Raw genomic sequence first — 72,089 nt, forward strand, 5'->3', positions numbered from 1 at the left:
CTGACCCTCACCCGTCCCCTAATCCTAACCCGTACGCTGACACTAACCCGCGCCCTCACACGTACGCTCCCCCTAAAGCGTTGTCGTACCCTCACCTGGACCCTAAACCGTCCCCGTCCCCTAACCCTAACCCTAGCCCTAACCCTAACCCTAACCCTTCCCCGAAGCCTGACCCTCACCCGTCCCCTAATCCTAACCCGTACGCTGACACTAACCCGCGGCCTCACACGTACGCTCCATCTAAAGCGTTGTCGTACCCTCACCTGGACCCTAAACCGTCCCCGTCCCCTAACCCTAACCCTAGCCCGAACCCTAACCCTAACCCTTCCCCGAAGCCTGACCCTCACCCGTCCCCTAATCCTAACCCGTACGCTGACACTAACCCGCGCCCTCACACGTACGCTCCCCCAAAGCGTTGTCGTACCCTCACCTGGACCCTAAACCGTCCCCGTCCCCTAACCCTAACCCTAGCCCGAACCCTAACCCTAACCCTTCCCCGAAGCCTGACCCTCACCCGTCCCCTCAACCTAACCCGTACGCTGACACTAACCCGCGCCCTCACACGTACGCTCCCCCTAAAGCGTTGTCGTACCCTCACCTGGACCCTAAACCGTCCACGTCCCCGTCCCCTAACCCTAGCCCGAACCCTAACCCTAACCCTTCCCCGAAGCCTGACCCTCACCCGTCCCCTAATCCTAACCCGTACGCTGACACTAACCCGCGCCCTCACACGAACGCTCCCCCTAAAGCGTTGTCGTACCCTCACCTGAACCCTAAACCGGCCCCGTCCCCTAACCCTAACCCTAGCCCGAACCCTAACCCTAACCCTTCCCCGAAGCCTGACCCTCACCCGTCCCCTAATCCTAAACCGTACGCTGACACTAACCCGCGCCCTCACACGTACGATCCCCCTAAAGCGTTGTCGTACCCTCACCTGGACCCTAAACCGTCCCCGTCCCCTAACCCTAACCCTAGCCCGAACCCTAACCCTCACCCTTCCCCGAAGCCTGACCCTCACCCGTCCCCTAATCCTAACCCGTACGCTGACACTAACCGGCGCCCTCACACGTAAGCTCCCCCTAAAGCGTTGTCGTACCCTCACCTGGACCCTAAACCGTCCCCATCCCCTAACCCTAACCCTAGCCCGAACCCTAACCCTAACCCTTCCCCGAAGCCTGACCCTCACCCGTCCCCTAATCCTAACCCGTACGCTGACACTAACCCGCGCCCTCACACGTACGCTCCCCCTAAAGCGTTGTCGTACCCTCACCTGGACCCTAAACCGTCCCCGTCCCCTAACCCTAACCCTAGCCCGAACCCTAACCCTAACCCTTCCCCGAAGCCTGACCCTCACCCGTCCCCTAATCCTAACCCGTACGCTGACACTAACCCGCGCCCTCACTCGTACGCTCCCCCTATAGCGTTGTCGTACCCTCACCTGGACCCTAAACCGTCCCCGTCCCCGTCCCCTAACCCAAGCCCGAACCCTAACCCTAACCCTTCCCCAAAGCCTGACCCTCACCCGTCCCCTAATCCTAACCCGTACGCTGACACTGACCCGCGCCCTCACACGTACGCTCCCCCTAAAGCGTTGTCGTACCCTCACCTGGACCCTAAACCGTCCCCGTCCCCTAACCCTAACCCTAGCCCGAACCCTAACCCTAACCCTTCCCCGAAGCCTGACCCTCACCCGTCCCCTAATCCTAACCCGTACGCTGACACTAACCCGCGCCCTCACACGTACGCTCCCCCTAAAGCGTTGTCGTACCCTCACCTGGACCCTAAACCGTCCCCGTCCCCTAATCCTAACCCTAGCCCGAACCCTAACCCTAACCCTTCCCCGAAGCCTGACCCTCACCCGTCCCCTAATCCTAACCCGTACGCTGACACTAACCCGCGCCCTCACACGTACGCTCCCCCTAAAGCGTTGTCGTACCCTCACCTGGACCCTAAACCGTCCCCGTCCCCGTCCCCTAACCCTAGCCCGAACCCGAACCCTAACCCTTCCCCGAAGCCTGACCCTCACCCGTCCCCTAATCCTAACCCGTACGCTGACACTAACCCGCGCCCTCACACGTACGCTCCCCCTAAAGCGTTGTCGTACCCTCACCTGGACCCTAAACCGTCCCCGTCCCCTAACCCTAACCCTAGCCCGAACCCTAACCCTAACCCTTCCCCGAAGCCTGACCCTCAACCGTCCCCTAATCCTAACCCGTACGCTGACACTAACCCGCGCCCTCACACGTACGCTCCCCCTAAAGCGTTGTCGTACCCTCACCTGGACCCTAAACCGTCCCCGTCCCCTAACCCTAACCCTAGCCCGAACCCTAACCCTAACCCTTCCCCGAAGCCTGACCCTCACCCGTCCCCTAATCCTAACCCGTACGCTGACACTAACCCGCGCCCTCACACGTACGCTCCCCCTAAAGCGTTGTCGTACCCTCACCTGGACCCTAAACCGTCCCCGTCCCCTAACCCTAACCCTAGCCCTAACCCTAACCCTAACCCTTCCCCGAAGCCTGACCCTCACCCGTCCCCTAATCCTAACCCGTACGCTGACACTAACCCGCGGCCTCACACGTACGCTCCATCTAAAGCGTTGTCGTACCCTCACCTGGACCCTAAACCGTCCCCGTCCCCTAACCCTAACCCTAGCCCGAACCCTAACCCTAACCCTTCCCCGAAGCCTGACCCTCACCCGTCCCCTAATCCTAACCCGTACGCTGACACTAACCCGCGCCCTCACACGTACGCTCCCCCAAAGCGTTGTCGTACCCTCACCTGGACCCTAAACCGTCCCCGTCCCCTAACCCTAACCCTAGCCCGAACCCTAACCCTAACCCTTCCCCGAAGCCTGACCCTCACCCGTCCCCTCAACCTAACCCGTACGCTGACACTAACCCGCGCCCTCACACGTACGCTCCCCCTAAAGCGTTGTCGTACCCTCACCTGGACCCTAAACCGTCCACGTCCCCGTCCCCTAACCCTAGCCCGAACCCTAACCCTAACCCTTCCCCGAAGCCTGACCCTCACCCGTCCCCTAATCCTAACCCGTACGCTGACACTAACCCGCGCCCTCACACGAACGCTCCCCCTAAAGCGTTGTCGTACCCTCACCTGAACCCTAAACCGGCCCCGTCCCCTAACCCTAACCCTAGCCCGAACCCTAACCCTAACCCTTCCCCGAAGCCTGACCCTCACCCGTCCCCTAATCCTAAACCGTACGCTGACACTAACCCGCGCCCTCACACGTACGATCCCCCTAAAGCGTTGTCGTACCCTCACCTGGACCCTAAACCGTCCCCGTCCCCTAACCCTAACCCTAGCCCGAACCCTAACCCTCACCCTTCCCCGAAGCCTGACCCTCACCCGTCCCCTAATCCTAACCCGTACGCTGACACTAACCGGCGCCCTCACACGTAAGCTCCCCCTAAAGCGTTGTCGTACCCTCACCTGGACCCTAAACCGTCCCCATCCCCTAACCCTAACCCTAGCCCGAACCCTAACCCTAACCCTTCCCCGAAGCCTGACCCTCACCCGTCCCCTAATCCTAACCCGTACGCTGACACTAACCCGCGCCCTCACACGTACGCTCCCCCTAAAGCGTTGTCGTACCCTCACCTGGACCCTAAACCGTCCCCGTCCCCTAACCCTAACCCTAGCCCGAACCCTAACCCTAACCCTTCCCCGAAGCCTGACCCTCACCCGTCCCCTAATCCTAACCCGTACGCTGACACTAACCCGCGCCCTCACTCGTACGCTCCCCCTATAGCGTTGTCGTACCCTCACCTGGACCCTAAACCGTCCCCGTCCCCGTCCCCTAACCCAAGCCCGAACCCTAACCCTAACCCTTCCCCAAAGCCTGACCCTCACCCGTCCCCTAATCCTAACCCGTACGCTGACACTGACCCGCGCCCTCACACGTACGCTCCCCCTAAAGCGTTGTCGTACCCTCACCTGGACCCTAAACCGTCCCCGTCCCCTAACCCTAACCCTAGCCCGAACCCTAACCCTAACCCTTCCCCGAAGCCTGACCCTCACCCGTCCCCTAATCCTAACCCGTACGCTGACACTAACCCGCGCCCTCACACGTACGCTCCCCCTAAAGCGTTGTCGTACCCTCACCTGGACCCTAAACCGTCCCCGTCCCCTAATCCTAACCCTAGCCCGAACCCTAACCCTAACCCTTCCCCGAAGCCTGACCCTCACCCGTCCCCTAATCCTAACCCGTACGCTGACACTAACCCGCGCCCTCACACGTACGCTCCCCCTAAAGCGTTGTCGTACCCTCACCTGGACCCTAAACCGTCCCCGTCCCCGTCCCCTAACCCTAGCCCGAACCCGAACCCTAACCCTTCCCCGAAGCCTGACCCTCACCCGTCCCCTAATCCTAACCCGTACGCTGACACTAACCCGCGCCCTCACACGTACGCTCCCCCTAAAGCGTTGTCGTACCCTCACCTGGACCCTAAACCGTCCCCGTCCCCTAACCCTAACCCTAGCCCGAACCCTAACCCTAACCCTTCCCCGAAGCCTGACCCTCAACCGTCCCCTAATCCTAACCCGTACGCTGACACTAACCCGCGCCCTCACACGTACGCTCCCCCTAAAGCGTTGTCGTACCCTCACCTGGACCCTAAACCGTCCCCGTCCCCTAACCCTAACCCTAGCCCGAACCCTAACCCTAACCCTTCCCCGAAGCCTGACCCTCACCCGTCCCCTAATCCTAACCCGTACGCTGACACTAACCCGCGCCCTCACACGTACGCTCCCCCTAAAGCGTTGTCGTACCCTCACCTGGACCCTAAACCGTCCCCGTCCCCTAACCCTAACCCTAGCCCTAACCCTAACCCTAACCCTTCCCCGAAGCCTGACCCTCACCCGTCCCCTAATCCTAACCCGTACGCTGACACTAACCCGCGGCCTCACACGTACGCTCCATCTAAAGCGTTGTCGTACCCTCACCTGGACCCTAAACCGTCCCCGTCCCCTAACCCTAACCCTAGCCCGAACCCTAACCCTAAACCTTCCCCGAAGCCTGACCCTCACCCGTCCCCTAATCCTAACCCGTACGCTGACACTAACCCGCGCCCTCACACGTACGCTCCCCCAAAGCCTTGTCGTACCCTCACCTGGACCCTAAACCGTCCCCGTCCCCTAACCCTAACCCTAGCCCGAACCCTAACCCTAACCCTTCCCCGAAGCCTGACCCTCACCCGTCCCCTAAACCTAACCCGTACGCTGACACTAACCCGCGCCCTCACACGTACGCTCCCCCTAAAGCGTTGTCGTACCCTCACCTGGACCCTAAACCGTCCACGTCCCCGTCCCCTAACCCTAGCCCGAACCCTAACCCTAACCCTTCCCCGAAGCCTGACCCTCACCCGTCCCCTAATCCTAACCCGTACGCTGACACTAACCCGCGCCCTCACACGAACGCTCCCCCTAAAGCGTTGTCGTACCCTCACCTGAACCCTAAACCGGCCCCGTCCCCTAACCCTAACCCTAGCCCGAACCCTAACCCTAACCCTTCCCCGAAGCCTGACCCTCACCCGTCCCCTAATCCTAAACCGTACGCTGACACTAACCCGCGCCCTCACACGTACGCTCCCCCTAAAGCGTTGTCGTACCCTCACCTGGACCCTAAACCGTCCCCGTCCCCTAACCCTAACCCTAGCCCGAACCCTAACCCTCACCCTTCCCCGAAGCCTGACCCTCACCCGTCCCCTAATCCTAACCCGTACGCTGACACTAACCGGCGCCCTCACACGTACGCTCCCCCTAAAGCGTTGTCGTACCCTCACCTGGACCCTAAACCGTCCCCGTCCCCTAACCCTAACCCTAGCCCTAACCCTAACCCTAACCCTTCCCCGAAGCCTGACCCTCACCCGTCCCCTAATCCTAACCCGTACGCTGACACTAACCCACGGCCTCACACGTACGCTCCATCTAAAGCGTTGTCGTACCCTCACCTGGACCCTAAACCGTCCCCGTCCCCTAACCCTAACCCTAGCCCGAACCCTAACCCTAACCCTTCCCCGAAGCCTGACCCTCACCCGTCCCCTAATCCTAACCCGTACGCTGACACTAACCCGCGCCCTCACACCTACGCTCCCCCAAAGCGTTGTCGTACCCTCACCTGGACCCTAAACCGTCCCCGTCCCCTAACCCTAACCCTAGCCCGAACCCTAACCCTAACCCTTCCCCGAAGCCTGACCCTCACCCGTCCCCTAAACCTAACCCGTACGCTGACACTAACCCGCGCCCTCACACGTACGCTCCCCCTAAAGCGTTGTCGTACCCTCACCTGGACCCTAAACCGTCCACGTCCCCGTCCCCTAACCCTAGCCCGAACCCTAACCCTAACCCTTCCCCGAAGCCTGACCCTCACCCGTCCCCTAATCCTAACCCGTACGCTGACACTAACCCGCGCCCTCACACGAACGCTCCCCCTAAAGCGTTGTCGTACCATCACCTGAACCCTAAACCGGCCCCGTCCCCTAACCCTAACCCTAGCCCGAACCCTAACCCTAACCCTTCCCCGAAGCCTGACCCTCACCCGTCCCCTAATCCTAAACCGTACGCTGACACTAACCCGCGCCCTCACACGTACGCTCCCCCTAAAGCGTTGTCGTACCCTCACCTGGACCCTAAACCGTCCCCGTCCCCTAACCCTAACCCTAGCCCGAACCCTAACCCTCACCCTTCCCCGAAGCCTGACCCTCACCCGTCCCCTAATCCTAACCCGTACGCTGACACTAACCGGCGCCCTCACACGTAAGCTCCCCCTAAAGCGTTGTCGTACCCTCACCTGGACCCTAAACCGTCCCCATCCCCTAACCCTAACCCTAGCCCGAACCCTAACCCTAACCCTTCCCCGAAGCCTGACCCTCACCCGTCCCCTAATCCTAACCCGTACGCTGACACTAACCCGCGCCCTCACACGTACGCTCCCCCTAAAGCGTTGTCGTACCCTCACCTGGACCCTAAACCGTCCCCGTCCCCTAACCCTAACCCTAGCCCGAACCCTAACCCTAACCCTTCCCCGAAGCCTGACCCTCACCCGTCCCCTAATCCTAACCCGTACGCTGATACTAACCCGCGCCCTCACACGTACGCTCCCCCTAAAGCGTTGTCGTACCCTCACCTGGACCCTAAACAGTCCCCGTCCCCTAACCCTAACCCTAGCCCGAACCCGAACCCTAACCCTTCCCCGAAGCCTGACCCTCACCCGTCCCCTAATCCTAACCCGTACGCTGACACTAACCCGCGCCCTCAAACGTACGCTCCCCCTAAAGCGTTGTCATACCCTCACCTGGACCCTAAACCGTCCCCGTCCCCTAACCCTAACCCTAGCCCGAACCCTAACCCTAACCCTCCCCCGAAGCCTGACCCTCACCCGTCCCCTAATCCTAACCCGTACGCTGACACTAACCCGCGCCCTCACACGTACGCTCCCCTTAAAGCGTTGTCGTACCCTCACCTGGACCCTAAACCGTCCCCGTCCCCTAACCCTAACCCTAGCCCGAACCCTAACCCTAACCCATCCCCGAAGCCTGACCCTCACCCGTCCCCTAATCCTAACCCGTACGCTGACACTAACCCGCGCCCTCACACGTACGCTCCCCCTAAAGCGTTGTCGTACCCTCACCTGGACCCTAAACCGTCCACGTCCCCTAACCCTAACCCTAGCCCGAACCCTAACCCTAACCCTTCCCCGAAGCCTGAACCTCACCCGTCCCCTAATCCTAACCCGTACGCTGACACTAACCCGCGCCCTCACACGTACGCTCCCCCTAAAGCGTTGTCGTACCCTCACCTGGACCCTAAACCGTCCCCGTCCCCTAAACCTAACCCTAGCCCGAACCCTAACCCTAACCCTTCCCCGAAGCCTGACCCTCACCCGTCCCCTAATCCTAACCCGTACGCTGACACTAACCCGCGCCCTCACACGTACGCTCCCCCTAAATCGTTGTCGTACCCTCACCTGGACCCTAAACCGTCCCCGTCCCCTAACCCTAACCCTAGCCCGAACCCTAACCATAACAATTCCCCGAAGCCTGACCCTCACCCGTCCCCTAATCCTAACCCGTACGCTGACACTAACCCGCGCCCTCACACGTACGCTCCCCCTAAAGCGTTGTCGTACCCTCACCTGGACCCTAAACCGTCCCCGTCCCCTAACCCTAACCCTAGCCCGAACCCTAATCCTAACCCTTCCCCGAAGCCTGACCCTCACCCGTCCCCTAATCCTAACCCGTACGCTGACACTAACCCGCGCCCTCACACGTACGCTCCCCCTAAAGCGTTGTCGTACCGTCACCTGGACCCTAAACCGTCCCCGTCCCCTAACCCTAACCCTAGCCCGAACCCTAACCCTAACCCTTCCCCGAAGCCTGACCCACACCCGTCCCCTAATCCTAACCCGTACGCTGACACTAACCCGCGCCCTCACACGTACGCTCCCCCTAAAGCGTTGTCGTACCCTCACCTGGACCCTAAACCGTCCCCGTCCCCGTCCCCTAACCCTAGCCCGAACCCTAACCCTAACCCTTCCCCGAAGCCTGACCCTCACCCGTCCCCTAATCCTAAACCGTACGCTGACACTAACCCGCGCCCTCACACGTACGCTCCCCCTAAAGCGTTGTCGTACCCTCACCTGGACCCTAAACCTTCCCCGTCCCCGTCCCCTAACCCTAGCCCGAACCCTAACCCTAACCCTTCCCCGAAGCCTGACCCTCACCCGTCCCCTAATCCTAACCCGTACGCTGACACTAACCCGCGCCCTCACACGTACGCTCCCCCTAAAGCGTTGTCGTACCCTCACCTGGACCCTAAACCGTCTCCGTCCCCTAACCCTAACACTAGCCCGAACCCAAACCCTAACCCTTCCCCGAAGCCTGACCCTCAGCCGTCCCCTAATCCTAACCCGTACGCTGACACTAACACGCGCCCTCACACGTACGCTCCCCCTAAAGCGTTGTCGTACCCTCACCTGGACCCTAAACCGTCCCCGTCCCCTAACCCTAACCCTAGCCCGAACCCTAACCCTAACCCTTCCCCGAAGCCTGACCCTCACCCGTCCCCTAATCCTAACCCGTACGCTGACACTAACCCGCGCCCTCACACGTACGCTCCCCCTAAAGCGTTGTCGTACCCTCACCTGGACCCTAAACCGTCCCCGTCCCCGTCCCCTAACCCTAGCCCGAACCCTAACCCTAACTCTTCCCCGAAGCCTGACCCTCACCCGTCCCCTAATCCTAACCCGTACGCTGACACTAACCCGCGCCCTCACACGTACGCTCCCCCTAAAGCGTTGTCGTACCCTCACCTCGACCCCAAACCGTCCCCGTCCCCTAACCCTAACCCTAGCCCGAACCCTAACCCTAACCCTTCCCCGAAGCCTGACCCTCACCCGTCCCCTAATCCTAACCCGTACGCTGACACTAACCCGCGCCCTCACACGTACGCTCCCCCTAAAGCGTTGTCGTACCCTCACCTGGACCCTAAACCGTCCCCGTCCCCTAACCCTAACCCTAGCCCGAACCCTAACCCTAACCCTTCCCCGAAGCCTGACCCTCACCCGTCCCCTAATCCTAACCCGTACGCTGCCACTAACCCGCGCCCTCACACGTACTCTCCCCCTAAAGCGTTGTCGTACCCTCACCTGGACCCTAAACCGTCCCCGTCCCCTAACCCTAACCCTAGCCCGAACCCTAACCCTAACCCTTCCCCGAAGCCTGACCCTCACCCGTCCCCTAATCCTAACCCGTACGCTGACACTAACCCGCGCCCTCACATGTACGCTCCCCCTAAAGCGTTGTCGTACCCTCACCTGGACCCTAAACCGTCCCCTTCCCCTAACCCTAACCCTAGCCCGAACCCTAACCCTAACCCTTCCCCGAAGCCTGACCCTCACCCGTCCCCTAATCCTAACCCGTACGCTGACACTAACCCGCGCCCTCACACGTACGCTCCCCCTAAAGCGTTGTCGTACCCTCACCTGGACTCTAAACCGTCCCCGTCCCCGTCCCCTAACCCTAGCCCGAACCCTAACCCTAACCCTTCCCCGAAGCCTGACCCTCACACGTCCACTAATCCTAACCCGTACGCTGACACTAACCCGCGCCCTCACACGTACGCTCCCCCTAAAGCGTTGTCGTTCCCTCACCTGGACCCTAAACCATCCCCATCCCCTAACCCTAACCCTAGCCCGAACCCTAACCCTAACCCTTCCCCGAAGCCTGACCCTCACCCGTCCCCTAATCCTAACCCGTACGCTGACACTAACCCGCGCCCTCACACGTACGCTCCCCCTAAAGCGTTGTCGTACCCTCACCTGGACCCTAAACCGTCCCCGTCCCCTAAACCTAACCCTAGCCCGAACCCTAACCCTAACCCTTCCCCGAAGCCTGACCCTCACCCGTCCCCTAATCCTAACCCGTACGCTGACACTAACCCGCGCCCTCACACGTACGCTCCCCCTAAAGCGTTGTCGTACCCTCACCTGGACCCTAAACCGTCCCCGTCCCCGTCCCCTAACCCTAGCCCGAACCCTAACCCTAACCCTTCCCCGAAGCCTGACCCTCACCCGTCCCCTAATCCTAACCCGTACGCTGACACTAACCCGCGCCCTCACACGTACGCTCCCCCTAAAGCGTTGTCGTACCCTCACCTCGACCCCAAACCGTCCCCGTCCCCTAACCCTAACCCTAGCCCGAACCCTAACCCTAACCCTTCCCCGAAGCCTGACCCTCACCCGTCCCCTAATCCTAACCCGTACGCTGACACTAACCCGCGCCCTCACACGTACGCTCCCCCTAAAGCGTTGTCGTACCCTCACCAGGACCCTAAACCGTCCCCGTCCCCTAACCCTAACCCTAGCCCGAACCCTAACCCTAACCCTTCCCCGAAGCCTGACCCTCACCCGTCCCCTAATCCTAACCCGTACGCTGCCACTAACCCGCGCCCTCACACGTACTCTCCCCCTAAAGCGTTGTCGTACCCTCACCTGGACCCTAAACCGTCCCCGTCCCCTAACCCTAACCCTAGCCCGAACCCTAACCCTAACCCTTCCCCGAAGCCTGACCCTCACCCGTCCCCTAATCCTAACCCGTACGCTGACACTAACCCGCGCCCTCACATGTACGCTCCCCCTAAAGCGTTGTCGTACCCTCACCTGGACCCTAAACCGTCCCCTTCCCCTAACCCTAACCCTAGCCCGAACCCTAACCCTAACCCTTCCCCGAAGCCTGACCCTCACCCGTCCCCTAATCCTAACCCGTACGCTGACACTAACCCGCGCCCTCACACGTACGCTCCCCCTAAAGCGTTGTCGTACCCTCACCTGGACTCTAAACCGTCCCCGTCCCCGTCCCCTAACCCTAGCCCGAACCCTAACCCTAACCCTTCCCCGAAGCCTGACCCTCACCCGTCCACTAATCCTAACCCGTACGCTGACACTAACCCGCGCCCTCACACGTACGCTCCCCCTAAAGCGTTGTCGTTCCCTCACCTGGACCCTAAACCATCCCCATCCCCTAACCCTAACCCTAGCCCGAACCCTAACCCTAACCCTTCCCCGAAGCCTGACCCTCACCCGTCCCCTAATCCTAACCCGTACGCTGACACTAACCCGCGCCCTCACACGTACGCTCCCCCTAAAGCGTTGTCGTACCCTCACCTGGACCCTAAACCGTCCCCGTCCCCGTCCCCTAACCCTAGCCCGAACCCTAACCCTAACCCTTCCCCGAAGCCTGACCCTCACCCGTCCCCTAATCCTAACCCGTACGCTGACACTAACCCGCGCCCTCACACGTACGCTCCCCCTAAAGCGTTGTCGTACCCTCACCTGGACCCTAAACCGTCCCCGTCCCCGTCCCCTAACCCTAGCCCGAACCCTAACCCTAACCCTTCCCCGAAGCCTGACCCTCACCCGTCCCCTAATCCTAACCCGTACGCTGACACTAACCCGCGCCCTCACACGTACGCTCCCCCTACAGCGTTGTCGTACCCTCACCTCGACCCCAAACCGTCCCCGTCCCCTAACCCTAACCCTAGCCCGAACCCTAACCCTAACCCTTCCCCGAAGCCTGACCCTCACCCGTCCCCTAATCCTAACCCGTACGCTGACACTAACCCGCGCCCTCACACGTACGCTCCCCCTAAAGCGTTGTCGTACCCTCACCTGGACCCTAAACCGTCCCCGTCCCCTAACCCTAACCCTAGCCCGAACCCTAACCCTAACCCTTCCCCGAAGCCTGACCCTCACCCGTCCCCTAATCCTAACCCGTACGCTGCCACTAACCCGCGCCCTCACACGTACACTCCCCCTAAAGCGTTGTCGTACCCTCACCTGGACCCTAAACCGTCCCCGTCCCCTAACCCTAACCCTAGCCCGAACCCTAACCCTAACCCTTCCCCGAAGCCTGACCCTCACCCGTCCCCTAATCCTAACCCGTACGCTGACACTAACCCGCGCCCTCACATGTACGCTCCCCCTAAAGCGTTGTCGTACCCTCACCTGGACCCTAAACCGTCCCCGTCCCCTAACCCTAACCCTAGCCCGAACCCTAACCCTAACCCTTCCCCGAAGCCTGACCCTCACCCGTCCCCTAATCCTAACCCGTACGCTGACACTAACCCGCGCCCTCACACGTACGCTCCCCCTAAAGCGTTGTCGTACCCTCACCTGGACCCTAAACCGTCCCCGTCCCCGTCCCCTAACCCTAGCCCGAACCCTAACCCTAACCCTTCCCCGAAGCCTGACCCTCACCCGTCCCCTAATCCTAACCCGTACGCTGACACTAACCCGCACCCTCACACGTACGCTCCCCCTAAAGCGTTGTCGTACCCTCACCTGGACCCTAAACCGTCCCAGTCCCCTAACCCTAACCCTAGCCCGAACCCTAACCCTAACCCTTCCCCGAAGCCTGACCCTCACCCGTCCCCTAATCCTAACCCGTAGGCTGACACTAACCCGCGCCCTCACACGTACGCTCCCCCAAAGTGTTGTCGTACGCTCACCTGGACCCTAAACCGTCCCCGTCCCCTAACCCTAACCCTAGCCCGAACCCTAACCCTAACCCTTCCCCGAAGCCTGACCCTCACCCGTCCCCTAATCCTAACCCGTACGCTGACACTAACCCGCGCCCTCACACGTACGCTCCCCCTAAAGCGTTGTCGTACCCTCACCTGGACCCTAAACCGTCCCCGTCCCCTAACCCTAACCCTAGCCCGAACCCTAACCCTAACCCTTCCCCGAAGCCTGACCCTCACCCGTCCCCTAATCCTAACCCGTACGCTGACACTAACCCGCGCCCTCACACGTACGCTCCCCCTAAAGCGTTGTCGTACCCTCACCTGGACCCCAAACCGTCCCCGTCCCCTAACCCTAACCCTAGCCCGAACCCTAACCCTAACCCTTCCCCGAAGCCTGACCCTCACCCGTCCCCTAATCCTAACCCGTACGCTGACACTAACCCGCGCCCTCACACGTACGCTCCCCCTAAAGCGTTGTCGTACCCTCACCTGGACCCTAAACCGTCCCCGTCCCCTAACCCTAACCCTAGCCCGAAACCTAACCCTAACACTTCCCCGAAGCCTGACCCTCACCCGTCCCCTAATCCTAACCCGTACGCTGACACTAACCCGCGCCCTCACACGTACGCTCCCCCTAAAGCGTTGTCGTACCCTCACCTGGACTCTAAACCGTCCCCGTCCCCGTCCCCTAACCCTAGCCCGAACCCTAACCCTAACCCTTCCCCGAAGCCTGACCCTCACCCGTCCACTAATCCTAACCCGTACGCTGACACTAACCCGCGCCCTCACACGTACGCTCCCCCTAAAGCGTTGTCGTTCCCTCACCTGGACCCTAAACCATCCCCATCCCCTAACCCTAACCCTAGCCCGAACCCTAACCCTAACCCTTCCCCGAAGCCTGACCCTCACCCGTCCCCTAATCCTAACCCGTACGCTGACACTAACCCGCGCCCTCACACGTACGCTCCCCCTAAAGCGTTGTCGTACCCTCACCTGGACCCTAAACAGTCCCCGTCCCAAACCCTAACCCTAGCCCGAACCCTAACCCTAAACCTTCCTCGAAGCCTGACCCTCACCCGTCCGCTAATCCTAACCCGTACGCTGACACTAACCCGCGCCCTCACACGTACGCTCCCCCTAAAGGGTTGTCGTACCCTCACCTGGACCCTAAACCGTCCCCGTCCCCTAACCCTAACCCTAGCCCGAACCCTAACCATAAAACTTCCCCGAAGCCTGACCCTCACCCGTCCCCTAATCCTAACCCGTACGCTGACACTAACCCGCGCCCTCACACGTACGCTCCCCCTAAAGCATTGTCGTACCCTCACCTGGACCCTAAACCGTCCCCGTCCCCTAACCCTAACCCTAGCCCGAACCCTAACCCTAACCCTTCCCCGAAGCCTGACCCTCACCCGTCCCCTAATCCTAACCCGTACGCTGACACTAACCCGCGCCCTCACACGTACGCTCCCCCTAAAGCGTTGTCGTACCCTCACCTGGACCCTAAACCGTCCCCGTCCCCTAACCCTAACCCTAGCCCGAACCCTAACCCTAACCCTTCCCCGAAGCCTGACCCTCACCCGTCCCCTAATCCTAACCCGTACGCTGACACTAACCCGCGCCCTCACACGTACGCTCCCCCTAAAGCGTTGTCGTACCCTCACCTGGACCCTAAACCGTCCCCGTCCCAGTCCCCTAACCCTAGCCAGAACCCTAACCCTAACCCTTCCCCGAAGCCTGACCCTCACCCGTCCCATAATCCTAACCCGTACGCTGACACTAACCCGCGCCCTCACACGTACGCTCCCCCTAAAGGGTTGTCGTACCCTCACCTGGACCCTAAACCGTCCCCGTCCCCGTCCCCGAACCCTAGCCTGAACCCTAACCCTAACCCTTCCCCGAAGCCTGACCCTCACCCGTCCCCTAATCCTAACCCGTACGCTGACACTAACCCGCGCCCTCACACGTACGCTCCCCCTAAAGCGTTGTCGTACCCTCACCTGGACCCTAAACCGTCCCCGTCCCCTAACCCTAACCCTAGCCCGAACCCTAACCCTCACCCTTCCCCGAAGCCTGACCCTCACCCGTCCCCTAATCCTAACCCGTACGCTGACACTAACCCGCGCCCTCACACGTACGCTCCCCCTAAAGCGTTGTCGTACCCTCACCTGGACCCTAAACCGTCCCCGTCCCCTAACCCTAACCCTAGCCCGAACCCTAACCCTCACCCTTCCCCGAAGCCTGACCCTCACCCGTCCCCTAATCCTAACCCGTACGCTGACACTAACCGGCGCCCTCACACGTAAGCTCCCCCTAAAGCGTTGTCGTACCCTCACCTGGACCCTAAACCGTCCCCGTCCCCTAACCCTAACCCTAGCCCGAACCCTAACCCTAACCCTTCCCCGAAGCCTGACCCTCACCCGTCCCCTAATCCTAACCCGTACGCTGACACTAACCCGCGCCCTCACACGTACGCTCCCCCTAAAGCGTTGTCGTACCCTCACCTGGACCCTAAACCGTCCCCGTCCCCTAACCCTAACCCTAGCCCGAACCCTAACCCTAACCCTTCCCCGAAGCCTGACCCTCACCCGTCCCCTAATCCTAACCCGTACGCTGATACTAACCCGCGCCCTCACACGTACGCTCCCCCTAAAGCGTTGTCGTACCCTCACCTGGACCCTAAACAGTCCCCGTCCCCTAACCCTAACCCTAGCCCGAACCCTAACCCTAACCCTCCCCCGAAGCCTGACCCTCACCCGTCCCCTAATCCTAACCCGTACGCTGACACTAACCCACGCCCTCACACGTACGCTCCCCCTAAAGCGTTGTCGTACCCTCACCTGGACCCTAAACCGTCCCCGTCCCCTAACCCTAACCCTAGCCCGAACCCTAACCCTAACCCTTCCCCGAAGCCTGACCCTCACCCGTCCCCTAATCCTAACCCGTACGCTGACACTAACCCGCGCCCTCACACGTACGCTCCCCCTAAAGGGTTGTCGTACCCTCACCTGGACCCTAAACCGTCCCCGTCCCCTAACCCTAACCCTAGCCCGAACCCTAACCCTAACCCTTCCCCGAAGCCTGACCCTCACACGTCCCCTAATCCTAACCCGTACGCTGACACTAACCCGCGCCCTCACACGTACGCTCCCCCTAAAGCGTTGTCGTACCCTCACCTGGACCCTAAACCGTCCCCGTCCCCTAACCCTAACCCTAGCCCGAACCCTAACCATAAAACTTCCCCGAAGCCTGACCCTCACCCGTCCCCTAATCCTAACCCGTACGCTGACACTAACCCGCGCCCTCACACGTACGCTCCCCCTAAAGCGTTGTCGTACCCTCACCTGGACCCTAAACCGTCCCCGTCCCCTAACCCTAACCCTAGCCCGAACCCTAACCCTAACCCTTCCCCGAAGCCTGACCCTCACCCGTCCCCTAATCCTAACCCGTACGCTGACACTAACCCGCGCCCTCACACGTACGCTCCCCCTAAAGCGTTGTCATACCCTCACCTGGACCCTAAACCGTCCCCGTCCCCTAACCCTAACCCTAGCCCGAACCCTAACCCTAACCCTCCCCCGAAGCCTGACCCTCACCCGTCCCCTAATCCTAACCCGTACGCTGACACTAACCCGCGCCCTCACACGTACGCTCCCCCTAAAGCGTTGTCGTACCCTCACCTGGACCCTAAACCGTCCCCGTCCCCGTCCCCTAACCCTAGCCCGAACCCTAACCCTAACCCTTCCCCGAAGCCTGACCCTCACCCGTCCCCTAATCCTAACCCGTACGCTGACACTAACCCGCGCCCTCACACGTACGCTCCCCCTAAAGCGTTGTCATACCCTCACCTGGACCCTAAACCGTCCCCGTCCCCTAACCCTAACCCTAGCCCGAACCCTAACCCTAACCCTTCCCCGAAGCCTGACCCTCACCCGTCCCCTAATCCTAACCCGTACGCTGACACTAACCCGCGCCCTCACACGTACGCTCCCCCTAAAGCGTTGTCGTACCCTCACCTGGACCCTAAACCGTCCCCGTCCCCGTCCCCTAACCCTAGCCCGAACCCTAACCCTAACCCTTCCCCGAAGCCTGACCCTCACCCGTCCCCTAATCCTAACCCGTACGCTGACACTAACCCGCGCCCTCACACGTACGCTCCCCCTAAAGCGTTGTCATACCCTCACCTGGACCCTAAACCGTCCCCGTCCCCTAACCCTAACCCTAGCCCGAACCCTAACCCTAACCCTCCCCCGAAGCCTGACCCTCACCCGTCCCCTAATCCTAACCCGTACGCTGACACTAACCCGCGCCCTCACACGTACGCTCCCCTTAAAGCGTTGTCGTACCCTCACCTGGACCCTAAACCGTCCCCGTCCCCTAACCCTAACCCTAGCCCGAACCCTAACCCTAACCCTTCCCCGAAGCCTGACCCTCACCCGTCCCCTAATCCTAACCCGTACGCTGACACTAACCCGCGCCCTCACACGTACCCTCCCCCTAAAGCGTTGTCGTACCCTCACCTGGACCCTAAACCGTCCACGTCCCCTAACCCTAACCCTAGCCCGAACCCTAACCCTAACCCTTCCCCGAAGCCTGACCCTCACCCGTCCCCTAATCCTAACCCGTACGCTGACACTAACCCGCGCCCTCACACGTACGCTCCCCCTAAAGCGTTGTCGTACCCTCACCTGGACCCTAAACCGTCCCCGTCCCCTAACCCTAACCCTAGCCCGAACCCTAACCCTAACCCTTCCCCGAAGCCTGACCCTCACCCGTCCCCTAATCCTAACCCGTACGCTGACACTAACCCGCGCCCTCACACGTACGCTCCCCCTAAATCGTTGTCGTACCCTCACCTGGACCCTAAACCGTCCCCGTCCCCTAACCCTAACCCTAGCCCGAACCCTAACCCTAACCCTTCCCCGAAGCCTGACCCTCACCCGTCCCCTAATCCTAACCCGTACGCTGACACTAACCCGCGCCCTCACACGTACGCTCCCCCTAAAGCGTTGTCGTACCCTCACCTGGACCCTAAACCGTCCCCGTCCCCGTCCCCTAACCCTAGCCCGAACCCTAACCCTAACCCTTCCCCGAAGCCTGACCCTCACCCGTCCCCTAATCCTAACCCGTACGCTGACACTAACCCGCGCCCTCACACGTACGCTCCCCCTAAAGCGTTGTCGTACCCTCACCTCGACCCCAAACCGTCCCCGTCCCCTAACCCTAACCCTAGCCCGAACCCTAACCCTAACCCTTCCCCGAAGCCTGACCCTCACCCGTCCCCTAATCCTAACCCGTACGCTGACACTAACCCGCGCCCTCACACGTACGCTCCCCCTAAAGCGTTGTCGTACCCTCACCTGGACCCTAAACCGTCCCCGTCCCCTAACCCTAACCCTAGCCCGAACCCTAACCCTAACACTTCCCCGAAGCCTGACCCTCACCCGTCCCCTAATCCTAACCCGTACGCTGCCACTAACCCGCACCCTCACACGTACACTCCCCCTAAAGCGTTGTCGTACCCTCACCTGGACCCTAAACCGTCCCCGTCCCCTAACCCTAACCCTAGCCCGAACCCTAACCCTAACCCTTCCCCGAAGCCTGACCCTCACCCGTCCCCTAATCCTAACCCGTACGCTGACACTAACCCGCGCCCTCACATGTACGCTCCCCCTAAAGCGTTGTCGTACCCTCACCTGGACCCTAAACCGTCCCCGTCCCCTAACCCTAACCCTAGCCCGAACCCTAACCCTAACCCTTCCCCGAAGCCTGACACTCACCCGTCCCCTAATCCTAACCCGTACGCTGACACTAACGCGCGCCCTCACACGTACGCTCCCCCTAAAGCGTTGTCGTACCCTCACCTGGACCCTAAACCGTCCCCGTCCCCGTCCCCTAACCCTAGCCCGAACCCTAACCCTAACCCTTCCCCGAAGCCTGACCCTCACCCGTCCCCTAATCCTAACCCGTACGCTGACACTAACCCGCGCCCTCACACGTACGCTCCCCCTAAAGCGTTGTCGTACCCTCACCTGGACCCTAAACCGTCCCCGTCCCCTAACCCTAACCCTAGCCCGAACCCTAACCCTAACCCTTCCCCGAAGCCTGACCCTCACCCGTCCCCTAATCCTAACCCGTACGCTGACACTAACCCGCGCCCTCACACGTACGCTCCCCCAAAGTGTTGTCGTACCCTCACTTGGACCCTAAACCGTCCCCGTCCCCTAACCCTAACCCTAGCCCGAACCCTAACCCTAACCCTTCCCCGAAGCCTGACCCTCACCCGTCCCCTAATCCTAACCCGTACGCTGACACTAACCCGCGCCCTCACACGTACGCTCCCCCTAAAGCGTTGTCGTACCCTCACCTGGACCCTAAACCGTCCCCGTCCCCTAACCCTAACCCTAGCCCGAACCCTAACCCTAACCCTTCCCCGAAGCCTGACCCTCACCCGTCCCCTAATCCTAACCCGTACGCTGACACTAACCCGCGCCCTCACACGTACGCTCCCCCTAAAGCGTTGTCGTACCCTCACCTGGACCCCAAACCGTCCCCGTCCCCTAACCCTAACCCTAGCCCGAACCCTAACCCTAACCCTTCCCCGAAGCCTGACCCTCACCCGTCCCCTAATCCTAACCCGTACGCTGACACTAACCCGCGCCCTCACACGTACGCTCCCCCTAAAGCGTTGTCGTACCCTCACCTGGACCCTAAACCGTCCCCGTCCCCTAACCCTAACCCTAGCCCGAACCCTAACCCTAACCCTTCCCCGAAGCCTGACCCTCACCCGTCCCCTAATCCTAACCCGTACGCTGACACTAACCCGCGCCCTCACACGTACGCTCCCCCTAAAGCGTTGTCGTACCCTCACCTGGACTCTAAACCGTCCCCGTCCCCGTCCCCTAACCCTAGCCCGAACCCTAACCCTAACCCTTCCCCGAAGCCTGACCCTCACCCGTCCACTAATCCTAACCCGTACGCTGACACTAACCCGCGCCCTCACACGTACGCTCCCCCTAAAGCGTTGTCGTTCCCTCACCTGGACCCTAAACCATCCCCATCCCCTAACCCTAACCCTAGCCCGAACCCTAACCCTAACCCTTCCCCGAAGCCTGACCCTCACCCGTCCCCTAATCCTAACCCGTACGCTGACACTAACCCGCGCCCTCACACGTACGCTCCCCCTAAAGCGTTGTCGTACCCTCACCTGGACCCTAAACCGTCCCCGTCCCCTAACCCTAACCCTAGCCCGAACCCTAACCCTAACCCTTCCCCGAAGCCTGACCCTCACCCGTCCCCTAATCCTAACCCGTACGCTGACACTAACCCGCGCCCTCACACGTACGCTCCCCCTAAAGGGTTGTCGTACCCTCACCTGGACCCTAAACCGTCCCCGTCCCCGTCCCATAACCCTAGCCCGAACCCTAAACCTAACCCTTCCCCGAAGCCTGACCCTCACCCGTCCCCTAATCCTAACCCGTACGCTGACACTAACCCGCGCTCTCACACGTACGCTCCCCCTAAAGCATTGTCGTACCCTCACCTGGACCCTAAACCGTCCCCGTCCCCTAACCCTAACCCTAGCCCGAACCCTAACCCTAACCCTTCCCCGAAGCCTGACCCTCACCCGTCCCCTAATCCTAACCCGTACGCTGACACTAACCCACGCCCTCACACGTACGCTCCCCCTAAAGCGTTGTCGTACCCTCACCTGGACCCTAAACCGTCCCCGTCCCCTAACCCTAACCCTAGCCCGAACCCTAACCCTAACCCTTCCCCGAAGCCTGACCCTCACCCGTCCCCTAATCCTAACCCGTACGCTGACACTAACCCGCGCCCTCACACGTACGCTCCCCCTAAAGCGTTGTCGTACCCTCACCTGGACCCTAAACCATCCCCGTCCCCGTCCCCTAACCCTAGCCCGAACCCTAACCCTAACCCTTCCCCGAAGCCTGACACTCACCCGTCCCCTAATCCTAACCCGTACGCTGACACTAACCCGCGCCCTCACACGTACGCTCCCCCTAAAGCGTTGTCGTACCCTCACCTGGACCCTAAACCGTCCCCGTCCCCGTCCCCTAACCCTAGCCCGAACCCTAACCCTAACCCTTTCCCGAAGCCTGACCCTCACCCGTCCCCTAATCCTAACCCGTACGCTGACACTAACCCGCGCCCTCACACGTACGCTCCCCCTAAAGCGTTGTCGTACCCTCACCTGGACCCTAAACCGTCCCCGTCCCCTAACCCTAACCCTAGCCCGAACCCTAACCCTAACCCTTCCCCGAAGCCTGACCCTCACCCGTCCCCTAATCCTAACCCGTACGCTGACACTAACCCGCGCCCTCACACGTACGCTCCCCCTAAAGCGTTGTCGTACCCTCACCTGGACCCTAATCCGTCCCCGTCCCCTAACCCTAACCCTAGCCCGAACCCTAACCCTCACCCTTCCCCGAAGCCTGACCCTCACCCGTCCCCTAATCCTAACCCGTACGCTGACACTAACCGGCGCCCTCACACGTAAGCTCCCCCTAAAGCGTTGTCGTACCCTCACCTGGACCCTAATCCGTCCCCGTCCCCTAACCCTAACCCTAGCCCGAACCCTAACCCTCACCCTTCCCCGAAGCCTGACCCTCACCCGTCCCCTAATCCTAACCCGTACGCTGACACTAACCGGCGCCCTCACACGTAAGCTCCCCCTAAAGCGTTGTCGTACCCTCACCTGGACCCTAAACCGTCCCCGTCCCCTAACCCTAACCCTAGCCCGAACCCTAACCCTAACCCTTCCCCGAAGCCTGACACTCACCCGTCCCCTAATCCTAACCCGTACGCTGACACTAACGCGCGCCCTCACACGTACGCTCCCCCTAAAGCGTTGTCGTACCCTCACCTGGACCCTAAACCGTCCCCGTCCCCGTCCCCTAACCCTAGCCCGAACCCTAACCCTAACCCTTCCCCGAAGCCTGACCCTCACCCGTCCCCTAATCCTAACCCGTACGCTGACACTAACCCGCGCCCTCACACGTACGCTCCCCCTAAAGCGTTGTCGTACCCTCACCTGGACCCTAAACCGTCCCCGTCCCCTAACCCTAACCCTAGCCCGAACCCTAACCCTAACCCTTCCCCGAAGCCTGACCCTCACCCGTCCCCTAATCCTAACCCGTACGCTGACACTAACCCGCGCCCTCACACGTACGCTCCCCCAAAGTGTTGTCGTACCCTCACTTGGACCCTAAACCGTCCCCGTCCCCTAACCCTAACCCTAGCCCGAACCCTAACCCTAACCCTTCCCCGAAGCCTGACCCTCACCCGTCCCCTAATCCTAACCCGTACGCTGACACTAACCCGCGCCCTCACACGTACGCTCCCCCTAAAGCGTTGTCGTACCCTCACCTGGACCCTAAACCGTCCCCGTCCCCTAACCCTAACCCTAGCCCGAACCCTAACCCTAACCCTTCCCCGAAGCCTGACCCTCACCCGTCCCCTAATCCTAACCCGTACGCTGACACTAACCCGCGCCCTCACACGTACGCTCCCCCTAAAGCGTTGTCGTACCCTCACCTGGACCCCAAACCGTCCCCGTCCCCTAACCCTAACCCTAGCCCGAACCCTAACCCTAACCCTTCCCCGAAGCCTGACCCTCACCCGTCCCCTAATCCTAACCCGTACGCTGACACTAACCCGCGCCCTCACACGTACGCTCCCCCTAAAGCGTTGTCGTACCCTCACCTGGACCCTAAACCGTCCCCGTCCCCTAACCCTAACCCTAGCCCGAACCCTAACCCTAACCCTTCCCCGAAGCCTGACCCTCACCCGTCCCCTAATCCTAACCCGTACGCTGACACTAACCCGCGCCCTCACACGTACGCTCCCCCTAAAGCGTTGTCGTACCCTCACCTGGACTCTAAACCGTCCCCGTCTCCGTCCCCTAACCCTAGCCCGAACCCTAACCCTAACCCTTCCCCGAAGCCTGACCCTCACCCGTCCACTAATCCTAACCCGTACGCTGACACTAACCCGCGCCCTCACACGTACGCTCCCCCTAAAGCGTTGTCGTTCCCTCACCTGGACCCTAAACCATCCCCATCCCCTAACCCTAACCCTAGCCCGAACCCTAACCCTAACCCTTCCCCGAAGCCTGACCCTCACCCGTCCCCTAATCCTAACCCGTACGCTGACACTAACCCGCGCCCTCACACGTACGCTCCCCCTAAAGCGTTGTCGTACCCTCACCTGGACCCTAAACCGTCCCCGTCCCCTAACCCTAACCCTAGCCCGAACCCTAACCCTAACCCTTCCCCGAAGCCTGACCCTCACCCGTCCCCTAATCCTAACCCGTACGCTGACACTAACCCGCGCCCTCACACGTACGCTCCCCCTAAAGGGTTGTCGTACCCTCACCTGGACCCTAAACCGTCCCCGTCCCCGTCCCATAACCCTAGCCCGAACCCTAAACCTAACCCTTCCCCGAAGCCTGACCCTCACCCGTCCCCTAATCCTAACCCGTACGCTGACACTAACCCGCGCTCTCACACGTACGCTCCCCCTAAAGCATTGTCGTACCCTCACCTGGACCCTAAACCGTCCCCGTCCCCTAACCCTAACCCTAGCCCGAACCCTAACCCTAACCCTTCCCCGAAGCCTGACCCTCACCCGTCCCCTAATCCTAACCCGTACGCTGACACTAACCCACGCCCTCACACGTACGCTCCCCCTAAAGCGTTGTCGTACCCTCACCTGGACCCTAAACCGTCCCCGTCCCCTAACCCTAACCCTAGCCCGAACCCTAACCCTAACCCTTCCCCGAAGCCTGACCCTCACCCGTCCCCTAATCCTAACCCGTACGCTGACACTAACCCGCGCCCTCACACGTACGCTCCCCCTAAAGCGTTGTCGTACCCTCACCTGGACCCTAAACCATCCCCGTCCCCGTCCCCTAACCCTAGCCCGAACCCTAACCCTAACCCTTCCCCGAAGCCTGACACTCACCCGTCCCCTAATCCTAACCCGTACGCTGACACTAACCCGCGCCCTCACACGTACGCTCCCCCTAAAGCGTTGTCGTACCCTCACCTGGACCCTAAACCGTCCCCGTCCCCGTCCCCTAACCCTAGCCCGAACCCTAACCCTAACCCTTTCCCGAAGCCTGACCCTCACCCGTCCCCTAATCCTAACCCGTACGCTGACACTAACCCGCGCCCTCACACGTACGCTCCCCCTAAAGCGTTGTCGTACCCTCACCTGGACCCTAAACCGTCCCCGTCCCCTAACCCTAACCCTAGCCCGAACCCTAACCCTAACCCTTCCCCGAAGCCTGACCCTCACCCGTCCCCTAATCCTAACCCGTACGCTGACACTAACCCGCGCCCTCACACGTACGCTCCCCCTAAAGCGTTGTCGTACCCTCACCTGGACCCTAATCCGTCCCCGTCCCCTAACCCTAACCCTAGCCCGAACCCTAACCCTCACCCTTCCCCGAAGCCTGACCCTCACCCGTCCCCTAATCCTAACCCGTACGCTGACACTAACCGGCGCCCTCACACGTAAGCTCCCCCTAAAGCGTTGTCGTACCCTCACCTGGACCCTAAACCGTCCCCGTCCCCTAACCCTAACCCTAGCCCGAACCCTAACCCTAACCCTTCCCCGAAGCCTGACCCTCACCCGTCCCCTAATCCTAACCCGTACGCTGACACTAACCCGCGCCCTCACACGTACGCTCCCCCTAAAGCGTTGTCGTACCCTCACCTGGATCCTAAACCGTCCCCGTCCCCTAACCCTAACCCTAGCCCGAACCCTAACCCTAACCCTCCCCCGAAGCCTGACCCTCACCCGTCCCCTAATCGTAACCCGTACGCTGACACTAACCCGCGCCCTCACACGTACGCTCCCCCTAAAGCGTTGTCGTACCCTCACCTGGACCCTAAACCGTCCCCGTCCCCTAACCTTAACCCTAGCCCGAACCCTAACCCTAACCCTTCCCCGAAGCCTGACCCTCACCCGTCCCCTAATCCTAACCCGTACGCTGACACTAACCCGCGCCCTCACACGTACGCTCCCCCTAAAGCGTTGTCGTACCCTCACCTGGACCCTAAACCGTCCCCGTCCCCTAACCCTAACCCTAGCCCGAACCCTAACCCTAACCCTTCCCCGAAGCCTGACCCTCACCCGTCCCCTAATCCTAACCCGTACGCTGACACTAACCTGCGCCCTCACACGTACGCTCCCCCTAAAGCGTTGTCGTACCCTCACCTGGACCCTAAACCGTCCCCGTCCCCTAACCCTAACCCTAGCCCGAACCCTAACCATAAAACTTCCCCGAAGCCTGACCCTCACCCGTCCCCTAATCCTAACCCGTACGCTGACACTAACCCGCGCCCTCACACGTACGCTCCCCCTAAAGCGTTGTCGTACCCTCACCTGGACCCTAAACCGTCCCCGTCCCCTAACCCTAACCCTAGCCCGAACCCTAACCCTAACCCTTCCCCGAAGCCTGACCCTCACCCGTCCCCTAGTCCTAACCCGTACGCTGACACTAACCCGCGCCCTCACACGTACGCTCCCCCTAAAGCGTTGTCGTACCCTCACCTGGACCCTAAACCGTCCCCGTCCCCGTCCCCTAACCCTATCCCGAACCCTAACCCTAACCCTTCCCCGAAGCCTGACCCTCACCCGTCCCCTAATCCTAACCCGTACGCTGACACTAACCCGCGCCCTCACACGTACGCTCCCCCTAAAGCGTTGTCGTACCCTCACCTGGACCCTAAACCGGCCCCGTCCCCTAACCCTAACCCTAGCCCGAACCCTAACCCTAACCCTTCCCCGAAGCCTGACCCTCACCCGTCCCCTAATCCTAACCCGTACGCTGACACTAACCCGCGCCCTCACACGTACTCTCCCCCTAAAGCGTTGTCGTACCCTCACCTGGACCCTAAACCGTCCCCGTCCCCTAACCCTAACCCTAGCCCGAACCCTAACCCTAACCCTTCCCCGAAGCCTGACCCTCACCCGTCCCCTAATCCTAACCCGTACGCTGACACTAACCCGCGCCCTCACACGTACGCTCCCCCTAAAGCGTTGTCGTACCCTCACCTGGACCCTAAACCGTCCCCGTCCCCGTCCCCTAACCCTAGCCCGAACCCTAACCCTAACCCTTCCCCAAAGCCTGACCCTCACCCGTCCCCTAATCCTAACCCGTACGCTGACACTAACCCGCGCCCTCACACGTACGCTCCCCCTAAAGCGTTGTCGTACCCTCACCTGGACCCTAAACCGTCCCCGTCCCCTAACCCTAACCCTAGCCCGAACCCTAACCCTAACCCTTCCCCGAAGCCTGACCCTCACCCGTCCCCTAATCCTAACCCGTACGCTGACACTAACCCGCGCCCTCACACGTACGCTCCCCCTAAAGCGTTGTCGTACCCTCACCTGGACCCTAAACCGTCCCCGTCCCCGTCCCCTAACCCTAGCCCGAACCCTAACCCTAACCCTTCCCCGAAGCCTGACCCTCACCCGTCCCCTAATCCTAACCCGTACGCTGACACTAACCCGCGCCCTCACACGTACGCTCCCCCTAAAGCGTTGTCGTACCCTCACCTGGACCCTAAACCGTCCCCGTCCCCTAACCCTAACCCTAGCCCGAACCCTAACCCTAACCCTTCCCCGAAGCCTGACACTCACCCGTCCCCTAATCCTAACCCGTACGCTGACACTAACCCGCGCCCTCACACGTACGCTCCCCCTAAAGCGTTGTCGTACCCTCACCTGGACCCTAAACCGTCCCCGTCCCCTAACCCTAACCCTAGCCCTAACCCTAACCCTAATCCTTCCCCGAAGCCTGACCCTCACCCGTCCCCTAATCCTAACCCGTACGCTGACACTAACCCGCGCCCTCACACGTACGCTCCCCCTAAAGCGTTGTCGTACCCTCACCTGGACCCTAAACCGTCCCCGTCCCCGTCCCCTAACCCTAGCCCGAACCCTAACCCTAACCCTTCCCCGAAGCCTGACCCTCACCCGTCCCCTAATCCTAACCCGTACGCTGACACTAACCCGCGCCCTCACACGTACGCTCCCCCAAAGCGTTGTCGTACCCTCACCTGGACCCTAAACCGTCCCCGTCCCCTAACCCTAACCCTAGCCCGAACCCTAACCCTAACCCTTCCCCGAAGCCTGACCCTCACCCGTCCCCTAATCCTAACCCGTACGCTGACACTAACCCGCGCCCTCACACGTACGCTCCCCCTAAAGCGTTGTCGTACCCTCACCTGGACCCCAAACCGTCCCCGTCCCCTAACCCTAACCCTAGCCCGAACCCTAACCCTAACCCTTCCCCGAAGCCTGACCCTCACCCGTCCCCTAATCCTAACCCGTACGCTGACACTAACCCGCGCCCTCACACGTACGCTCCCCCTAAAGCGTTGTCGTACCCTCACGTGGACCCCCAACCGTCCCCGTCCCCTAACCCTAACCCTTCCCCGAAGCCTGACCCTCACCCGTCCCCTAATCCTAACCCATACGCTGACACTAACCCGCGCCCTCACACGTACGCTCCCCCTAAAGCGTTGTCGTACCCTCACCTGGACCCTAAACCGTCCCCGTCCCCTCACCCTAACCCTAGCCCGAACCCTAACCATAACACTTCCCCGAAGCCTGACCCTCACCCGTCCCCTAATCCTAACCCGTACGCTGACACTAACCCGCGCCCTCACACGTACGCTCCCCCTAAAGCGTTGTCGTACCCTCACCTGGACCCCCAACCGTCCCCGTCCCCTAACCCTAACCCTAGCCCGAACCCTAACCCTAACCCTTCCCCAAAGCCTGACCCTCACCCGTCCCCTAATCCTAACCCGTACGCTGACACTAACCCGCGCCCTCACACGTACGCTCCCCCTAAAGCGTTGTCGTACCCTCACCTGGACCCTAAACCGTCCCCGACCCCTAACCCTAACCCTAGCCCGAACCCTAACCCTAACCCTTCCCCGAAGCCTGACCCTCACCCGTCCCCTAATCCTAACCCGTACGCTGACACTAACCCGCGCCCTCACACGTACGCTCCCCCTAAAGCGTTGTCGTACCCTCACCTGGACCCTAAACCGTCCCCGTCCCCTAACCCTAACCCTAGCCCGAAGCCTAACCCTAACCCTTCCCCGAAGCCTGACCCTCACCCGTCCCATAATCCTAACCCGTACGCTGACACTAACCCGCGCCCTCACACGTACGCTCCCCCTAAAGCGTTGTCGTACCCTCACCTGGACCCTAAACCGTCCCCGTCCCCGTCCCCTAACCCTAGCCCGAACCCTAACCCTAACCCTTCCCCGAAGCCTGACCCTCACCCGTCCCCTAATCCTAACCCGTACGCTGACACTAACCCGCGCCCTCACACGTACGCTCCCCCTAAAGCGTTGTCGTACCCTCACCTGGACCCTAAACCGTCCCCGTCCCCTAACCCTAACCCTAGCCCGAACCCTAACCCTAACCCTTCCCCGAAGCCTGACCCTCACACGTCCCCTAATCCTAACCCGTACGCTGACACTAACCCGCGCCCTCATACGTACGCTCCCCCTAAAGCGTTGTCGTACCCTCACCTGGACCCTAAACCGTCCCCGTCCCCTAACCCTAACCCTAGCCCGAACCGTAACCCTAACCCTTCCCCGAAGCCTGACCCTCACCCGTCCCCTAATCCTAACCCGTACGCTGACACTAACCCGCGCCCTCACACGTACGCTCCCCCTAAAGCGTTGTCGTACCCTCACCTGGACCCTAAACCGTCCCCGTCCCCTAACCCTAACCCTAGCCCGAACCCTAACCCTAACCCTTCCCCGAAGCCTGACCCTCACCCGTCCCCTAATCCTAACCCGTACGCTGACACTAACCCGCGCCCTCACACGTACGCTCCCCCTAAAGCGTTGTCGTACCCTCACCTGGACCCTAAACCGTCCCCGTCCCCTAAGCCTAACCCTAGCCCGAACCCTAACCCTAACCCTTCCCCGAAGCCTGACCCTCACCCGTCCCCTAATCCTAACCCGTACGCTGACACTAACCCGCGCCCTCACACGTACGCTCCCCCTAAAGCGTTGTCGTACCCTCACCTGGAACCCAAACCGTCCCCGTCCCCTAACCCTAACCCTAGCCCGAACCCTAACCCTAACCCTTCCCCGAAGCCTGACCCTCACCCATCCCCTAATCCTAACCCGTACGCTGACACTAACCCGCGCCCTCACACGTACGCTCCCCCTAAAGCGTTGTCGTACCCTCACCTCGACCCCCAACCGTCCCCGTCCCCTAACCCTAACACTTCCCCGAAGCCTGACCCTCACCCGTCCCCTAATCCTAACCCATACGCTGACACTAACCCGCGACCTCACACGTACGCTCCCCCTAAAGCGTTGTCGTACCCTCACCTGGACCCTAAACCGTCCCCGTCCCCTCACCCTAACGCTAGCCCGAACCCTAACCATAACACTTCCCCGAAGCCTGACCCTCACCCGTCCCCTAATCCTAACCCGTACGCTGACACTAACCCGCGCCCTCACACGTACGCTCCCCCTAAAGCGTTGTCGTACCCTCACCTGGACCCCCAACCGTCCCCGTCCCCTAACCCTAACCCTAGCCCGAACCCTAACCCTAAACCTTCCCCGAAGCCTGACCCTCACCCGTCCCCTAATCCTAACCCGTACGCTGACACTAACCCGCGCCCTCACACGTACGCTCCCCCTAAAGCGTTGTCGTACCCTCACCTGGACCCTAAACCGTCCCCGTCCCCTAACCCTAACCCTAGCCCGAACCCTAACCCTAACCCTTCCCCGAAGCCTGACCCTCACCCGTCCCCTAATCCTAACCCGTACGCTGACACTAACCCGCGCCCTCACTCGTACGCTCCCCCTATAGCGTTGTCGTACCCTCACCTGGACCCTAAACCGTCCCCGTCCCCGTCCCCTAACCCAAGCCCGAACCCTAACCCTAACCCTTCCCCAAAGCCTGACCCTCACCCGTCCCCTAATCCTAACCCGTACGCTGACACTAACCCGCGCCCTCACACGTACGCTCCCCCTAAAGCGTTGTCGTACCCTCACCTGGACCCTAAACCGTCCCCGTCCCCTAACCCTAACCCTAGCCCGAACCCTAACCCTAACCCTTCCCCGAAGCCTGACCCTCACCCGTCCCCTAATCCTAACCCGTACGCTGACACTAACCCGCGCCCTTACACGTACGCTCCCCCTAAAGCGTTGTCGTACCCTCACCTGGACCCTAAACCGTCCCCGTCCCCTAACCCTAACCCTAGCCCGAACCCTAACCCTAACCCTTCCCCGAAGCCTGACCCTCACCCGTCCCCTAATCCTAACCCGTACGCTGACACTAACCCGCGCCCTCACACGTACGCTCCCCCTAAAGCGTTGTCGTACCCTCACCTGGACCCTAAACCGTCCCCGTCCCCGTCCCCTAACCCTAGCCCGAACCCGAACCCTAACCCTTCCCCGAAGCCTGACCCTCACCCGTCCCCTAATCCTAACCCGTACGCTGACACTAACCCGCGCCCTCACACGTACGCTCCCCCTAAAGCGTTGTCGTACCCTCACCTGGACCCTAAACCGTCCCCGTCCCCTAACCCTAACCCTAGCCCGAACCCTAACCCTAACCCTTCCCCGAAGCCTGACCCTCAACCGTCCCCTAATCCTAACCCGTACGCTGACACTAACCCGCGCCCTCACACGTACGCTCCCCCTAAAGCGTTGTCGTACCCTCACCTGGACCCTAAACCGTCCCCGTCCCCTAACCCTAACCCTAGCCCGAACCCTAACCCTAACCCTTCCCCGAAGCCTGACCCTCACCCGTCCCCTAATCCTAACCCGTACGCTGACACTAACCCGCGCCCTCACACGTACGCTCCCCCTAAAGCGTTGTCGTACCCTCACCTGGACCCTAAACCGTCCCCGTCCCCTAACCCTAACCCTAGCCCTAACCCTAACCCTAACCCTTCCCCGAAGCCTGACCCTCACCCGTCCCCTAATCCTAACCCGTACGCTGACACTAACCCGCGCCCTCACACGTACGCTCCCCCTAAAGCGTTGTCGTACCCTCACCTGGACCCTAAACCGTCCCCGTCCCCTAACCCTAACCCTAGCCCGAACCCTAACCCTAACCCTTCCCCGAAGCCTGACCCTCACCCGTCCCCTAATCCTAACCCGTACGCTGACACTAACCCGCGCCCTCACACGTACGCTCCCCCAAAGCGTTGTCGTACCCTCACCTGGACCCTAAACCGTCCCCGTCCCCTAACCCTAACCCTAGCCCGAACCCTAACCCTAACCCTTCCCCGAAGCCTGACCCTCACCCGTCCCCTAATCCTAACCCGTACGCTGACACTAACCCGCGCCCTCACACGTACGCTCCCCCTAAAGCGTTGTCGTACCCTCACCTGGACCCCAAACCTTCCCCGTCCCCTAACCCTAACCCTAGCCCGAACCCTAACCCTAACCCTTCCCCGAAGCCTGACCCTCACCCGTCCCCTAATCCTAACCCGTACGCTGACACTAACCCGCGCCCTCACACGTACGCTCCCCCTAAAGCGTTGTCGTACCCTCACCTGGACCCCCAACCGTCCCCGTCCCCTAACCCTAAACCTTCCCCGAAGCCTGACCCTCACCCGTCCCCTAATCCTAACCCATACGCTGACACTAACCCGCGCCCTCACACGTACGCTCCCCCTAAAGCGTTGTCGTACCCTCACCTGGACCCTAAACCGTCCCCGTCCCCTCACCCTAACCCTAGCCCGAACCCTAAACATAACACTTCCCCGAAGCCTGACCCTCACCCGTCCCCTAATCCTAACCCGTACGCTGACACTAACCCGCGCCCTCACACGTACGCTCCCCCTAAAGCGTTGTCGTACCCTCACCTGGACCCCCAACCGTCCCCGTCCCCTAACCCTAACCCTAGCCCGAACCCTAACCCTAACCCTTCCCCAAAGCCTGACCCTCACCCGTCCCCTAATCCTAACCCGTACGCTGACACTAACCCGCGCCCTCACACGTACGCTCCCCCTAAAGCGTTGTCGTACCCTCACCTGGACCCTAAACCGTCCCCGTCCCCTAACCCTAACCCTAGCCCGAACCCTAACCCTAACCCTTCCCCGAAGCCTGACCCTCACCCGTCCCTTAATCCTAACCCGTACGCTGACACTAACCCGCGCCCTCACACGTACGCTCCCCCTAAAGCGTTGTCGTACCCTCACCTGGAACCCAAACCGTCCCCGTCCCCTAACCCTAACCCTAGCCCGAACCCTAACCCTAACCCTTCCCCGAAGCCTGACCCTCACCCATCCCCTAATCCTAACCCGTACGCTGACACTAACCCGCGCCCTCACACGTACGCTCCCCCTAAAGCGTTGTCGTACCCTCACCTCGACCCCCAACCGTCCCCGTCCCCTAACCCTAACACTTCCCCGAAGCCTGACCCTCACCCGTCCCCTAATCCTAACCCATACGCTGACACTAACCCGCGACCTCACACGTACGCTCCCCCTAAAGCGTTGTCGTACCCTCACCTGGACCCTAAACCGTCCCCGTCCCCTCACCCTAACGCTAGCCCGAACCCTAACCATAACACTTCCCCGAAGCCTGACCCTCACCCGTCCCCTAATCCTAACCCGTACGCTGACACTAACCCGCGCCCTCACACGTACGCTCCCCCTAAAGCGTTGTCGTACCCTCACCTGGACCCCCAACCGTCCCCGTCCCCTAACCCTAACCCTAGCCCGAACCCTAACCCTAAACCTTCCCCGAAGCCTGACCCTCACCCGTCCCCTAATCCTAACCCGTACGCTGACACTAACCCGCGCCCTCACACGTACGCTCCCCCTAAAGCGTTGTCGTACCCTCACCTGGACCCTAAACCGTCCCCGTCCCCTAACCCTAACCCTAGCCCGAACCCTAACCCTAACCCTTCCCCGAAGCCTGACCCTCACCCGTCCCCTAATCCTAACCCGTACGCTGACACTAACCCGCGCCCTCACTCGTACGCTCCCCCTATAGCGTTGTCGTACCCTCACCTGGACCCTAAACCGTCCCCGTCCCCGTCCCCTAACCCAAGCCCGAACCCTAACCCTAACCCTTCCCCAAAGCCTGACCCTCACCCGTCCCCTAATCCTAACCCGTACGCTGACACTAACCCGCGCCCTCACACGTACGCTCCCCCTAAAGCGTTGTCGTACCCTCACCTGGACCCTAAACCGTCCCCGTCCCCTAACCCTAACCCTAGCCCGAAGCCTAACCCTAACCCTTCCCCGAAGCCTGACCCTCACCCGTCCCATAATCCTAACCCGTACGCTGACACTAACCCGCGCCCTCACACGTACGCTCCCCCTAAAGCGTTGTCGTACCCTCACCTGGACCCTAAACCGTCCCCGTCCCCGTCCCCTAACCCTAGCCCGAACCCTAACCCTAACCCTTCCCCGAAGCCTGACCCTCACCCGTCCCCTAATCCTAACCCGTACGCTGACACTAACCCGCGCCCTCACACGTACGCTCCCCCTAAAGCGTTGTCGTACCCTCACCTGGACCCTAAACCGTCCCCGTCCCCTAACCCTAACCCTAGCCCGAACCCTAACCCTAACCCTTCCCCGAAGCCTGACCCTCACACGTCCCCTAATCCTAACCCGTACGCTGACACTAACCCGCGCCCTCATACGTACGCTCCCCCTAAAGCGTTGTCGTACCCTCACCTGGACCCTAAACCGTCCCCGTCCCCTAACCCTAACCCTAGCCCGAACCGTAACCCTAACCCTTCCCCGAAGCCTGACCCTCACCCGTCCCCTAATCCTAACCCGTACGCTGACACTAACCCGCGCCCTCACACGTACGCTCCCCCTAAAGCGTTGTCGTACCCTCACCTGGACCCTAAACCGTCCCCGTCCCCTAACCCTAACCCTAGCCCGAACCCTAACCCTAACCCTTCCCCGAAGCCTGACCCTCACCCGTCCCCTAATCCTAACCCGTACGCTGACACTAACCCGCGCCCTCACACGTACGCTCCCCCTAAAGCGTTGTCGTACCCTCACCTGGACCCTAAACCGTCCCCGTCCCCTAAGCCTAACCCTAGCCCGAACCCTAACCCTAACCCTTCCCCGAAGCCTGACCCTCACCCGTCCCCTAATCCTAACCCGTACGCTGACACTAACCCGCGCCCTCACACGTACGCTCCCCCTAAAGCGTTGTCGTACCCTCACCTGGAACCCAAACCGTCCCCGTCCCCTAACCCTAACCCTAGCCCGAACCCTAACCCTAACCCTTCCCCGAAGCCTGACCCTCACCCATCCCCTAATCCTAACCCGTACGCTGACACTAACCCGCGCCCTCACACGTACGCTCCCCCTAAAGCGTTGTCGTACCCTCACCTCGACCCCCAACCGTCCCCGTCCCCTAACCCTAACACTTCCCCGAAGCCTGACCCTCACCCGTCCCCTAATCCTAACCCATACGCTGACACTAACCCGCGACCTCACACGTACGCTCCCCCTAAAGCGTTGTCGTACCCTCACCTGGACCCTAAACCGTCCCCGTCCCCTCACCCTAACGCTAGCCCGAACCCTAACCATAACACTTCCCCGAAGCCTGACCCTCACCCGTCCCCTAATCCTAACCCGTACGCTGACACTAACCCGCGCCCTCACACGTACGCTCCCCCTAAAGCGTTGTCGTACCCTCACCTGGACCCCCAACCGTCCCCGTCCCCTAACCCTAACCCTAGCCCGAACCCTAACCCTAAACCTTCCCCGAAGCCTGACCCTCACCCGTCCCCTAATCCTAACCCGTACGCTGACACTAACCCGCGCCCTCACACGTACGCTCCCCCTAAAGCGTTGTCGTACCCTCACCTGGACCCTAAACCGTCCCCGTCCCCTAACCCTAACCCTAGCCCGAACCCTAACCCTAACCCTTCCCCGAAGCCTGACCCTCACCCGTCCCCTAATCCTAACCCGTACGCTGACACTAACCCGCGCCCTCACTCGTACGCTCCCCCTATAGCGTTGTCGTACCCTCACCTGGACCCTAAACCGTCCCCGTCCCCGTCCCCTAACCCAAGCCCGAACCCTAACCCTAACCCTTCCCCAAAGCCTGACCCTCACCCGTCCCCTAATCCTAACCCGTACGCTGACACTAACCCGCGCCCTCACACGTACGCTCCCCCTAAAGCGTTGTCGTACCCTCACCTGGACCCTAAACCGTCCCCGTCCCCTAACCCTAACCCTAGCCCGAACCCTAACCCTAACCCTTCCCCGAAGCCTGACCCTCACCCGTCCCCTAATCCTAACCCGTACGCTGACACTAACCCGCGCCCTTACACGTACGCTCCCCCTAAAGCGTTGTCGTACCCTCACCTGGACCCTAAACCGTCCCCGTCCCCTAACCCTAACCCTAGCCCGAACCCTAACCCTAACCCTTCCCCGAAGCCTGACCCTCACCCGTCCCCTAATCCTAACCCGTACGCTGACACTAACCCGCGCCCTCACACGTACGCTCCCCCTAAAGCGTTGTCGTACCCTCACCTGGACCCTAAACCGTCCCCGTCCCCGTCCCCTAACCCTAGCCCGAACCCGAACCCTAACCCTTCCCCGAAGCCTGACCCTCACCCGTCCCCTAATCCTAACCCGTACGCTGACACTAACCCGCGCCCTCACACGTACGCTCCCCCTAAAGCGTTGTCGTACCCTCACCTGGACCCTAAACCGTCCCCGTCCCCTAACCCTAACCCTAGCCCGAACCCTAACCCTAACCCTTCCCCGAAGCCTGACCCTCAACCGTCCCCTAATCCTAACCCGTACGCTGACACTAACCCGCGCCCTCACACGTACGCTCCCCCTAAAGCGTTGTCGTACCCTCACCTGGACCCTAAACCGTCCCCGTCCCCTAACCCTAACCCTAGCCCGAACCCTAACCCTAACCCTTCCCCGAAGCCTGACCCTCACCCGTCCCCTAATCCTAACCCGTACGCTGACACTAACCCGCGCCCTCACACGTACGCTCCCCCTAAAGCGTTGTCGTACCCTCACCTGGACCCTAAACCGTCCCCGTCCCCTAACCCTAACCCTAGCCCTAACCCTAACCCTAACCCTTCCCCGAAGCCTGACCCTCACCCGTCCCCTAATCCTAACCCGTACGCTGACACTAACCCGCGCCCTCACACGTACGCTCCCCCTAAAGCGTTGTCGTACCCTCACCTGGACCCTAAACCGTCCCCGTCCCCTAACCCTAACCCTAGCCCGAACCCTAACCCTAACCCTTCCCCGAAGCCTGACCCTCACCCGTCCCCTAATCCTAACCCGTACGCTGACACTAACCCGCGCCCTCACACGTACGCTCCCCCAAAGCGTTGTCGTACCCTCACCTGGACCCTAAACCGTCCCCGTCCCCTAACCCTAACCCTAGCCCGAACCCTAACCCTAACCCTTCCCCGAAGCCTGACCCTCACCCGTCCCCTAATCCTAACCCGTACGCTGACACTAACCCGCGCCCTCACACGTACGCTCCCCCTAAAGCGTTGTCGTACCCTCACCTGGACCCCAAACCTTCCCCGTCCCCTAACCCTAACCCTAGCCCGAACCCTAACCCTAACCCTTCCCCGAAGCCTGACCCTCACCCGTCCCCTAATCCTAACCCGTACGCTGACACTAACCCGCGCCCTCACACGTACGCTCCCCCTAAAGCGTTGTCGTACCCTCACCTGGACCCCCAACCGTCCCCGTCCCCTAACCCTAAACCTTCCCCGAAGCCTGACCCTCACCCGTCCCCTAATCCTAACCCATACGCTGACACTAACCCGCGCCCTCACACGTACGCTCCCCCTAAAGCGTTGTCGTACCCTCACCTGGACCCTAAACCGTCCCCGTCCCCTCACCCTAACCCTAGCCCGAACCCTAAACATAACACTTCCCCGAAGCCTGACCCTCACCCGTCCCCTAATCCTAACCCGTACGCTGACACTAACCCGCGCCCTCACACGTACGCTCCCCCTAAAGCGTTGTCGTACCCTCACCTGGACCCCCAACCGTCCCCGTCCCCTAACCCTAACCCTAGCCCGAACCCTAACCCTAACCCTTCCCCAAAGCCTGACCCTCACCCGTCCCCTAATCCTAACCCGTACGCTGACACTAACCCGCGCCCTCACACGTACGCTCCCCCTAAAGCGTTGTCGTACCCTCACCTGGACCCTAAACCGTCCCCGTCCCCTAACCCTAACCCTAGCCCGAACCCTAACCCTAACCCTTCCCCGAAGCCTGACCCTCACCCGTCCCTTAATCCTAACCCGTACGCTGACACTAACCCGCGCCCTCACACGTACGCTCCCCCTAAAGCGTTGTCGTACCCTCACCTGGAACCCAAACCGTCCCCGTCCCCTAACCCTAACCCTAGCCCGAACCCTAACCCTAACCCTTCCCCGAAGCCTGACCCTCACCCATCCCCTAATCCTAACCCGTACGCTGACACTAACCCGCGCCCTCACACGTACGCTCCCCCTAAAGCGTTGTCGTACCCTCACCTCGACCCCCAACCGTCCCCGTCCCCTAACCCTAACACTTCCCCGAAGCCTGACCCTCACCCGTCCCCTAATCCTAACCCATACGCTGACACTAACCCGCGACCTCACACGTACGCTCCCCCTAAAGCGTTGTCGTACCCTCACCTGGACCCTAAACCGTCCCCGTCCCCTCACCCTAACGCTAGCCCGAACCCTAACCATAACACTTCCCCGAAGCCTGACCCTCACCCGTCCCCTAATCCTAACCCGTACGCTGACACTAACCCGCGCCCTCACACGTACGCTCCCCCTAAAGCGTTGTCGTACCCTCACCTGGACCCCCAACCGTCCCCGTCCCCTAACCCTAACCCTAGCCCGAACCCTAACCCTAAACCTTCCCCGAAGCCTGACCCTCACCCGTCCCCTAATCCTAACCCGTACGCTGACACTAACCCGCGCCCTCACACGTACGCTCCCCCTAAAGCGTTGTCGTACCCTCACCTGGACCCTAAACCGTCCCCGTCCCCTAACCCTAACCCTAGCCCGAACCCTAACCCTAACCCTTCCCCGAAGCCTGACCCTCACCCGTCCCCTAATCCTAACCCGTACGCTGACACTAACCCGCGCCCTCACTCGTACGCTCCCCCTATAGCGTTGTCGTACCCTCACCTGGACCCTAAACCGTCCCCGTCCCCGTCCCCTAACCCAAGCCCGAACCCTAACCCTAACCCTTCCCCAAAGCCTGACCCTCACCCGTCCCCTAATCCTAACCCGTACGCTGACACTAACCCGCGCCCTCACACGTACGCTCCCCCTAAAGCGTTGTCGTACCCTCACCTGGACCCTAAACCGTCCCCGTCCCCTAACCCTAACCCTAGCCCGAACCCTAACCCTAACCCTTCCCCGAAGCCTGACCCTCACCCGTCCCCTAATCCTAACCCGTACGCTGACACTAACCCGCGCCCTTACACGTACGCTCCCCCTAAAGCGTTGTCGTACCCTCACCTGGACCCTAAACCGTCCCCGTCCCCTAACCCTAACCCTAGCCCGAACCCTAACCCTAACCCTTCCCCGAAGCCTGACCCTCACCCGTCCCCTAATCCTAACCCGTACGCTGACACTAACCCGCGCCCTCACACGTACGCTCCCCCTAAAGCGTTGTCGTACCCTCACCTGGACCCTAAACCGTCCCCGTCCCCGTCCCCTAACCCTAGCCCGAACCCGAACCCTAACCCTTCCCCGAAGCCTGACCCTCACCCGTCCCCTAATCCTAACCCGTACGCTGACACTAACCCGCGCCCTCACACGTACGCTCCCCCTAAAGCGTTGTCGTACCCTCACCTGGACCCTAAACCGTCCCCGTCCCCTAACCCTAACCCTAGCCCGAACCCTAACCCTAACCCTTCCCCGAAGCCTGACCCTCAACCGTCCCCTAATCCTAACCCGTACGCTGACACTAACCCGCGCCCTCACACGTACGCTCCCCCTAAAGCGTTGTCGTACCCTCACCTGGACCCTAAACCGTCCCCGTCCCCTAACCCTAACCCTAGCCCGAACCCTAACCCTAACCCTTCCCCGAAGCCTGACCCTCACCCGTCCCCTAATCCTAACCCGTACGCTGACACTAACCCGCGCCCTCACACGTACGCTCCCCCTAAAGCGTTGTCGTACCCTCACCTGGACCCTAAACCGTCCCCGTCCCCTAACCCTAACCCTAGCCCTAACCCTAACCCTAACCCTTCCCCGAAGCCTGACCCTCACCCGTCCCCTAATCCTAACCCGTACGCTGACACTAACCCGCGCCCTCACACGTACGCTCCCCCTAAAGCGTTGTCGTACCCTCACCTGGACCCTAAACCGTCCCCGTCCCCTAACCCTAACCCTAGCCCGAACCCTAACCCTAACCCTTCCCCGAAGCCTGACCCTCACCCGTCCCCTAATCCTAACCCGTACGCTGACACTAACCCGCGCCCTCACACGTACGCTCCCCCAAAGCGTTGTCGTACCCTCACCTGGACCCTAAACCGTCCCCGTCCCCTAACCCTAACCCTAGCCCGAACCCTAACCCTAACCCTTCCCCGAAGCCTGACCCTCACCCGTCCCCTAATCCTAACCCGTACGCTGACACTAACCCGCGCCCTCACACGTACGCTCCCCCTAAAGCGTTGTCGTACCCTCACCTGGACCCCAAACCTTCCCCGTCCCCTAACCCTAACCCTAGCCCGAACCCTAACCCTAACCCTTCCCCGAAGCCTGACCCTCACCCGTCCCCTAATCCTAACCCGTACGCTGACACTAACCCGCGCCCTCACACGTACGCTCCCCCTAAAGCGTTGTCGTACCCTCACCTGGACCCCCAACCGTCCCCGTCCCCTAACCCTAAACCTTCCCCGAAGCCTGACCCTCACCCGTCCCCTAATCCTAACCCATACGCTGACACTAACCCGCGCCCTCACACGTACGCTCCCCCTAAAGCGTTGTCGTACCCTCACCTGGACCCTAAACCGTCCCCGTCCCCTCACCCTAACCCTAGCCCGAACCCTAAACATAACACTTCCCCGAAGCCTGACCCTCACCCGTCCCCTAATCCTAACCCGTACGCTGACACTAACCCGCGCCCTCACACGTACGCTCCCCCTAAAGCGTTGTCGTACCCTCACCTGGACCCCCAACCGTCCCCGTCCCCTAACCCTAACCCTAGCCCGAACCCTAACCCTAACCCTTCCCCAAAGCCTGACCCTCACCCGTCCCCTAATCCTAACCCGTACGCTGACACTAACCCGCGCCCTCACACGTACGCTCCCCCTAAAGCGTTGTCGTACCCTCACCTGGACCCTAAACCGTCCCCGTCCCCTAACCCTAACCCTAGCCCGAACCCTAACCCTAACCCTTCCCCGAAGCCTGACCCTCACCCGTCCCTTAATCCTAACCCGTACGCTGACACTAACCCGCGCCCTCACACGTACGCTCCCCCTAAAGCGTTGTCGTACCCTCACCTGGACCCTAAACCGTCCCCGTCCCCTAACCCTAACCCTAGCCCGAACCCTAACCCTAACCCTTCCCCGAAGCCTGACCCTCACCCGTCCCCTAATCCTAACCCGTACGCTGACACTAACCCGCGCCCTCACACGTACGCTCCCCCTAAAGCGTTGTCGTACCCTCACCTGGACCCTAAACCGTCCCCGTCCCCGTCCCCTAACCCTAGCCCGAACCCTAACCCTAACCCTTCCCCAAAGCCTGACCCTCACCCGTCCCCTAATCCTAACCCGTACGCTGACACTAACCCGCGCCCTCACACGTACGCTCCCCCTAAAGCGTTGTCGTACCCTCACCTGGACCCTAAACCGTCCCCGTCCCCTAACCCTAACCCTAGCCCGAACCCTAACCCTAACCCTTCCCCGAAGCCTGACCCTCACCCGTCCCCTAATCCTAACCCGTACGCTGACACTAACCCGCGCCCTCACACGTACGCTCCCCCTAAAGCGTTGTCGTACCCTCACCTGGACCCTAAACCGTCCCCGTCCCCGTCCCCTAACCCTAGCCCGATCCCTAACCCTAACCCTTCCCCGAAGCCTGACCCTCACCCGTCCCCTAATCCTAACCCGTACGCTGACACTAACCCGCGCCCTCACACGTACGCTCCCCCTAAAGCGTTGTCGTACCCTCACCTGGACCCTAAACCGTCCCCGTCCCCGTCCCCTAACCCTAGCCCGAACCCTAACCCTAACCCTTCCCCGAAGCCTGACCCTCACCCGTCCCCTAATCCTAACCCGTACGCTGACACTAACCCGCGCCCTCACACGTACGCTCCCCCTAAAGCGTTGTCGTACCCTCACCTGGACCCTAAACCGTCCCCGTCCCCTAACCCTAACCCTAGCCCGAACCCTAACCCTAACCCTTCCCCGAAGCCTGACCCTCACCCGTCCCCTAATCCTAACCCGTACGCTGACACTAACCCGCGCCCTCACACGTACGCTCCCCCTAAAGCGTTGTCGTACCCTCACCTGGACCCTAAACCGTCCCCGTCCCCTAACCCTAACCCTAGCCCGAACCCTAACCCTAACCCTTCCCCGAAGCCTGACCCTCACCCGTCCCCTAATCCTAACCCGTACGCTGACACTAACCCGCGCCCTCACACGTACGCTCCCCCTAAAGCGTTGTCGTACCCTCACCTGGACCCCAAACCTTCCCCGTCCCCTAACCCTAACCCTAGCCCGAACCCTAACCCTAACCCTTCCCCGAAGCCTGACCCTCACCCGTCCCCTAATCCTAACCCGTACGCTGACACTAACCCGCGCCCTCACACGTACGCTCCCCCTAAAGCGTTGTCGTACCCTCACCTGGACCCCCAACCGTCCCCGTCCCCTAACCCTAAACCTTCCCCGAAGCCTGACCCTCACCCGTCCCCTAATCCTAACCCATACGCTGACACTAACCCGCGCCCTCACACGTACGCTCCCCCTAAAGCGTTGTCGTACCCTCACCTGGACCCTAAACCGTCCCCGTCCCCTCACCCTAACCCTAGCCCGAACCCTAAACATAACACTTCCCCGAAGCCTGACCCTCACCCGTCCCCTAATCCTAACCCGTACGCTGACACTAACCCGCGCCCTCACACGTACGCTCCCCCTAAAGCGTTGTCGTACCCTCACCTGGACCCTAAACCGTCCCCGTCCCCTAACCCTAACCCTAGCCCGAACCCTAACCCTAACCCTTCCCCAAAGCCTGACCCTCACCCGTCCCCTAATCCTAACCCGTACGCTGACACTAACCCGCGCCCTCACACGTACGCTCCCCCTAAAGCGTTGTCGTACCCTCACCTGGACCCTAAACCGTCCCCGTCCCCTAACCCTAACCCTAGCCCGAACCCTAACCCTAACCCTTCCCCGAAGCCTGACCCTCACCTGTCCCTTAATCCTAACCCGTACGCTGACACTAACCCGCGCCCTCACACGTACGCTCCCCCTAAAGCGTTGTCGTACCCTCACCTGGACCCTAAACCGTCCCCGTCCCCTAACCCTAACCCTAGCCCGAACCCTAACCCTAACCCTTCCCCGAAGCCTGACCCTCACCCGTCCCCTAATCCTAACCCGTACGCTGACACTAACCCGCGCCCTCACACGTACGCTCCCCCTAAAGCGTTGTCGTACCCTCACCTGGACCCTAAACCGTCCCCGTCCCCGTCCCCTAACCCTAGCCCGAACCCTAACCCTAACCCTTCCCCAAAGCCTGACCCTAACCCGTCCCCTAATCCTAACCCGTACGCTGACACTAACCCGCGCCCTCACACGTACGCTCCCCCTAAAGCATTGTCGTACCCTCACCTGGACCCTAAACCGTCCCCGTCCCCTAACCCTAACCCTAGCCCGAACCCTAACCCTAACCCTTCCCCGAAGCCTGACCCTCACCCGTCCCCTAATCCTAACCCGTACGCTGACACTAACCCGCGCCCTCACACGTACGCTCCCCCTAAAGCGTTGTCGTACCCTCACCTGGACCCTAAACCGTCCCCGTCCCCTAACCCTAACCCTAGCCCGAACCCTAACCCTAACCCTTCCCCGAAGCCTGACCCTCACCCGTCCCCTAATCCTAACCCGTACGCTGACACTAACCCGCGCCCTCACACGTACGCTCCCCCTAAAGCGTTGTCGTACCCTCACCTGGACCCTAAACCGTCCCCGTCCCCTAACCCTAACCCTAGCCCGAACCCTAACCCTAACCCTTCCCCGAAGCCTGACCCTCACCCGTCCCCTAATCCTAACCCGTACGCTGACACTAACCCGCGCCCTCACACGTACGCTCCCCCTAAAGCGTTGTCGTACCCTCACCTGGACCCTAAACCATCCCCGTCCCCGTCCCCTAACCCTAGCCCGAACCCTAACCCTAACCCTTCCCCAAAGCCTGACCCTCACCCGTCCCCTAATCCTAACCCGTACGCTGACACTAACCCGCGCCCTCACACGTACGCTCCCCCTAAAGCGTTGTCGTACCCTCACCTGGACCCTAAACCGTCCCCGTCCCCTAACCCTAACCCTAGCCCGAACCCTAACCCTAACCCTTCCCCGAAGCCTGACCCTCACCCGTCCCCTAATCCTAACCCGTACGCTGACACTAACCCGCGCCCTCACACGTACGCTCCCCCTAAAGCGTTGTCGTACCCTCACCTGGACCCTAAACCGTCCCCGTCCCCGTCCCCTAACCCTAGCCCGATCCCTAACCCTAACCCTTCCCCGAAGCCTGACCCTCACCCGTCCCCTAATCCTAACCCGTACGCTGACACTAACCCGCGCCCTCACACGTACGCTCCCCCTAAAGCGTTGTCGTACCCTCACCTGGACCCTAAACCGTCCCCGTCCCCGTCCCCTAACCCTAGCCCGAACCCTAACCCTAACCCTTCCCCGAAGCCTGACCCTCACCCGTCCCCTAATCCTAACCCGTACGCTGACACTAACCCGCGCCCTCACACGTACGCTCCCCCTAAAGCGTTGTCGTACCCTCACCTGGACCCTAAACCGTCCCCGTCCCCTAACCCTAACCCTAGCCCGAACCCTAACCCTAACCCTTCCCCGAAGCCTGACCCTCACCCGTCCCCTAATCCTAACCCGTACGCTGACACTAACCCGCGCCCTCACACGTACGCTCCCCCTAAAGCGTTGTCGTACCCTCACCTGGACCCTAAACCGTCCCCGTCCCCTAACCCTAACCCTAGCCCGAACCCTAACCCTAACCCTTCCCCGAAGCCTGACCCTCACCCGTCCCCTAATCCTAACCCGTACGCTGACACTAACCCGCGCCCTCACACGTACGCTCCCCCTAAAGCGTTGTCGTACCCTCACCTGGACCCCAAACCTTCCCCGTCCCCTAACCCTAACCCTAGCCCGAACCCTAACCCTAACCCTTCCCCGAAGCCTGACCCTCACCCGTCCCCTAATCCTAACCCGTACGCTGACACTAACCCGCGCCCTCACACGTACGCTCCCCCTAAAGCGTTGTCGTACCCTCACCTGGACCCCCAACCGTCCCCGTCCCCTAACCCTAAACCTTCCCCGAAGCCTGACCCTCACCCGTCCCCTAATCCTAACCCATACGCTGACACTAACCCGCGCCCTCACACGTACGCTCCCCCTAAAGCGTTGTCGTACCCTCACCTGGACCCTAAACCGTCCCCGTCCCCTCACCCTAACCCTAGCCCGAACCCTAAACATAACACTTCCCCGAAGCCTGACCCTCACCCGTCCCCTAATCCTAACCCGTACGCTGACACTAACCCGCGCCCTCACACGTACGCTCCCCCTAAAGCGTTGTCGTACCCTCACCTGGACCCCCAACCGTCCCCGTCCCCTAACCCTAACCCTAGCCCGAACCCTAACCCTAACCCTTCCCCAAAGCCTGACCCTCACCCGTCCCCTAATCCTAACCCGTACGCTGACACTAACCCGCGCCCTCACACGTACGCTCCCCCTAAAGCGTTGTCGTACCCTCACCTGGACCCTAAACCGTCCCCGTCCCCTAACCCTAACCCTAGCCCGAACCCTAACCCTAACCCTTCCCCGAAGCCTGACCCTCACCCGTCCCTTAATCCTAACCCGTACGCTGACACTAACCCGCGCCCTCACACGTACGCTCCCCCTAAAGCGTTGTCGTACCCTCACCTGGACCCTAAACCGTCCCCGTCCCCTAACCCTAACCCTAGCCCGAACCCTAACCCTAACCCTTCCCCGAAGCCTGACCCTCACCCGTCCCCTAATCCTAACCCGTACGCTGACACTAACCCGCGCCCTCACACGTACGCTCCCCCTAAAGCGTTGTCGTACCCTCACCTGGACCCTAAACCGTCCCCGTCCCCGTCCCCTAACCCTAGCCCGAACCCTAACCCTAACCCTTCCCCAAAGCCTGACCCTCACCCGTCCCCTAATCCTAACCCGTACGCTGACACTAACCCGCGCCCTCACACGTACGCTCCCCCTAAAGCATTGTCGTACCCTCACCTGGACCCTAAACCGTCCCCGTCCCCTAACCCTAACCCTAGCCCGAACCCTAACCCTAACCCTTCCCCGAAGCCTGACCCTCACCCGTCCCCTAATCCTAACCCGTACGCTGACACTAACCCGCGCCCTCACACGTACGCTCCCCCTAAAGCGTTGTCGTACCCTCACCTGGACCCTAAACCGTCCCCGTCCCCTAACCCTAACCCTAGCCCGAACCCTAACCCTAACCCTTCCCCGAAGCCTGACCCTCACCCGTCCCCTAATCCTAACCCGTACGCTGACACTAACCCGCGCCCTCACACGTACGCTCCCCCTAAAGCGTTGTCGTACCCTCACCTGGACCCTAAACCGTCCCCGTCCCCTAACCCTAACCCTAGCCCGAACCCTAACCCTAACCCTTCCCCGAAGCCTGACCCTCACCCGTCCCCTAATCCTAACCCGTACGCTGACACTAACCCGCGCCCTCACACGTACGCTCCCCCTAAAGCGTTGTCGTACCCTCACCTGGACCCTAAACCGTCCCCGTCCCCGTCCCCTAACCCTAGCCCGAACCCTAACCCTAACCCTTCCCCAAAGCCTGACCCTCACCCGTCCCCTAATCCTAACCCGTACGCTGACACTAACCCGCGCCCTCACACGTACGCTCCCCCTAAAGCGTTGTCGTACCCTCACCTGGACCCTAAACCGTCCCCGTCCCCTAACCCTAACCCTAGCCCGAACCCTAACCCTAACCCTTCCCCGAAGCCTGACCCTCACCCGTCCCCTAATCCTAACCCGTACGCTGACACTAACCCGCGCCCTCACACGTACGCTCCCCCTAAAGCGTTGTCGTACCCTCACCTGGACCCTAAACCGTCCCCGTCCCCGTCCCCTAACCCTAGCCCGATCCCTAACCCTAACCCTTCCCCGAAGCCTGACCCTCACCCGTCCCCTAATCCTAACCCGTACGCTGACACTAACCCGCACCCTCACACGTACGCTCCCCCTAAAGCGTTGTCGTACCCTCACCTGGACCCTAAACCGTCCCCGTCCCCGTCCCCTAACCCTAGCCCGAACCCTAACCCTAACCCTTCCCCGAAGCCTGACCCTCACCCGTCCCCTAATCCTAACCCGTACGCTGACACTAACCCGCGCCCTCACACGTACGCTCCCCCTAAAGCGTTGTCGTACCCTCACCTGGACCCTAAACCGTCCCCGTCCCCTAACCCTAACCCTAGCCCGAACCCTAACCCTAACCCTTCCCCGAAGCCTGACCCTCACCCGTCCCCTAATCCTAACCCGTACGCTGACACTAACCCGCGCCCTCACACGTACGCTCCCCCTAAAGCGTTGTCGTACCCTCACCTGGACCCTAAACCGTCCCCGTCCCCTAACCCTAACCCTAGCCCTAACCCTAACCCTAACCCTTCCCCGAAGCCTGACCCTCACCCGTCCCCTAATCCTAACCCGTACGCTGACACTAACCCGCGCCCTCACACGTACGCTCCCCCTAAAGCGTTGTCGTACCCTCACCTGGACCCTAAACCGTCCCCGTCCCCTAACCCTAACCCTAGCCCGAACCCTAACCCTAACCCTTCCCCGAAGCCTGACCCTCACCCGTCCCCTAATCCTAACCCGTACGCTGACACTAACCCGCGCCCTCACACGTACGCTCCCCCAAAGCGTTGTCGTTCCCTCACCTGGACCCTAAACCGTCCCCGTCCCCTAACCCTAACCCTAGCCCGAACCCTAACCCTAACCCTTCCCTGAAGCCTGACCCTCACCCGTCCCCTAATCCTAACCCGTACGCTGACACTAACCCGTGCCCTCACACGTACGCTCCCCCTAAAGCGTTGTCGTACCCTCACCTGGACCCTAAACCGTCCCCGTCCCCTAACCCTAACCCTAGCCCGAACCCTAACCCTAACCCTTCCCCGAAGCCTGACCCTCACCCGTCCCCTAATCCTAACCCGTACGCTGACACTAACCCGCGCCCTCACACGTACGCTCCCCCTAAAGCGTTGTCGTACCCTCACCTGGACCCCAAACCGTCCCCGTCCCCTAACCCTAACCCTAACCCGAACCCTAACCCTAACCCTTCCCCGAAGCCTGACCCTCACCCGTCCCCTAATCCTAACCCGTACGCTGACACTAACCCGCGCCCTCACACGTACGCTCCCCCTAAAGCGTTGTCGTACCCTCACCTGGACCCCCAACCGTCCCCGTCCCCTAACCCTAACCCTAGCCCGAACCCTAACCCTAACCCTTCCCCGAAGCCTGACCCTCACCCGTCCCCTAATCCTAACCCATACGCTGACACTAACCCGCGCCCTCACACGTACGCTCCCCCTAAAGCGTTGTCGTACCCTCACCTGGACCCTAAACCGTCCCCGTCCCCTCACCGTAACCCTAGCCCGAACCGTAACCATAACACTTCCCCGAAGCTGACCCTCACCCGTCCCCTAATCCTAACCCGTACGCTGACACTAACCCGCGCCCTCACACGTACGCTCCCCCTAAAGCGTTGTCGTACCCTCACCTGGACCCTAAACCGTCCCCGTCCCCGTCCCCTAACCCTAGCCCGAACCCTAACCCTAACCCTTCCCCGAAGCCTGACCCTCACCCGTCCCCTAATCCTAACCCGTACGCTGACACTAACCCGCGCCCTCACACGTACGCTCCCCCTAAAGCGTTGTCGTACCCTCACCTGGACCCTAAACCGTCCCCGTCCCCTAACCCTAACCCTAGCCCGAACCCTAACCCTAACCCTTCCCCGAAGCCTGACCCTCACCCGTCCCCTAATCCTAACCCGTACGCTGACAATAACCCGCGCCCTCACACGTACGCTCCCCCTAAAGCGTTGTCGTACCCTCACCTGGACCCTAAACCGTCCCCGTTTCCGTCCCCTAACCCTAGCCCGAACCCTAACCCTAACCCTTCCCCAAAGCCTGACCCTCACCCGTCCCCTAATCCTAACCCGTACGCTGACACTAACCCGCGCCCTCACACGTACGCTCCCCCTAATGCGTTGTCGTACCCTCACCTGGACCCTAAACCGTCCCCGTCCCCTAACCCTAACCCTAGCCCGAACCCTAACCCTAACCCTTCCCCGAAGCCTGACCCTCACTCGTCCCATAATCCTAACCCGTACGCTGACACTAACCCGCGCCCTCACACGTACGCTCCCCCTAAAGCGTTGTCGTACCCTCACCTGGACCCTAAACCGTCCCCGTCCCCTAACCCTAACCCTAGCCCGAACCCTAACCCTAACCCTTCCCCGAAGCCTGACCCTCACCCGTCCCCTAATCCTAACCCGTACGCTGACACTAAGCCGCGCCCTCACACGTACACTCCCCCTAAAGCGTTGTCGTACCCTCACCTGGACCCTAAACCGTCCCCGTCCCCGTCCCCTAACCCTAGCCCGAACCCTAACCCTAACCCTTCCCCGAAGCCTGACCCTCACCCGTCCCCTAATCCTAACCCGTACGCTGACACTAACACGCGCCCTCACACGTACGCTCCCCCTAAAACGTTGTCGTACCCTCACCTGGACCCTAAACCGTCCCCGTCCCCTAACCCTAACCCTAGCCCGAACCCTAACCCTAACCCTTCCCCGAAGCCTGACCCTCAACCGTCCCCTAATCCTAACCCGTACGCTGACACTAACCCGCGCCCTCACACGTACGCTCCCCCTAAAACGTTGTCGTACCCTCACCTGGACCCTAAACCGTCCCCGTCCCCTAACCCTAACCCTAGCCCTAACCCTAACCCTAACCCTTCCCCGAAGCCTGACCCTCACCCGTCCCCTAATCCTAACCCGTACGCTGACACTAACCCGCGCCCTCACACGTACGCTCCCTCTAAAGCGTTGTCGTACCCTCACCTGGACCCCCAACCGTCCCCGTCCCCTAACCCTAACCCTAGCCCGAACCCTAACCCTAAACCTTCCCCGAAGCCTGACCCTCACCCGTCCCCTAATCCTAACCCGTACGCTGACACTAACCCGCGCCCTCACACGTACGCTACCCCTAAAGCGTTGTCGTACCCTCACCTGGACCCTAAACCGTCCCCGTCCCCTAACCCTAACCCTAGCTCGAAACCTAACCCTAACCCTTCCCCGAAGCCTGACCCTCACCCGTCCCCTAATCCTAACCCGTACGCTGACACTAACCCGCGCCCTCACACGTACGCTCCCCCTAAAGCGTTGTCGTACCCTCACCTGGACCCTAAACCGTCCCCGTCCCCTAACCCTAACCCTAGCCCGAACCCTAACCCTAACCCTTCCCCGAAGCCTGACCCTCACCCGTCCCCTAATCCTAACCCGTACGCTGACACTAACCCGCGCCCTCACACGTACGCTCCCCCTAAAGCGTTGTCGTACCCTCACCTGGACCCTAAACCGTCCCCGTCCCTGTCCCCTAACCCTAGCCCGAACCCTAACCCTAACCCTGCCCCAAAGCCTGACCCTCACCCGTCCCCTAATCCTAACCCGTACGCAGACACTAACCCGCGCCCTCACACGTACGCTCCCCCTAAAGCGTTGTCGTACCCTCACCTGGACCCTAAACCGTCCCCGTCCCCTAACCCTAACCCTAGCCCGAACCCTAACCCTAACCCTTCCCCGAAGCCTGACCCTCACCCGTCCCCTAATCCTAACCCGTACGCTGACACTAACCCGCGCCCTCATACGTACGCTCCCCCTAAAGCGTTGTCGTACCCTCACCTGGACCCTAAACCGTCCCCGTCCCCTAACCCTAACCCTAGCCCGAACCCTAACCCTAACCCTTCCCCGAAGCCTGACCCTCACCCGTCCCCTAATCCTAACCCGTACGCTGACACTAACCCGCGCCCTCACACGTACGCTCCCCCTAAAGCGTTGTCGTACCCTCACCTGGACCCTAAACCGTCCCCGTCCCCGTCCCCTAACCCTAGCCCGAACCCTAACCCTAACCCTTCCCCGAAGCCTGACCCTCACCCGTCCCCTAATCCTAACCCGTACGCTGACACTAACCCGCGCCCTCACACGTATGCTCCCCCTAAAGCGTTGTCGTACCCTCACCTGGACCCTAAACCGTCCCCGTCCCCTAACCCTAACCCTAGCCCGAACCCTAACCCTAACCCTTCCCCGAAGCCTGACCCTCACCCGTCCCCTAATCCTAACCCGTACGCTGACACTAACCCGCGCCCTCACACGTACGCTCCCCCTAAAGCGTTGTCGTACCCTCACCTGGACCCTAAACCGTCCCCGTCCCCGTCCCCTAACCCTAGCCCGAACCCTAACCCTAACCCTTCCCCGAAGCCTGACCCTCACCCGTCCCCTAATCCTAACCCGTACGCTGACACTAACACGCGCCCTCACACGTACGCTCCCCCTAAAGCGTTGTCGTACCCTCACCTGGACCCTAAACCGTCCCCGTCCCCTAACCCTAACCCTAGCCCGAACCCTAACCCTAACCCTTCCCTGAAGCCTGACCCTCAACCGTCCCCTAATCCTAACCCGTACGCTGACACTAACCCGCGCCCTCACACTTACGCTCCCCCTAAAGCGTTGTCGTACCCTCACCTGGACCCTAAACCGTCCCCGTCCCCTAACCCTAACCCTAGCCCGAACCCTAACCCTAACCCTTCCCCGAAGCCTGACCCTCACCCGTCCCCTAATCCTAACCCGTACGCTGACACTAACCCGCGCCCTCACACGTACGCTCCCCCTAAAGCGTTGTCGTACCCTCACCTGGACCCTAAACCGTCCCCGTCCCCTAACCCTAACCCTAGCCCGAACCCTAACCCTGACCCTTCCCCGAAGCCTGACCCTCACCCGTCCCCTAATCCTAACCCGTACGCTGACACTAACCCGCGCCCTCACACGTACGCTCCCCCTAAAGCGTTGTCGTACCCTCACCTGGACCCTAAACCGTGCCCGTCCCCTAACACTAACCCTAGCCCGAACCCTAACCCTAACCCTTCCCCGAAGCCTGACCCTCACCCGTCCCCTAATCCTAACCCGTACGCTGACACTAACCCGCGCCCTCACACGTACGCTCCCCCAAAGCGTTGTCGTACCCTCACCTGGACCCTAAACCGTCCCCGTCCCCTAACCCTAACCCTAGCCCGAACCCTAACCCTAACCCTTCCCCGAAGCCTGACCCTCACCCGTCCCCTAATCCTAACCCGTACGCTGACACTAACCCGCGCCCTCACACGTACGCTCCCCCTAAAGCGTTGTCGTACCCTCACCTGGACCCCAAACCGTCCCCGTCCCCTAACCCTAACCCTAGCCCGAACCCTAACCCTAACCCTTCCCCGAAGCCTGACCCTCACCCGTCCCCTAATCCTAACCTGTACGCTGACACTAACCCGCGCCCTCACACGTACGCTCCCCCTAAAGCGTTGTCGTACCCTCACCTGGACCCCCAACCGTCCCCGTCCCCGTCCCCTAACCCTAGCCCGAACCCTAACCCTAACCCTTCCCCGAAGCCTGACCCTCACCCGTCCCCTAATCCTAACCCGTACGCTGACTCTAACCTGCGCCCTCACACGTACGCTCCCCCTAAAGCGTTGTCGTACCCTCACCTGGACCCCCAACCGTCCCCGTCCCCTAACCCTAACCCTAGCCCGAACCCTAACCCTAACCCTTCCCCGAAGCCTGACCCTCACCCGTCCCCTAATCCTAACCCGTATGCTGACACTAACCCGCGCCCTCACACGTACGCTCCCCCTAAAGCGTTGTCGTACCCTCACCTGGACCCCAAACCGTCCCCGTCCCCTAACCCTAACCCTAGCCCGAACCCTAACCATAACACTTCCCCGAAGCCTGACCCTCACCCGTCCCCTAATCCTAACCCGTACGCTGACACTAACCCACGCCCTCACACGTACGCTCCCCCTAAAGCGTTGTCGTACCCTCACCTGGACCCCAAACCGTCCCCGTCCCCTAACCCTAACCCTAGCCCGAACCCTAACCCTAACCCTTCCCCGAAGCCTGACCCTCACCCGTCCCCTAATCCTAACCCGTACGCTGACACTAACCCGCGCCCTCACACGTACGCTCCCCCTAAAGCGTTGTCGTACCCTCACCTGGACCCTAAACCGTCCCCGTCCCCTAACCCTAACCCTAGCCCGAACCCTAACCCTAACCCTTCCCCGAAGCCTGACCCTCAACCGTCCCCTAATCCTAACCCGTACGCTGACACTAACCCGCGCCCTCACACGTACGCTCCCCCTAAAGCGTTGTCGTACCCTCACCTGGACCCTAAACCGTCCCCGTCCCCTAACCCTAACCCTAGCCCGAACCCTAACCCTAACCCTTCCCCGAAGCCTGACCCTCACCCGTCCCCTAATCCTAACCCGTACGCTGACACTAACCCGCGCCCTCACACGTACGCTCCCGCTAAAGCGTTGTCGTACCCTCACCTGGACCCCCAACCGTCCCCGTCCCCTAACCCTAACACTTCCCCGAAGCCTGACCCTCACCCGTCCCCTAATCCTAACCCATACGCTGACACTAACCCGCGCCCTCACACGTACGCTCCCCCTAAAGCGTTGTCGTACCCTCACCTGGACCCTAAACCGTCCCCGTCCCCTCACCCTAACCCTAGCCCGAACCCTAACCATAACACTTCCCCGAAGCCTGACCCTCACCCGTCCCCTAATCCTAACCCGTACGCTGACACTAACCCGCGCCCTCACACGTACGCTCCCCCTAAAGCGTTGTCGTACCCTCACCTGGACCCCCAACCGTCCCCGTCCCCTAACCCTAACCCTAGCCCGAACCCTAACCCTAACCCTTCCCCGAAGCCTGACCCTCACCCGTCCCCTAATCCTAACCCGTACGCTGACACTAACCCGCGCCCTCACACGTACGCTCCCCCTAAAGCGTTGTCGTACCCTCACCTGGACCCTAAACCGTCCCCGTCCCCTAACCCTAACCCTAGCCCGAACCCTAACCCTAACCCTTCCCCGAAGCCTGACCCTCACCCGTCCCCTAATCCTAACCCGTACGCTGACACTAACCCGCGCCCTCACACGTACGCTCCCCCTAAAGCGTTGTCGTACCCTCACCTGGACCCTAAACCGTCCCCGTCCCCTAACCCTAACCCTAGCCCGAACCCTAACCCTAACCCTTCCCCGAAGCCTGACCCTCACCCGTCCCCTAATCCTAACCCGTACGCTGACACTAACACGCGCCCTCACACGTACGCTCCCCCTAAAGCGTTGTCGTACCCTCACCTGGACCCTAAACCGTCCCCGTCCCCTAACCCTAACCCTAGCCCGAACCCTAACCCTAACCCTTCCCCGAAGCCTGACCCTCACCCGTCCCCTAATCCTAACCCGTACGCTGACACTAACCCGCGCCCTCACACTTACGCTCCCCCTAAAGCGTTGTCGTACCCTCACCTGGACCCTAAACCGTCCCCGTCCCCTAACCCTAACCCTAGCCCGAACCCTAACCCTAACCCTTCCCCGAAGCCTGACCCTCACCCGTCCCCTAATCCTAACCCGTACGCTGACACTAACCCGCGCCCTCACACGTACGCTCCCCCTAAAGCGTTGTCGTACCCTCACCTGGACCCTAAACCGTCCCCGTCCCCTAACCCTAACCCTAGCCCGAACCCTAACCCTAACCCTTCCCCGAAGCCTGACCCTCACCCGTCCCCTAATCCTAACCCGTACGCTGACACTAACCCGCGCCCTCACACGTACGCTCCCCCTAAAGCGTTGTCGTACCCTCACCTGGACCCTAAACTGTCCCCGTCCCCTAACCCTAACCCTAGCCCGAACCCTAACCCTAACCCTTCCCCGAAGCCTCACCCTCACCCGTCCCCTAATCCTAACCCGTACGCTGACACTAACCCGCGCCCTCACACGTACGCTCCCCCTAAAGCGTTGTCGTACCCTCACCTGGACCCTAAACCGTCCCCGTCCCCGTCCCCTAACCCTAGCCCGAACCCTAACCCTAACCCTTCCCCAAAGCCTGACCGTCACCCGTCCCCTAATCCTAACCCGTACGCTGACACTAACCCGCGCTCTCACACGTACGCTCCCCCTAAAGCGTTGTCGTACCCTCACCTGGACCCTAAACCGTCCCCGTCCCCTAACCCTAACCCTAGCCCGAACCCTAACCCTAACCCTTCCCCGAAGCCTGACCCTCACCCGTCCCCTAATCCTAACCCGTACGCTGACACTAACCCGCGCCCTCATACGTACGCTCCCCCTAAAGCGTTGTCGTACCCTCACCTGGACCCTAAACCGTCCCCGTCCCCTAACCCTAACCCTAGCCCGAACCCTAACCCTAACCCTTCCCTGAAGCCTGACCCTCACCCGTCCCCTAATCCTAACCCGTACGCTGACACTAACCCGCGCCCTCACACGTACGCTCCCCCTAAAACGTTGTCGTACCCTCACCTGGACCCTAAACCGTCCCCGTCCCCTAACCCTAACCCTAGCCCTAACCCTAACCCTAACCCTTCCCCGAAGCCTGACCCTCACCCGTCCCCTAATCCTAACCCGTACGCTGACACTAACCCGCGCCCTCACACGTACGCTCCCTCTAAAGCGTTGTCGTACCCTCACCTGGACCCCCAACCGTCCCCGTCCCCTAACCCTAACCCTAGCCCGAACCCTAACCCTAAACCTTCCCCGAAGCCTGACCCTCACCCGTCCCCTAATCCTAACCCGTACGCTGACACTAACCCGCGCCCTCACACGTACGCTACCCCTAAAGCGTTGTCGTACCCTCACCTGGACCCTAAACCGTCCCCGTCCCCTAACCCTAACCCTAGCTCGAAACCTAACCCTAACCCTTCCCCGAAGCCTGACCCTCACCCGTCCCCTAATCCTAACCCGTACGCTGACACTAACCCGCGCCCTCACACGTACGCTCCCCCTAAAGCGTTGTCGTACCCTCACCTGGACCCTAAACCGTCCCCGTCCCCTAACCCTAACCCTAGCCCGAACCCTAACCCTAACCCTTCCCCGAAGCCTGACCCTCACCCGTCCCCTAATCCTAACCCGTACGCTGACACTAACCCGCGCCCTCACACGTACGCTCCCCCTAAAGCGTTGTCGTACCCTCACCTGGACCCTAAACCGTCCCCGTCCCTGTCCCCTAACCCTAGCCCGAACCCTAACCCTAACCCTGCCCCAAAGCCTGACCCTCACCCGTCCCCTAATCCTAACCCGTACGCAGACACTAACCCGCGCCCTCACACGTACGCTCCCCCTAAAGCGTTGTCGTACCCTCACCTGGACCCTAAACCGTCCCCGTCCCCTAACCCTAACCCTAGCCCGAACCCTAACCCTAACCCTTCCCCGAAGCCTGACCCTCACCCGTCCCCTAATCCTAACCCGTACGCTGACACTAACCCGCGCCCTCATACGTACGCTCCCCCTAAAGCGTTGTCGTACCCTCACCTGGACCCTAAACCGTCCCCGTCCCCTAACCCTAACCCTAGCCCGAACCCTAACCCTAACCCTTCCCCGAAGCCTGACCCTCACCCGTCCCCTAATCCTAACCCGTACGCTGACACTAACCCGCGCCCTCACACGTACGCTCCCCCTAAAGCGTTGTCGTACCCTCACCTGGACCCTAAACCGTCCCCGTCCCCTAACCCTAACCCTAGCCCGAACCCTAACCCTAACCCTTCCCCGAAGCCTGACCCTCACCCGTCCCCTAATCCTAACCCGTACGCTGACACTAACCCGCGCCCTCACACGTACGCTCCCCCTAAAGCGTTGTCGTACCCTCACCTGGACCCTAAACCGTCCCCGTCCCCTAACCCTAACCCTAGCCCGAACCCTAACCCTAACCCTTCCCCGAAGCCTGACCCTCACCCGTCCCCTAATCCTAACCCGTACGCTGACACTAACCCGCGCCCTCACACGTACGCTCCCCCTAAAGCGTTGTCGTACCCTCACCTGGACCCTAAACCGTCCCCGTCCCCGTCCCCTAACCCTAGCCCGAACCCTAACCCTAACCCTTCCCCAAAGCCTGACCCTCACCCGTCCCCTAATCCTAACCCGTACGCTGACACTAACCCGCGCCCTCACACGTACGCTCCCCCTAAAGCGTTGTCGTACCCTCACCTGGACCCTAAACCGTCCCCGTCCCCTAACCCTAACCCTAGCCCGAACCCTAACCCTAACCCTTCCCCGAAGCCTGACCCTCACCCGTCCCCTAATCCTAACCCGTACGCTGACACTAACCCGCGCCCTCACACGTACGCTCCCCCTAAAGCGTTGTCGTACCCTCACCTGGACCCTAAACCGTCCCCGTCCCCGTCCCCTAACCCTAGCCCGATCCCTAACCCTAACCCTTCCCCGAAGCCTGACCCTCACCCGTCCCCTAATCCTAACCCGTACGCTGACACTAACCCGCGCCCTCACACGTACGCTCCCCCTAAAGCGTTGTCGTACCCTCACCTGGACCCTAAACCGTCCCCGTCCCCGTCCCCTAACCCTAGCCCGAACCCTAACCCTAACCCTTCCCCGAAGCCTGACCCTCACCCGTCCCCTAATCCTAACCCGTACGCTGACACTAACCCGCGCCCTCACACGTACGCTCCCCCTAAAGCGTTGTCGTACCCTCACCTGGACCCTAAACCGTCCCCGTCCCCTAACCCTAACCCTAGCCCGAACCCTAACCCTAACCCTTCCCCGAAGCCTGACCCTCACCCGTCCCCTAATCCTAACCCGTACGCTGACACTAACCCGCGCCCTCACACGTACGCTCCCCCTAAAGCGTTGTCGTACCCTCACCTGGACCCTAAACCGTCCCCGTCCCCTAACCCTAACCCTAGCCCTAACCCTAACCCTAACCCTTCCCCGAAGCCTGACCCTCACCCGTCCCCTAATCCTAACCCGTACGCTGACACTAACCCGCGCCCTCACACGTACGCTCCCCCTAAAGCGTTGTCGTACCCTCACCTGGACCCTAAACCGTCCCCGTCCCCTAACCCTAACCCTAGCCCGAACCCTAACCCTAACCCTTCCCCGAAGCCTGACCCTCACCCGTCCCCTAATCCTAACCCGTACGCTGACACTAACCCGCGCCCTCACACGTACGCTCCCCCAAAGCGTTGTCGTTCCCTCACCTGGACCCTAAACCGTCCCCGTCCCCTAACCCTAACCCTAGCCCGAACCCTAACCCTAACCCTTCCCTGAAGCCTGACCCTCACCCGTCCCCTAATCCTAACCCGTACGCTGACACTAACCCGTGCCCTCACACGTACGCTCCCCCTAAAGCGTTGTCGTACCCTCACCTGGACCCTAAACCGTCCCCGTCCCCTAACCCTAACCCTAGCCCGAACCCTAACCCTAACCCTTCCCCGAAGCCTGACCCTCACCCGTCCCCTAATCCTAACCCGTACGCTGACACTAACCCGCGCCCTCACACGTACGCTCCCCCTAAAGCGTTGTCGTACCCTCACCTGGACCCCAAACCGTCCCCGTCCCCTAACCCTAACCCTAACCCGAACCCTAACCCTAACCCTTCCCCGAAGCCTGACCCTCACCCGTCCCCTAATCCTAACCCGTACGCTGACACTAACCCGCGCCCTCACACGTACGCTCCCCCTAAAGCGTTGTCGTACCCTCACCTGGACCCCCAACCGTCCCCGTCCCCTAACCCTAACCCTAGCCCGAACCCTAACCCTAACCCTTCCCCGAAGCCTGACCCTCACCCGTCCCCTAATCCTAACCCATACGCTGACACTAACCCGCGCCCTCACACGTACGCTCCCCCTAAAGCGTTGTCGTACCCTCACCTGGACCCTAAACCGTCCCCGTCCCCTCACCGTAACCCTAGCCCGAACCGTAACCATAACACTTCCCCGAAGCTGACCCTCACCCGTCCCCTAATCCTAACCCGTACGCTGACACTAACCCGCGCCCTCACACGTACGCTCCCCCTAAAGCGTTGTCGTACCCTCACCTGGACCCTAAACCGTCCCCGTCCCCGTCCCCTAACCCTAGCCCGAACCCTAACCCTAACCCTTCCCCGAAGCCTGACCCTCACCCGTCCCCTAATCCTAACCCGTACGCTGACACTAACCCGCGCCCTCACACGTACGCTCCCCCTAAAGCGTTGTCGTACCCTCACCTGGACCCTAAACCGTCCCCGTCCCCTAACCCTAACCCTAGCCCGAACCCTAACCCTAACCCTTCCCCGAAGCCTGACCCTCACCCGTCCCCTAATCCTAACCCGTACGCTGACAATAACCCGCGCCCTCACACGTACGCTCCCCCTAAAGCGTTGTCGTACCCTCACCTGGACCCTAAACCGTCCCCGTTCCCGTCCCCTAACCCTAGCCCGAACCCTAACCCTAACCCTTCCCCAAAGCCTGACCCTCACCCGTCCCCTAATCCTAACCCGTACGCTGACACTAACCCGCGCCCTCACACGTACGCTCCCCCTAATGCGTTGTCGTACCCTCACCTGGACCCTAAACCGTCCCCGTCCCCTAACCCTAACCCTAGCCCGAACCCTAACCCTAACCCTTCCCCGAAGCCTGACCCTCACTCGTCCCATAATCCTAACCCGTACGCTGACACTAACCCGCGCCCTCACACGTACGCTCCCCCTAAAGCGTTGTCGTACCCTCACCTGGACCCTAAACCGTCCCCGTCCCCTAACCCTAACCCTAGCCCGAACCCTAACCCTAACCCTTCCCCGAAGCCTGACCCTCACCCGTCCCCTAATCCTAACCCGTACGCTGACACTAAGCCGCGCCCTCACACGTACACTCCCCCTAAAGCGTTGTCGTACCCTCACCTGGACCCTAAACCGTCCCCGTCCCCGTCCCCTAACCCTAGCCCGAACCCTAACCCTAACACTTCCCCGAAGCCTGACCCTCACCCGTCCCCTAATCCTAACCCGTACGCTGACACTAACACGCGCCCTCACACGTACGCTCCCCCTAAAACGTTGTCGTACCCTCACCTGGACCCTAAACCGTCCCCGTCCCCTAACCCTAACCCTAGCCCGAACCCTAACCCTAACCCTTCCCCGAAGCCTGACCCTCAACCGTCCCCTAATCCTAACCCGTACGCTGACACTAACCCGCGCCCTCACACGTACGCTCCCCCTAAAACGTTGTCGTACCCTCACCTGGACCCTAAACCGTCCCCGTCCCCTAACCCTAACCCTAGCCCTAACCCTAACCCTAACCCTTCCCCGAAGCCTGACCCTCACCCGTCCCCTAATCCTAACCCGTACGCTGACACTAACCCGCGCCCTCACACGTACGCTCCCTCTAAAGCGTTGTCGTACCCTCACCTGGACCCCCAACCGTCCCCGTCCCCTAACCCTAACCCTAGCCCGAACCCTAACCCTAAACCTTCCCCGAAGCCTGACCCTCACCCGTCCCCTAATCCTAACCCGTACGCTGACACTAACCCGCGCCCTCACACGTACGCTACCCCTAAAGCGTTGTCGTACCCTCACCTGGACCCTAAACCGTCCCCGTCCCCTAACCCTAACCCTAGCTCGAAACCTAACCCTAACCCTTCCCCGAAGCCTGACCCTCACCCGTCCCCTAATCCTAACCCGTACGCTGACACTAACCCGCGCCCTCACACGTACGCTCCCCCTAAAGCGTTGTCGTACCCTCACCTGGACCCTAAACCGTCCCCGTCCCCTAACCCTAACCCTAGCCCGAACCCTAACCCTAACCCTTCCCCGAAGCCTGACCCTCACCCGTCCCCTAATCCTAACCCGTACGCTGACACTAACCCGCGCCCTCACACGTACGCTCCCCCTAAAGCGTTGTCGTACCCTCACCTGGACCCTAAACCGTCCCCGTCCCTGTCCCCTAACCCTAGCCCGAACCCTAACCCTAACCCTGCCCCAAAGCCTGACCCTCACCCGTCCCCTAATCCTAACCCGTACGCAGACACTAACCCGCGCCCTCACACGTACGCTCCCCCTAAAGCGTTGTCGTACCCTCACCTGGACCCTAAACCGTCCCCGTCCCCTAACCCTAACCCTAGCCCGAACCCTAACCCTAACCCTTCCCCGAAGCCTGACCCTCACCCGTCCCCTAATCCTAACCCGTACGCTGACACTAACCCGCGCCCTCATACGTACGCTCCCCCTAAAGCGTTGTCGTACCCTCACCTGGACCCTAAACCGTCCCCGTCCCCTAACCCTAACCCTAGCCCGAACACTAACCCTAACCCTTCCCCGAAGCCTGACCCTCACCCGTCCCCTAATCCTAACCCGTACGCTGACACTAACCCGCGCCCTCACACGTACGCTCCCCCTAAAGCGTTGTCGTACCCTCACCTGGACCCTAAACCGTCCCCGTCCCCGTCCCCTAACCCTAGCCCGAACCCTAACCCTAACCCTTCCCCGAAGCCTGACCCTCACCCGTCCCCTAATCCTAACCCGTACGCTGACACTAACCCGCGCCCTCACACGTATGCTCCCCCTAAAGCGTTGTCGTACCCTCACCTGGACCCTAAACCGTCCCCGTCCCCTAACCCTAACCCTAGCCCGAACCCTAACCCTAACCCTTCCCCGAAGCCTGACCCTCACCCGTCCCCTAATCCTAACCCGTACGCTGACACTAACCCGCGCCCTCACACGTACGCTCCCCCTAAAGCGTTGTCGTACCCTCACCTGGACCCTAAACCGTCCCCGTCCCCGTCCCCTAACCCTAGCCCGAACCCTAACCCTAACCCTTCCCCGAAGCCTGACCCTCACCCGTCCCCTAATCCTAACCCGTACGCTGACACTAACACGCGCCCTCACACGTACGCTCCCCCTAAAGCGTTGTCGTACCCTCACCTGGACCCTAAACCGTCCCCGTCCCCTAACCCTAACCCTAGCCCGAACCCTAACCCTAACCCTTCCCTGAAGCCTGACCCTCAACCGTCCCCTAATCCTAACCCGTACGCTGACACTAACCCGCGCCCTCACACTTACGCTCCCCCTAAAGCGTTGTCGTACCCTCACCTGGACCCTAAACCGTCCCCGTCCCCTAACCCTAACCCTAGCCCGAACCCTAACCCTAACCCTTCCCCGAAGCCTGACCCTCACCCGTCCCCTAATCCTAACCCGTACGCTGACACTAACCCGCGCCCTCACACGTACGCTCCCCCTAAAGCGTTGTCGTACCCTCACCTGGACCCTAAACCGTCCCCGTCCCCTAACCCTAACCCTAGCCCGAACCCTAACCCTGACCCTTCCCCGAAGCCTGACCCTCACCCGTCCCCTAATCCTAACCCGTACGCTGACACTAACCCGCGCCCTCACACGTACGCTCCCCCTAAAGCGTTGTCGTACCCTCACCTGGACCCTAAACCGTGCCCGTCCCCTAACACTAACCCTAGCCCGAACCCTAACCCTAACCCTTCCCCGAAGCCTGACCCTCACCCGTCCCCTAATCCTAACCCGTACGCTGACACTAACCCGCGCCCTCACACGTACGCTCCCCCAAAGCGTTGTCGTACCCTCACCTGGACCCTAAACCGTCCCCGTCCCCTAACCCTAACCCTAGCCCGAACCCTAACCCTAACCCTTCCCCGAAGCCTGACCCTCACCCGTCCCCTAATCCTAACCCGTACGCTGACACTAACCCGCGCCCTCACACGTACGCTCCCCCTAAAGCGTTGTCGTACCCTCACCTGGACCCCAAACCGTCCCCGTCCGCTAACCCTAACCCTAGCCCGAACCCTAACCCTAACCCTTCCCCGAAGCCTGACCCTCACCCGTCCCCTAATCCTAACCTGTACGCTGACACTAACCCGCGCCCTCACACGTACGCTCCCCCTAAAGCGTTGTCGTACCCTCACCTGGACCCCCAACCGTCCCCGTCCCCGTCCCCTAACCCTAGCCCGAACCCTAACCCTAACCCTTCCCCGAAGCCTGACCCTCACCCGTCCCCTAATCCTAACCCGTACGCTGACTCTAACCTGCGCCCTCACACGTACGCTCCCCCTAAAGCGTTGTCGTACCCTCACCTGGACCCCCAACCGTCCCCGTCCCCTAACCCTAACCCTAGCCCGAACCCTAACCCTAACCCTTCCCCGAAGCCTGACCCTCACCCGTCCCCTAATCCTAACCCGTATGCTGACACTAACCCGCGCCCTCACACGTACGCTCCCCCTAAAGCGTTGTCGTACCCTCACCTGGACCCCAAACCGTCCCCGTCCCCTAACCCTAACCCTAGCCCGAACCCTAACCATAACACTTCCCCGAAGCCTGACCCTCACCCGTCCCCTAATCCTAACCCGTACGCTGACACTAACCCACGCCCTCACACGTACGCTCCCCCTAAAGCGTTGTCGTACCCTCACCTGGACCCCAAACCGTCCCCGTCCCCTAACCCTAACCCTAGCCCGAACCCTAACCCTAACCCTTCCCCGAAGCCTGACCCTCACCCGTCCCCTAATCCTAACCCGTACGCTGACACTAACCCGCGCCCTCACACGTACGCTCCCCCTAAAGCGTTGTCGTACCCTCACCTGGACCCTAAACCGTCCCCGTCCCCTAACCCTAACCCTAGCCCGAACCCTAACCCTAACCCTTCCCCGAAGCCTGACCCTCAACCGTCCCCTAATCCTAACCCGTACGCTGACACTAACCCGCGCCCTCACACGTACGCTCCCCCTAAAGCGTTGTCGTACCCTCACCTGGACCCTAAACCGTCCCCGTCCCCTAACCCTAACCCTAGCCCGAACCCTAACCCTAACCCTTCCCCGAAGCCTGACCCTCACCCGTCCCCTAATCCTAACCCGTACGCTGACACTAACCCGCGCCCTCACACGTACGCTCCCGCTAAAGCGTTGTCGTACCCTCACCTGGACCCCCAACCGTCCCCGTCCCCTAACCCTAACACTTCCCCGAAGCCTGACCCTCACCCGTCCCCTAATCCTAACCCATACGCTGACACTAACCCGCGCCCTCACACGTACGCTCCCCCTAAAGCGTTGTCGTACCCTCACCTGGACCCTAAACCGTCCCCGTCCCCTCACCCTAACCCTAGCCCGAACCCTAACCATAACACTTCCCCGAAGCCTGACCCTCACCCGTCCCCTAATCCTAACCCGTACGCTGACACTAACCCGCGCCCTCACACGTACGCTCCCCCTAAAGCGTTGTCGTACCCTCACCTGGACCCCCAACCGTCCCCGTCCCCTAACCCTAACCCTAGCCCGAACCCTAACCCTAACCCTTCCCCGAAGCCTGACCCTCACCCGTCCCCTAATCCTAACCCGTACGCTGACACTAACCCGCGCCCTCACACGTACGCTCCCCCTAAAGCGTTGTCGTACCCTCACCTGGACCCTAAACCGTCCCCGTCCCCTAACCCTAACCCTAGCCCGAACCCTAACCCTAACCCTTCCCCGAAGCCTGACCCTCACCCGTCCCCTAATCCTAACCCGTACGCTGACACTAACCCGCGCCCTCACACGTACGCTCCCCCTAAAGCGTTGTCGTACCCTCACCTGGACCCTAAACCGTCCCCGTCCCCTAACCCTAACCCTAGCCCGAACCCTAACCCTAACCCTTCCCCGAAGCCTGACCCTCACCCGTCCCCTAATCCTAACCCGTACGCTGACACTAACACGCGCCCTCACACGTACGCTCCCCCTAAAGCGTTGTCGTACCCTCACCTGGACCCTAAACCGTCCCCGTCCCCTAACCCTAACCCTAGCCCGAACCCTAACCCTAACCCTTCCCCGAAGCCTGACCCTCACCCGTCCCCTAATCCTAACCCGTACGCTGACACTAACCCGCGCCCTCACACTTACGCTCCCCCTAAAGCGTTGTCGTACCCTCACCTGGACCCTAAACCGTCCCCGTCCCCTAACCCTAACCCTAGCCCGAACCCTAACCCTAACCCTTCCCCGAAGCCTGACCCTCACCCGTCCCCTAATCCTAACCCGTACGCTGACACTAACCCGCGCCCTCACACGTACGCTCCCCCTAAAGCGTTGTCGTACCCTCACCTGGACCCTAAACCGTCCCCGTCCCCTAACCCTAACCCTAGCCCGAACCCTAACCCTAACCCTTCCCCGAAGCCTGACCCTCACCCGTCCCCTAATCCTAACCCGTACGCTGACACTAACCCGCGCCCTCACACGTACGCTCCCCCTAAAGCGTTGTCGTACCCTCACCTGGACCCTAAACTGTCCCCGTCCCCTAACCCTAACCCTAGCCCGAACCCTAACCCTAACCCTTCCCCGAAGCCTCACCCTCACCCGTCCCCTAATCCTAACCCGTACGCTGACACTAACCCGCGCCCTCACACGTACGCTCCCCCTAAAGCGTTGTCGTACCCTCACCTGGACCCTAAACCGTCCCCGTCCCCGTCCCCTAACCCTAGCCCGAACCCTAACCCTAACCCTTCCCCAAAGCCTGACCGTCACCCGTCCCCTAATCCTAACCCGTACGCTGACACTAACCCGCGCTCTCACACGTACGCTCCCCCTAAAGCGTTGTCGTACCCTCACCTGGACCCTAAACCGTCCCCGTCCCCTAACCCTAACCCTAGCCCGAACCCTAACCCTAACCCTTCCCCGAAGCCTGACCCTCACCCGTCCCCTAATCCTAACCCGTACGCTGACACTAACCCGCGCCCTCATACGTACGCTCCCCCTAAAGCGTTGTCGTACCCTCACCTGGACCCTAAACCGTCCCCGTCCCCTAACCCTAACCCTAGCCCGAACCCTAACCCTAACCCTTCCCTGAAGCCTGACCCTCACCCGTCCCCTAATCCTAACCCGTACGCTGACACTAACCCGCGCCCTCACACGTACGCTCCCCCTAAAGCGTTGTCGTACCCTCACCTGGACCCTAAACCGTCCCCGTCCCCGTCCCCTAACCCTAGCCCGAACCCTAACCCTAACCCTTCCCCGAAGCCTGACCCTCACCCGTCCCCTAATCCTAACCCGTACCCTGAAACTAACCCGGGCCCTCACACGTACGCTCCCCCTAAAGCGTTGTCATACCCTCACCTGGACCCTAAACCGTCCCCGTCCCCTAACCCTAACCCTAGCCCGAACCCTAACCCTAACCCTTCCCCGAAGCCTGACCCTCACCCGTCCCCTAATCCTAACCCGTACGCTGACACTAACCCGCGCCCTCACACGTACGCTCCCCCTAAAGCGTTGTCGTACCCTCACCTGGACCCTAAACCGTCCCCGTCCCCTAACCCTAACCCTAGCCCGAACCCTAAACCTAACCCTTCCCCGAAGCCTGACCCTCACCCGTCCCCTAATCGTAACCCGTACGCTGACACTAACCCGCGCCCTCACACGTACGCTCCCCCTAAAGCTTTGTCGTACCCTCACCTGGACCCTAAACCGTCCCCGTCCCCTAACCCTAACCCTAGCCCTAACCCTAACCCTAACCCTTCCCCGAAGCCTGACCCTCACCCGTCCCCTAATCCTAACCCGTACGCTGACACTAACACGCGCCCTCACACGTACGCTCCCCCTAAAGCGTTGTCGTACCCTCACCTGGACCCTAAACCGTCCCCGTCCCCTAACCCTAACCCTAGCCCGAACCCTAACCCTAACCCTTCCCCGAAGCCTGACCCTCACCCGTCCCCTAATCCTAACCCGTACGCTGACACTAACCCGCGCCCTCACACTTACGCTCCCCCTAAAGCGTTGTCGTACCCTCACCTGGACCCTAAACCGTCCCCGTCCCCTAACCCTAACCCTAGCCCGAACCCTAACCCTAACCCTTCCCCGAAGCCTGACCCTCACCCGTCCCCTAATCCTAACCCGTACGCTGACACTAACCCGCGCCCTCACACGTACGCTCCCCCTAAAGCGTTGTCGTACCCTCACCTGGACCCTAAACCGTCCCCGTCCCCTAACCCTAACCCTAGCCCGAACCCTAACCCTAACCCTTCCCCGAAGCCTGACCCTCACCCGTCCCCTAATCCTAACCCGTACGCTGACACTAACCCGCGCCCTCACACGTACGCTCCCCCTAAAGCGTTGTCGTACCCTCACCTGGACCCTAAACTGTCCCCGTCCCCTAACCCTAACCCTAGCCCGAACCCTAACCCTAACCCTTCCCCGAAGCCTCACCCTCACCCGTCCCCTAATCCTAACCCGTACGCTGACACTAACCCGCGCCCTCACACGTACGCTCCCCCTAAAGCGTTGTCGTACCCTCACCTGGACCCTAAACCGTCCCCGTCCCCGTCCCCTAACCCTAGCCCGAACCCTAACCCTAACCCTTCCCCAAAGCCTGACCGTCACCCGTCCCCTAATCCTAACCCGTACGCTGACACTAACCCGCGCTCTCACACGTACGCTCCCCCTAAAGCGTTGTCGTACCCTCACCTGGACCCTAAACCGTCCCCGTCCCCTAACCCTAACCCTAGCCCGAACCCTAACCCTAACCCTTCCCCGAAGCCTGACCCTCACCCGTCCCCTAATCCTAACCCGTACGCTGACACTAACCCGCGCCCTCATACGTACGCTCCCCCTAAAGCGTTGTCGTACCCTCACCTGGACCCTAAACCGTCCCCGTCCCCTAACCCTAACCCTAGCCCGAACCCTAACCCTAACCCTTCCCTGAAGCCTGACCCTCACCCGTCCCCTAATCCTAACCCGTACGCTGACACTAACCCGCGCCCTCACACGTACGCTCCCCCTAAAGCGTTGTCGTACCCTCACCTGGACCCTAAACCGTCCCCGTCCCCGTCCCCTAACCCTAGCCCGAACCCTAACCCTAACCCTTCCCCGAAGCCTGACCCTCACCCGTCCCCTAATCCTAACCCGTACCCTGAAACTAACCCGGGCCCTCACACGTACGCTCCCCCTAAAGCGTTGTCATACCCTCACCTGGACCCTAAACCGTCCCCGTCCCCTAACCCTAACCCTAGCCCGAACCCTAACCCTAACCCTTCCCCGAAGCCTGACCCTCACCCGTCCCCTAATCCTAACCCGTACGCTGACACTAACCCGCGCCCTCACACGTACGCTCCCCCTAAAGCGTTGTCGTACCCTCACCTGGACCCTAAACCGTCCCCGTCCCCTAACCCTAACCCTAGCCCGAACCCTAAACCTAACCCTTCCCCGAAGCCTGACCCTCACCCGTCCCCTAATCGTAACCCGTACGCTGACACTAACCCGCGCCCTCACACGTACGCTCCCCCTAAAGCTTTGTCGTACCCTCACCTGGACCCTAAACCGTCCCCGTCCCCTAACCCTAACCCTAGCCCTAACCCTAACCCTAACCCTTCCCCGAAGCCTGACCCTCACCCGTCCCCTAATCCTAACCCGTACGCTGACACTAACCCACGCCCTCACACGTACGCTCCCCCTAAAGCGTTGTCGTACCCTCACCTGGACCCTAAACCGTCCCCGTCCCCTAAACCTAACCCTAGCCCGAACCCTAACCCTAACCCTTCCCCGAAGCCTGACCCTCACCCGTCCCCTAATCCTAACCCGTACGCTGACACTAACCCGCGCCCTCACACGTACGCTCCCCCAAAGCGTTGTCGTTCCCTCAACTGGACCCTAAACCGTCCCCGTCCCCTAACCCTAACCCTAGCCCGAACCCTAACCCTAACCCTTCCCCGAAGCCTGACCCTCACCCGTCCCCTAATCCTAACCCGTACGCTGACACTAACCCGCGCCCTCACACGTACGCTCCCCCTAAAGCGTTGTCGTACCCTCACCTGGACCCTAAACCGTCCCCGTCCCCTAACCCTAACCCTAGCCCGAACCCTAACCCTAACCCTTCCCCGAAGCCTGACCCTCACCCGTCCCCTAATCCTAACCCGTACGCTGACACTAACCCGCGCCCTCACACGTACGCTCCCCCTAAAGCGTTGTCGTACCCTCACCTGGACCCTAAACCGTCCCCGTCCCCGTCCCCTAACCCTAGCCCGAACCCTAACCCTAACCCTTCCCCGAAGCCTGACCCTCACCCGTCCCCTAATCCTAACCCGTACGCTGACACTAACACGCGCCCTCACACGTACGCTCCCCCTAAAGCGTTGTCTTACCCTCACCTGGACCCTAAACCGTCCCCGTCCCCTAACCCTAACCCTAGCCTGAACCCTAACCCTAACCCTTCCCCGAAGCCTGACCCTCAACCGTCCCCTAATCCTAACCCGTACGCTGACACTAACCCACGCCCTCACACGTACGCTCCCCCTAAAGCGTTGTCGTACCCTCACCTGGACCCTAAACCGTCCCCGTCCCCTAACCCTAACCCTAGCCCGAACCCTAAACCTAACCCTTCCCCGAAGCCAGACCCTCACCCGTCCCCTAATCCTAACCCGTACGCTGACACTAACCCGCGCCCTCACACGTACGCTCCCCCTAAAGCGTTGTCGTACCCTCACCTGGACCCTAAACCGTCCCCGTCCCCTAACCCTAACCCTAGCCCGAACCCTAACCCTAACCCTTCCCCGAAGCCTGACCCTCACCCGTCCCCTAATCCTAACCCGTACGCTGACACTAACCCGCGCCCTCACACGTACGCTCCCCCTAAAGCGTTGTCGTACCCTCACCTGGACCCTAAACCGTGCCCGTCCCCTAACCCTAACCCTAGCCCGAACCCTAACCCTAACACTTCCCCGAAGCCTGACCCTCACCCGTCCCCTAATCCTAACCCGTACGCTGACACTAACCCGCGCCCTCACACGTACGCTCCCCCAAAGCGTTTTCGTACCCTCAACTGGACCCTAAACCGTCCCCGTCCCCTAACCCTAACCCTAGCCCGAACCCTAACCCTAACCCTTCCCCGAAGCCTGACCCTCACCCGTCCCCTAATCCTAACCCGTACGCTGACACTAACCCGCGCCCTCACACGTACGCTCCCCCTAAAGCGTTGTCGTACCCTCACCTGGACCTCAAACCGTCCCCGTCCCCTAACCCTAACCCTAGCCCGAACCCTAACCCTAACCCTTCCCCGAAGCCTGACCCTCACCCGTCCCCTAATCCTAACCCGTACGCTGACACTAACCCGCGCCCTCACACGTACGCTCCCCCTAAAGCGTTGTCGTACCCTCACCTGGACCCCAAACCGTCCCCGTCCCCTAACCCTAACCCTAGCCCGAACCCTAACCCTAACCCTTCCCCGAAGCCTGACCCTCACCCGTCCCCTAATCCTAACCCGTATGCTGACACTAACCCGCGCCCTCACACGTACGCTCCCCCTAAAGCGTTGTCGTACCCTCAGCTGGACCCCCAACCGTCCCCGTTCCCTAACCCTAACCCTAGCCCGAACCCTAACCCTAACCCTTCCCCGAAGCCTCACCCTCAGCCGTCCCCTAATCCTAACCCATACGCTGACACTAACCCGCGCCCTCACACGTACGCTCCCCCTGAAGCGTTGTCGTACCCTCACCTGGACCCTAAACCGTCCCCGTCCCCTAACCCTAACCCTAGCCCGAACCCTAACCATAACACTTCCCCGAAGACTGACCCTCACCCGTCCCCTAATCCTAACCCGTACGCTGACACTAACCCGCGCCCTCACACGTACGCTCCCCCTAAAGCGTTGTCGTACCCTCACCTGGACCCTAAACTGTCCCCGTTCCCTAACCCTAACCCTAGCCCGAACCCTAACCCTAACCCTTCCCCGAAGCCTGACCCTCACCCGTCCCCTAATCCTAACCCGTACGCTGACACTAACCCACGCCCTCACACGTACGCTCCCCCTAAAGCGTTGTCGTACCCTCACCTGGACCCTAAACCGTCCCCGTCCCCTAACCCTAACCCTAGCCCGAACCCTAACCCTAACCCTTCCCCGAAGCCTGACCCTCACCCGTCCCCTAATCCTAACCCGTACGCTGACACTAACCCGCGCCCTCATACGTACGCTCCCCCTAAAGCGTTGTCGTACCCTCACCTGGACCCTAAACCGTCCCCATCCCCTAACCCTAACCCTAGCCCGAACCCTAACCCTAACCCTTCCCCGAAGCCTGACCCTCACCCGTCCCCTAATCCTAACCCGTACGCTGACACTAACCCGCGCCCTCACACGTACGCTCCCCCTAAAGCGTTGTCGTACCCTCACCTGGACCCTAAACCGTCCCCGTCCCCGTCCCCTAACCCTAGCCCGAACCCTAACCCTAACCCTTCCCCGAAGCCTGACCCTCACCCGTCCCCTAATCCTAACCCGTACGCTGACACTAACCCGCGCCCTCACACGTATGCTCCCCCTAAAGCGTTGTCGTACCCTCACCTGGACCCTAAACCGTCCCCGTCCCCTAACCCTAACCCTAGCCCGAACCCTAACCCTAACCCTTCCCCGAAGCCTGACCCTCACCCGTCCCCTAATCCTAACCCGTACGCTGACACTAACACGCGCCCTCACACGTACGCTCCCCCTAAAGCGTTGTCGTACCCTCACCTGGACCCTAAACCGTCCCCGTCCCCTAACCCTAACCCTAGCCCGAACCCTAACCCTAACCCTTCCCCGAAGCCTGACCCTCAACCGTCCCCTAATCCTAACCCGTACGCTGACACTAACCCGCGCCCTCACACGTACGCTCCCCCTAAAGCGTTGTCGTACCCTCACCTGGACCCTAAACCGTCCCCGTCCCCTAACCCTAACCCTAGCCCGAACCCTAACCCTAACCCTTCCCCAAAGCCTGACCCTCACCCGTCCCCTAATCCTAACCCGTACGCTGACACTAACCCGCGCCCTCACACGTACGCTCCCCCTAAAGCGTTGTCGTACCCTCACCTGGACCCTAAACCGTCCCCGTCCCCTAACCCTAACCCTAGCCCGAACCCTAACCCTAACCCTTCCCCGAAGCCTGACCCTCACCCGTCCCCTAATCCTAACCCGTACGCTGACACTAACCCGCGCCCTCACACGTACGCTCCCCCTAAAGCGTTGTCGTACCCTCACCTGGACCCTAAACCGTGCCCGTCCCCTAACCCTAACCCTAGCCCGAACCCTAACCCTAACCCTTCCCCGAAGCCTGACCCTCACCCGTCCCCTAATCCTAACCCGTACGCTGACACTAACCCGCGCCCTCACACGTACGCTCCCCCTAAAGCGTTGTCGTACCCTCACCTGGACCCTAAACCGTCCCCGTCCCCATCCCCTAACCCTAGCCCGAACCCTAACCCTAACCCTTCCCCGAAGCCTGACCCTCACCCGTCCCCTAATCCTAACCCGTACGCTGACACTAACCCGCGCCCTCACACGTATGCTCCCCCTAAAGCGTTGTCGTACCCTCACCTGGACCCTAAACCGTCCCCGTCCCCGTCCCCTAACCCTAGCCCGAACCCTAACCCTAACCCTTCCCCGAAGCCTGACCCTCACCCGTCCCCTAATCCTAACCCGTACGCTGACACTAACACGCGCCCTCACACGTACGCTCCCCCTAAAGCGTTGTCGTACCCTCACCTGGACCCTAAACCGTCCCCGTCCCCTAACCCTAACCCTAGCCCGAACCCTAACCCTAACCCTTCCCCGAAGCCTGACCCTCAACCGTCCCCTAATCCTAACCCGTACGCTGACACTAACCCGCGCCCTCACACGTACGCTCCCCCTAAAGCGTTGTCGTACCCTCACCTGGACCCTAAACCGTCCCCGTCCCCTAACCCTAACCCTAGCCCGAACCCTAACCCTAACCC

Source organism: Globicephala melas, chromosome 4 (assembly GCF_963455315.2).
Source record: "Globicephala melas chromosome 4, mGloMel1.2, whole genome shotgun sequence".
NCBI lineage: Eukaryota > Metazoa > Chordata > Mammalia > Artiodactyla > Delphinidae > Globicephala > Globicephala melas.